Consider the following 53,369-nt stretch of genomic DNA (forward strand, 5'->3'; position numbering starts at 1 on the left):
TGGTTTCATCAGATATAGACAGAACTTAATGATGTTAACTTGTCTGTGCAAACTCTCAGTCATCAGGTCATGTTGACCACAAAACACGCTTAAATCAGAGGCAACTGATATATAAAAGCATGGAACTGTTCTCAGAGGTAGTTTGAGAATAGTTCCACATTTGTCCAGGAGTCTGTATCAATACGATGTAAAGATGACATAATAGACTTGTATGATAGAGGAGGTTGATTATTAACTCCTGAGGAGTCAGTCAGATGTCTGAGCTGTCCCCATGAAGGAAAACAGTCTGTTATGGTTGGATATGGAAGCTGTTAGCATAGCAGAGAGGAGCTACATCACTGCTTTATCCTGCTGATGGCTTCCTCTTGGTAGAGATAAATTATTAACACACATCATGCTCATCTCCTGGTAACATACTGCTGCTGAGATCTGATCAAATCCTTATTAAGGTTTGTCTCTAATCTCTGACAACATGGGGTCAAAGGTCATTAAAGTTAGACCTGTTTATAGAGTAGAGGAAGGCATGATTTGGGCATAACCATTATGGGACTTCTTGTTTATGACATAAACCATCCAGTTAAGCATAAGCGAAGCTATAATGATAGTCAGGGACTCTCCATTTCAGCGCTTACAAAAACAAAATAAAACTATCCATACATATTGGATTCTGATACACATCATACAAACTTCTATCTTTATTTATTTATTTCAGTCTTTAAAAACAAGTAATTTACAAATAAAGTAAAAAAATAAATAAAAAAAGTATTTCTATTCAAGAGTTTTTTTTCAATCAGAAGATAATAAAAGTGATTTAGTTCTAAAACAATTCAATTAAAAAACTCAAATGCAGAGAAATACAGCAGACTTTATGCTGTTCCAAAAAAGCTAAGGACAAAACCACTGGACATTTTTTTTCCAAGTTTGAAGACATTTAGCTTCCCATCCAGAGAGCTCTCTTAATTCAAAATGTCTTGAGTACTACTTTAGACATTTCTGCATGGGAAATGTCTTCAAACTTGTAAAAAAAAAGTCCAGTGGTTTGGTTTTTATCTGATTTTGGTATGCCTATGATCTTGATGACTGAAAATCTACACCAGAACTTTATGCTGTTATTTATGTAATCTAAATAATTCCATGTTTATGTAGCTTGAGCGTTTCTGTATTTTTGAAATTAACTTGTAATCGTTTTTATATGATGTTATAGGCAGTTCCGCAGTGACATTGTTGTGGAGGAGCATAAGTCCAATGTCTTAATAAAAGTACCATTATTTCATTTAGGTTGGCAAAGATTTATGTCTGCTCAGCTCTTAAGTTCCTCACAGCCTTTAAGTCTGGGTAAAGTCTGGACTTTGACTAGGCCATTCCAACACAGGAATAATTTTCAGGGTGAACTATTATGTGGTAGATTTTCTGTTGTGTTGACGATTATTGTTGTGTTGTTAATTATTTTCTTGAGGTCTAGATCCTCCTTCCTGATTGTTTTCTGAAAAAGACACTGTTAACTTCTTAACAACTTCAGGCTTCTTAGCTTTCATGTCATGAACATGAACATATGGACTAAGACTATAAAGACAAGTGGATTTTTGCATTTTTTTCTAAAAATAGCCTCACCTGATCCTTGGATGATTTTACCTGGACACCTAAGAAGATCTACTTGTTTTACACTTGCCTCTCTAATGCTATTGCTGGTATCTTTGCACTAACACACACCTGCATACACCAGAACTGTCTTAACTTCTTTGTTTATAAAACTCCTTATACTGATCAGAACCAGATTATTTAATCATCAGGACCTGGTCACTATTTTCCCCTCATAAATACAGAGGAAGCAGCCAGGGTGGGTGCACTTATTTTACCCACACAGACTTTCCACTTTGACTTCATCTTTGTTGAAGGTAAATAACAACAAAAAAAAAGAAGAAAGAAAGAAAGAAAGAAAGAAAGAAAGAAAGAAAGAAAGAAAGAAAGAAAGAAAGAAAGAAAGAAAGAAAGAAAGAAAGAAAGAAAGAAAGAAAGAAAGAAAGAAAGAAAGAAAGAAAGAAAGAAAGAAAGAAAGAAAGAAAGAAAGAAAGAAAGAAAAAATCAGAGAACTCAAATAGGTTGACTCTATTTTGCATGTTTGCCATTTTGAGGTTGAAATGTGAAACTGTCAGGAGAACATGGCGGCTGATAGGCAGATTACCTTTCTGCCTTTTTTATACCTGCAGATGGCAGCGACTGCTGATGGGAAGCAGCCAAGAAAAACAACGAGTCACTGAGCTTGAAAGAAACCCTGCTTATCCAGGGACTATGATCTAAACTCAGAGCAGCTACTTTTCACTAGATGATGAGCTTTTATAATAGCTTAAAGATTTTAAAACAAAGAAGACATTTTAACCTCACAGGAGAACCTGGTCTTAGTATTGTGACCTTACGGAAGGGATGTTGTTAAAATCACAAAGTTTAGAAATAAAATAAATCATTTAATATGCAACTGTACACAAAATAAACACTCAGATGTGTTTCAGTATTGTCTGAATCCCAAATCATAATAAAATTATTTATTAGAAGCATTTTAAAATAAAATGCCGATGATTTTTAATATATATAAACAGCATGGGAAGAGTAATGGAGCTGACAAATAGAATGTTAATAAAATTAAGTTAAGTTAATAAAACTTACAAACCAGTCAATTGTTATCAGTTATTGTTATCAGACAATAAAGTTTAACCCTGGGGAAACTGGACTTTTTTCTCCATGTTTTGAACTGTTATTATTTTAAACGGCTTGGCATCAAACATTACCAAAGATCGCCTTTATCACAGTCGATACAGGGAGATGGTGTCCATAACACTGCAGCTGTTTATGGCACAAACTTAGCCAACCTTCCAAACAGCCTTAGTGAACAAGGAAACACAGTGTTTACAGTAAATGACTCTGCAGGTCAGATCAGGGCATGAAGCCCAACCCATGAATACAGAAACTGTTTGGTTTCAATGTGCAACGATATGATGCTGCATACCTGAAAAAGCTTCAATAAACAGGCAGGGGTTTTATTATTTTCTGAATTTATTTCAATATATCTTCAAATGGATCAATATGCATAGTAGCTTTCTTAGTTTAGGTTAAGCTTTAGGAGGCAGATCATTGACGATGGGCATCCACTAATCAAAATGAGTCCCAATGCAGAAAGAAACTCTGTACATACAAACCACCAAACTCTAACACAGAGCTTTTCTCATGAATTACACAACTTACAAGCTTTAGGAACACTGTGTAATAAGTCAGAATCACAGAAAAACACAATTTTTCCATTTTAGTTTAAAATTACCCTGTAAATATTTGTAACTTGACTTAACACACAAATATTGTAACCTTGTAATTGAAATCTTAACCATTTCAAGATAAGGAATAAACTTTACAAGAAAAACAATTAATTTTAACAGAACTATCACAGGACTAACAAGACCTTATATAAGGCAATTATTGAAACAAGGAGAAACAGGGGCCAACAACTGAGCAAAGGAGGCAAAAACGTGTGATCAAGTGCAATATTTTGGAAAAAAGCTCAAATCCTCAGTAAAAGTTAAACCACAGCATCTAATTACCAGAAGTAAAAATATATAATCACACAAATAGAAAAATAGTTGTGTGGAGTTTAGGTGTATCCAGGAAGAAACAAACATTTCAAATCTATTCATCTTCCGAACGCTACTTTCAATCAATCAATCAATCAATCAATCAATCAATCAATCAATCAATCAATCAATCAATCAATCAATCAATCAATCAACCAGTCTGTCTGTCTGTCTGTCTGTCTGTCTGTCTGTCTGTCTGTCTGTCTGTCTGTCTGTCTGTCTGTCTGTCTGTTCAATATTACTTAAAGATCAAGTTTTACTTAAATTTGATTGTATAAAGACTCTTTATACAATCAAATTTGAAGAAAATACTTACAGCAGGCAATAAATCAATTATATAAGATCAAAGCATTTCCTATGACAGTTCAGAACATTTTAGCTATATACCTGACCTCCAAATGGCAGAAGCTCAAAGAGCTGTTTATAATAGAACTATTAAGCTTGTGTACATATAGGTACATGACAGACCAATAATTTATGCCAGGTTTTTCGATTTGTTTATGTTTGTTTTTTATATATTCCCATCTTTTATTTGTAATGATTTTGATGATCAAGGTCACAGGTAAATAAAACCCATAATTCAGTCTCCAAAAATGAGAAAATCACATCAGATCGATCAGAGAAGGATGTTTCTCCTGACTCTGGTATCTTTATCTCCAGATGAAATACAAAGTTTTATTTATTCTGAAAACAGTATTTTGGACCATTAAGCAACAGTCCACCTCTTTTCTCCCTATATTAACTAAGGCAGTTCTGATATTCTCTCTGGTTCAGGAGCAGATCGACATGAGAAAGGCCACATTTATTTTTGATTGTGTCATCTGCTGACCCAGACTGAGAGACTGTTTAAAGGGTCAGGAAACATGTTTCGGAGCTGATTAGGATGCAACACCAGGACTGAAAAAACTTTTTATTTATTTATTTATTTATTTTTATTATCAGTCATCCTCCTCAGCTAAAAGCAATTAGGCTATTAGCTAAAAAACAAAGAGTTTCATTATATCATTCTGTATGTGATGATTTTATAAGGTTCAGTTTCCTAAGATAAATATTTTACTTTTAGCCAATATTTTTTTTTTTTTTTTTTTGTACCTAATAAATGTACTTTAACATAAACTGTATTGGTAACTTAGGTTGAATGGAGAGGTCAGTAATTTGTCTCAAATAAGAGCAGTGCTGCTTTAAAATACTACTTAAATAAAGGTGAAAAGCCAGGTGCAGTTAAACTCCTCCTATAATTAGATCTTACTCAAAAACAAACTCAGACTAATATTGTTTTATAAAACTGAGTTGACGTACTGGTAACTTCTAGTTCCTTCCATGGAAACACGTGGCCTCTGGCCTCCATTTTGTTGAAGCTCAGTTGTTTTACTAAGATGGCGTCAATTATTTCCAAAGTTGAGCTGCATCTGTCGATAGAGGGAGATCATGCTTTGATTGAACCGATGAACCAACATTTTCCTCATTCCTGGTTTAGTGCCAAAAGAGAAGCAAGGTTGATAATCAGGGACTTTCCAGGTCAGACCGGACTATAAAATCCACTTATGATCATCATTAAGAACTCTTTAGTTTCTGTGAGCAGCATTTAAAAAGCAGCCAAGAACAGAAAACCCCCAAATTATTAGTTTTTATATTTCAAATATATTTAGAAATTTTTTTTCTGATAGGAATAACCATCAAAGAGTATTGGAAAAATATCAAAGGCACAGAATACATCTCTACTTTAATTCATATTTATATAAATCACATAATACACCTCTCCATGATCAGTGGAAAATATTTCTAGCATTACTGCTGTCCAACCTTTATTAAAAGCAATGACCAACTTTTTGAATGTTTCCATTTTGATAATCCCTCCTTAGCTAAGCTCCTTCCACAATTACAATCAGGATGGGACGCTGGCTAATTTACTCTGAATTGTTTATATGCTTTCACTCAAAAGGAACTTTTTTAAACAAATACTTTTATTTCTCCCAGGGATATAAAGAACCGGTGGCCTAACTGTATTTATGAGTAAATGGAGTAGATTCTGACCGTTACAGAATTCATAAAATCAAAGTATGATTGCCATATTTAATGTATATAAGAGAAAATATATCTGTTTCTTTGTACAGTGTAGATATTTCCATGGTTTCTGAGTTTTCTATTGCTTTCATACCTGGAGCAAGACTATAACCACACAAAGTGGACTCATATTTCCCGGGCAGTTAGGATTCCACCAGGGCTGCTTTCTGTCCCTTATCGGCCCATTACTTCCTATTTCAAACACGCACAGCTGGATGGATGTTTTAGTATATTTCATATTATTTCGATTTTTTAAATTTTTGTGGTTTTCCTTTTTAGTGAATTAAATGAATAAAATGCTGCCCAAAGTTCATCTCTCTAGTCATAATTAAAGAGTATAATACTGTGGATTTTGCAAATCCTTTTTTTGACATAAGAAATCTCAAAGCAACCTTTTTCTTTTTTATTAAAAGTTAATGTCTATAGCAACATTTACCTGTTGGGTCAATCATTTCTCCAGGTCATCAATCAGAAAATTACATAACGAGGGTTAATCTGATTGAACATATTTTCATTTCATAATTACACCAATTAGCCTTGAAATAAATACAAATAAAAGCTTTAAAAATGTGTTTATATCTGTACAAAACTATCAGAATTTATAATTTACAAATATCTGAGACGGCAGGAATAGAAAACATTTTTTCTCTTTACAACAGGAAACAGTTTGGGTACAGATGACTTTAAGTTGTTCACTGTGGGGAGTCAACATCCTCAAACAGCTCATTCCTCAGTTTATGGTAACTCCCCTGCAGATCCATCAGCTCCTGGTGAGTCCCTTTCTCCTCAACCTGACCTCCTCTGACCACAACAATCTGATCCGCCTTCTCAATGGTCTTCAGCCTGTGAGCGATCACCAGCAGGGTCTGGTTGGGGCAGCTTGCCAGGCCCTGAAGAACCTGCAGAGTTCATGACAAATGAACTGTTTTGTTGTGAAATGTCTGCTTGTTTTTCATCAAGAGCATTTTAGAAACATTTAATTTTGTTTTTTCATCCAAAATAATAACAAATTACGTCACAGGTTCATAATACACAAAACCAATGAAGATAAGCCCAGAATAAAGGTTTTCCAACATGGAAAATTCCATTTACAAAACCAGTAGGCAAACAAATAATCCTGTATTATATTTATTCAAAGTTAATGGAAATATGTTATTTCTTTGTATCTAAACAGAGATGCAATGAGTCTATAAATGGTTAGGCGTAACAAAGGTAGTTTGTGCTGGAATAGTTGTTCATTGCCTCTTTAGTGATTCTGAAATCTGAAAATCCAGAACAACTACAGATTTTATGATTAAACATTTTTTCAGATGGTAAAACAATATAAAAAAAAAAAAATATATATATATATATATATATATATATATATATATATATATATATATATATATATATATATATATATATATATATATATATATATATATATATATATAAACCTGCAATCTGGACTCAGTGCAGGAGGTGGGAAACAAAAGGATCCTAACTAAATGAACATCTCTGTTTGATAATGTTTCCCACCCCATGCATTGAGGCGTTGCAGGACTGGAGAGCTCCTTTAGTGACAGACTGCTGCACAATAAATGCACCAGGGAGCGTTATCACAGATCCTTCCTCCCAGCAGCTGGAAGACTTTATAACCACCACTGTTCTCAACAACCTCAATAAGTTGCTACTTTCAGGCTGCTTTTGCACAGTTAGTCAGTTAAATAACATGCTGCTGTCATTTTAAACATCTCTGTTGTTGCTGCTATTTTCAAATATCCATTACTGTAAAAATGTCCATAGCTGTATATTGGTTATTTATTCTCTAGATGAAGAGTTTCATATTTTTAAAAAACTTTACAGAACAGTATTTTATTTTCTATCTTCTAACTCTTCACTATTATGTTACTCATTTTTTTCTAAGGTCAACATTTATGTGACCATTTCTTTCTATAATCTTTTTGCTGCTGTGAACACAAGAATTTCCCCATTGTGGGACAATAAAGGGATTTTCTATGTTATTCTATTTTATTCTACTCTATTCTATTCTATTCAATGTTATAATTTATTCTTACCTTGTCTGTATGCTAACTTCTCATTGTAATTGAGCATTCACAATAGAGATCCAATTGACCAATATTTAGCTAATTTATCAATCTGTTGATTGCTCTAGATTAATTTTTTTATCTTTAAATACCAACTATTTATACTATTGGACATTTTTTTTTTTTGTTTATGTATATTTATGCATGACCTGAGATAGTTTGTTTCTCCATAAGCATGTTGAAAATAGTTGGATATACAAAAAATAAAGTTCCTTGAATTCTTGAAATATCAATACCAACACGTTCATCTGGGAAAATAAAATTTCTGCAAATTACTACAAACCTTGTTTTCACTCTCAGCATCCAGGGAGCTGGTTATTTCGTCCAGAATGACAATCTTCGGCTCTCTGACCAGAGCTCGAGCGATCCCAATCCTCTGCCTCTCACTCTTGGATAACTGGCCTCCACTCTCTCCTACCTCTGTAAAAATTAACAACAAGCTAAAGTTAAAACTCAGAGTCACCTGTTTAATGTTGAACACCTAACGATGCACACAAATAATTAACCCTCCAAAACAATGTATATGTGAGTAGCTTTAGTTTTAATAAAGTTAAAACCCCATTTGTTTAAAACTGCCTATGAATGTTAAACTGTTAACTAATGTATCATTAGTTTGTGGTTTTGGTCAAGCTGTTTTATTTTTTCTTATCATCTTCTGTTATCATGCTTTTTAACTTAACATTATTTTATTTTGCTTTTATTTTCTTTCTTTTTTATTGTTTAATTCATGTGAAGCACTTTGTATTGTCTTTCTACTCAATTATGCTAAATAAATAGACTTGCCCAGCCTTATTTTTTAGAAAATTGTACTTTTATAACCCCTTAAATATAAAAGCATTTGTTTTCTTTTTTCATTCAGTCATGTAAAAGGAACAGAGATGTGTCGAACCGGTTTACCTGTGTCGTAGCCTTTCTCCAGTGTTTTAATGAAGTCATGGGCGTTGGCTTTGCGTGCTGCTTCCTCAATCCTCTCCTGTGAGCAGTCAGTCAGTCCGTAGGTGATGTTGTCTCTGATGGATCCAGAGAAGAGGACGGGCTCCTGGCTCACCACTGCAATCTGTCACGCAAAGTCTCATCAGACTCTATTGGAAAACCTCTTTTTTCCCTCAATATGATCTTTATTTTTAAAACAGAGCAATCTGCATCACACTGTAAACATCATATTTGAAATGCATGTTGAATCTTCAAGATAGAATTCAATTCACCAAATCTATTCATTTATTTTTACACTGCTCTGAACCTTCCACATCAATGCCTTTTGCACCATGTCTCTGTTTACATACTGTTTAAATTTTAATCACTGCACTTTATAAATGGAAATGTTCATTTTCACTGCTAAGCTGTTCATTCACTGTCGAAAAGCTGTATGTATTGAAATTGAGTTTTGTTTACACTCTCTTTATACAATATGACATAAAGGTTTGTCTAAGTCCAAGACTACAGAAATATATCAAAGATCTCAGCGGGGGAGAGCATAAAGAAACGTATTTATAAAATACCTTCCTGTGGAAGAAATGATGGTCGTAGGATTTCAGTGGTTCTCCATCCAATAGGATTTCTCCTTCCTGAGGCTCATATAATCTCTGCAGGAGACTCACACAAGTGCTTTTTCCTTCTCCAGATGGACCAACCAGAGCGGTCACCTGACCTGGCTTCAACTCCAAACTGAAATCCTAGGACAAAAAAAAAAAAGATGTGAGAATTACATATTATGAAGAGAATATCTGTGCCTCAACTGGATCTTCTAAACATCCATGTTTATCGGCTGTGTTATTGTCACTAACGGCTTTTATTAAAATTTGCTTAAAAAGGATTTTTTTCCCTCACCTGCAGCACCGTTTTTTCAGGGTTTGAAGGATAGGCAAAGTTCAGTTCACAGTAACTGATACGCCCTTCCAGCTGCTCTGGTTTGCTTTTTCCATCCATGCTGATCTGAGGCTTTCGGTCTATGTACTCAAAGACTTTCCCAGCAGCCATCACCGAGTTCAGCATGTCACCGAAGATATATGTAAGAGTCTGGAAGAAAGTGAACTTTATGAGATAATCCAGGGTAGTGGAGTGAGATGGGGTTCAAAGCCATGCAATGAACCCACCAAGCTTCTTATAGGAGATAAAATGTCTGTTGGAAATTTTATAAGCTTATTCTTTGGTCTTTCAGAATATATACAAGCTAAAAACAGCCTTGTTTAAAGCATCCTCTGCACTCAGAAAGCTGTTCCAACCATGTATTGAATGCATGTATAGAGTATAGTTCATATGGTTGTTTGTTACACATAAGCAGATGTCGATTTAAATGGAAAAGTTTTTCATGGTTACTTGGTGAACGAAATTAAAATGTAATGTTATATAATATAATATAATGTTATATATAATAACGTGGGATATAATATCAGTATTAGTTTCTTAAAACAAACATTTTGAATTCACAAATTTCCCCAATGGACCACCTACCCTGATGTTGTCTCCAAGGTCTGACTGGTAGATGATGAAGGAAACCAGGTTTCCAGTGGTCATCTGACCCATTTGGATGAAGAGTCTGCCATAGTATAAAATGAACACCTGCATTCCTAAACCTGTCAACTAAAGACACAGAGTCAATAGGATATATCAGGAAGACTGGATGCTGTCTGATATTCCAATATACAGAAAAAAAACTTCTTACCCTCCGTGCGAGCAGATAAATAGCACCAACAATGTCACGACGAGTCTTCAGTGACTGTGTTTCAATTAATCGTTTACCATATCGATCAGCTTCGTGCTTTTCTGTGTTGAAACTTCGGACGACACGAATACCGAACACAACCTCATTGGCAGCATCATTTGTATGAGCCATTGAGTCCTGCATTTCCTGGGACAACCTCTGAGGACAGAATAAAGAAAAAAAATTGTCTATAAAAAAAAATAAATAAATAAATAAATATATATATATATATATATATATATATATATATATATATATATATATATATATATATATATATATATATATATATATATATATAATTGAAGGACAACTTAATAAAAATGCCACACTTACTAATTATTTAGATTTGTGTCAATTCACAACATCTGCATATTGTAACAATGCATAATGCAATGTTACTGAGAAAAATAATATGTATTTTTTTTTTTTATTATTTAAGAAAAACATTAATTTCCCATTTATGTCCCAAAAATCTAAAGACGATGATGAAGCACCATATAAAAGATTGCTTTTTTAAAAGTTTATACTTTAACTAATATAGCATGTTAAATCATCTATATCCTTTTTAATACTCGTACTAATCGTCTTTCACTTTATACAGGACCAGGTCACAGGGGCATCAGTCTGAGCAGAGAATCCCAGAATCCCTCTTCCAAGACTAAGCCAGCAGAGAGACATAGTCCCTCCGTGGTTTCCTAAGTTTTCCCCTGGATCTCCTCCCGGGGGGATGGACTGAAGCAACTGCTGAATGAGGCGGCCTGGGGGCATCTGGAAAAGGTGTACAAACCACTACAGCTGACTCCTTTCGATGTGGATGAGAAGCAGCTCAACTCCAAGCCTCTCCTGGATGACCGAGCTCCTCTAAGGGAGAGCCCAGCCACCCTGCTCTCGTTCTGTCAGTCACAATCCAGATTTCATGACCATAAGTGAGGGTAGGAACATACACCAACCAGTAAATTGAGAGCTTTGCCTTTTCACTCAGCTGTCTCTTTTTAATGACAGACTGGTGCAGCATCTGCATTATAGCAGCAACCGCAGTGATTTGCCTATCGATTTCCTGCTCCATCCTTCCCTCACTCATGAACAGGACCCCGAGATATTTAAACTCCACCACTTGAAGTAGAAACTCTCCTTCAACCTGAAGGGGACAGGTCACCTTTTCCGGTTGAGAACCATGGCCTCAGACTTGGAGAAGTTAATTCTCACCATTTTTAATTATAAATAGAACAACCTTTATTGGCATATTACCAATCAAACTCTTAGAATTGCTGACCAGCTTTTAGCATGTTTTAATGAGGATTTTGATGTTTTCTCATTTGGGATGGACTCAGGCTCTTTAAGGTAGAAGGTGGAATCGCTCAAAAGCAAAACTCTTTGTAAAGTTTAAAGATTATTTTGGTTCTAAATCAGTTGATGATTATGAGCCTAACTGTCTGTGGCCTTATGATTATGCTGTTACCTGGTAGTGTGTGTCATAGATGTTCTGAATGAGGCCAGTGATGGGCGTCTCCATCAGAACAAGGAATGTGAGCTTCCAAGACAAACTCATCATCAGGGAGATCATGCCCATCGTTTTGATAAATGTCCTCAGCAGCACGTTGACATTCAGACAAACGGTTCTTCCCGTCAGAGTAGTGTCTTTAGACAACCTGGATGTGATCTCACCTTCATGAGACACATGAAATTTACCTTTATTTATTCTATTCTATTTATTTTACTCAAGGTTTATACCAAAAGCACCTATTAATACATTACCTGTCTTTATGGTTTCAAAGAATCCAATCTCTTGTTTGGTCAGAGCCTCAAAGAGCATCACTTTGATTCTGCAGGTAAACGAACTGATGGCACAAAGTAAGACGCCCCCTCTGCAGCCAGCACTCACAGAACTACAAAAAGGAAGGAAATGAGCTTTCATTAAAAAAATAAACATCAAGATTGGATTCCTGTGGAAGACAAACTTCATGCTCCCTACCTTCCCACAGAGTACAGACCCATGAAGAGCAGAGCTGTGAGGAAATCAGTTTGCTGATAATGACTGCCAAGGATGTCAATGACTCTGCCGGTGTAGAATGGGATGAACATCTCACCTGAGAAGAGAAGATGACAGAGACATCCCAGTGCTATTATGAAAATAATCCAACAGATTGACAGGAACACTGAGCAACCAAAACGGGGCTGCTCAGTGGTCCTGCGGGTAGCACTGCTGCCTTGCAGCAAGAAGGTTCTGGGTTTGATTCCTGGCCCAGGGTTTTTCTGTATGGTTTGGTTTGTTTGCATCTTCTCCCTGAGCATGCATGGGTTCTCTCCTGGTACTCTGGTTTCCCCACACAGCCAATTAATTAAAGGAATAGTACACCCAAAACATGATTAGCCTTCATTTTCTACTCACCCCCATGCTGAACAACACTCTGGAGTACTTTTTTGATATCTCAAATGCATCTGGAGATCTGGGAGGCTTCTTGCTGTCTGCTGACATTCAAATAATGGAGGTCTATGGCGCCCGAGGCAGAAAGGTCCATAAAAGTCCACAAAAAACGTGTCAATATTCCTCCATACTGCTCGTCCAATGTATTCCAAGTGTCCTGAGTTGGTAGCGTCCATAATTTACTCGAAACGAAGTCATTTAGAATGTTTTTAGAGCATAAACAGTAGTGTATAGGATTTCCTAAAAGCGCGCCTGCGAGTTCACGAGCCTACGGAAACTGCGGCAGACCAAACCAGATGAAAGTGCGCATTCAGCGTCTTCTCTTGATAATGCAAGCGTAGAAGAAGAAAGGTGCTGTTTACCTGTGCAAAGAAAGAAACAACGAAAGAAAAATGTCTGAGGACTTCAGTGTTGAGGAAGAGCATGAGTTCTTTGCCGAGCTGAATGCGCACTTTCATCTGGTTTGGTCTGCCACGGCTTCCGTAGGCTCGTGAGCTCGCAGGGGCGCGCTTTTAGGAAATCCTATACACTATTGTTTATGCTCTAAAAACATTCTAAATGACTTCGTTTCGAGTAAATTCTGGACGCTACCAACTCAGGACACTTGGAATACATTGGACGAGCAGTATGGAGGAATATTGACACGTTTTTTGTGGACTTTTATGGACCTTTCTGCCTCGGGCGCCATAACCTCCATTATTTGAATGTCAGCAGACAGCAAGAAGCCTCCCAGATCTCCAGATGCATTTGAGATATCAAAAAAGTACTCCAGGGTGGTGTTCAGTATGGGGGTGAGTAGAAAATGAAGGCTAATCATGTTTTGGGTGTACTATTCCTTTAACCTGTTAGGTTAATTGGCTCCTCTAAAGTCCCCTTAGGTGTGGGTGTGTGCGTTAATGGTTGTTTGTCCTGAGATGTACTAGCTATCCAGGGTGTACCCTGCCTGGAGACAGGCACCAGCACCCCTCTAATCCCCACTTGGGATTAAGAGTGTCAGAAAATGGATGGAGGGATGGATGGATAGACCCCAAACCACATTAACGGCTTTTATTGGTTATTAAGGCCTATTGATCATCCCCATTAAGACTTTTGAGTTATTATTTATGCATTAAAACTTCTAAATGATAAAATGCTCTCACTTTTTCCTGTAATGGAATAGAGGCTACTGTTTACTTACAGATTACTGCCAGTGACAGGAACACCAATCCTCCTAACAGCAGGGCATAATCAGGCCTGTAGAGGCGGACAACCCTCATGAACAGAACCCTGGATCTCTGTTTCTGCTGTTTGCTCCCAGCCTCCTCCTGGCTGTCCGGGATGGTGATCTCCCAGAACAGAGCAGCTCCCAGCGAGGCTCCAGCGAACATCATCCAGCAGCGAACATCCGCTCCTGGTCCACATTGGCTCTGCTCCCGGTACAGAACCCTGGTTCCGGTCTCAAACACCGCTGGCAGCAGACTGTAGGCTGTTAGAAAGCGGATCAGCAGCGGCTTCAGGTCCCCCAGAAACAGCAAACTGACAACAGTTACTGCAGACCATCGGAGAGCCGCAGAGATCCACAGAAGCGCAAAACCACCCAAAAGGCGGTGAAACACCGCAAATCCTGATGCGTAAAATAAAGAAAGGTCAACAGAAACAGCTACAATCAGAGCGATGACTTTGTTAATTGTTGCTGCTTCTTTCCCTGCCATGTTTGAGCTGCACTTATCCTCATATGACCCGATCTGCTCTAACGAAACCTTTTTCAGAGCTCACTTTCAGTTTCATTTTCTGGCGATTTTAGGGGTTTCCCTGAAGCGCAGATTGGTCAATATTTTTTTTACTTTTAAATCCAAAGATCATCCTAGAAGTCACATCTTTCTATATTTCCTATTCAGTGAATCTATTCCATGATTGGACATTCCTATAATTTAAATAAAAGTACATAACACGCATATTTTGCAAACCCCAAGTTTACATCCATGATCCTCTCATTGATAATTTCAGTACAGAACATGAAATAAAGAAAAATGAATGCTGAGTGATTCAATTAAATGTTAGTTAAACACAAAAATAAAATTTGCACATCCTGGTTTTGCTGAAGGGCAGCAACTTTGACTTTTGTGTTTTAGAACATACTAAATGCAGAAAGAATACTGGTAAAAACTGCTGGTCCGCAAGCCTTAGACATAATTTCCAAGCATCATAGTAACTTTAACTTTCAGTTGTGTTCATATTCATAAGTTTCATTCATGTTATCGATTGAAGTGAAGAGGCCATAAATTTGTCTTCCTGAGTGTACATAACTTAGCCTAAAACCAGACTTAATTTGAGATTAAATGTGTAATTTACTCACAGGAAAAAAATGATTTTGGCCGCTGGTGGGATAAACATAACTGTCATTCCTGTCAAATTCTTAACAAAGTAATTAACCTTTATGACTTCATGTAATAGGGTGATTTTATGAAAAAAAAAGCCAAAACCTGCCTAAATATTTTAAAATAATTCTGAGATTATGAGATTTTGAAAGAAATGTCATTTATTTGAGCATGGTAAAAGTATGTTGGTTCCAGGTTTACAGCCAGTAGTGGAGAGAGCAGAAACCTGCACTTTAATAAAAAACTGATAGATGACAGAAATATCACTGATCAAAGAAGGTGGGAAGGTCATTTCCGAGAATGACATTCTCCTCTGTTCCATGTTCATCAATGGTGACCAAATAGGCTACACCTCCGCTGGAGCCGTCTCGATTCATTGCCAAAGCCAGAGCTGGAAATAAGAACAGGACAGTTAACCTGGTGTTTAAAAACATAAACATGGCATAATGTAGAACAATTTTTATTTCTTGGTTTCAGAAAAAATAGAAAATACACCTACTGTTAACCACAAACTGCTGGGACTCTTTTCTAGTCATTCCTTTGCGATATTCAGCATCAACAAATCCGTAAACATAGGAGCTTCCAGAGCCTCCAACAGCAAAAGGCTGCCTGGTCAGGAGTCCTTTCAGGGTTGCAAAAACCTGCAAACCCAAAGAGAAAAAAATATTGATCTGAAAAATCTGTTGGTATATCTGAAACATTAACAGCCTGATTTCCAAAAGGTTTGTGTGATAAGACACGTGTAAACTTGTTTGCTTCCATATAGGGGGCTCCTGAAAGTAAGCATCTCTGACTTGAAGGATTTTTTGACAGGTTTGTAGAAGGTACACTTGTTTTCTATTAAATTATTATAGGTTTACTGTGCTTCTCAGTATATCCAGTGACTGTTAAGAGCAGTTGAACGAGGTAAATCCAGCCATTTAGAGGGTAGGCTGCAGTAAATCTGTCTTTGGCTGTCAGATGGGGTTTTTCCAGGTTCTATGATTGATATTTAATATTTAATTTTTGCTATTTTCATATTCTTCTTGTATTTTGTATATTTTGCTTGTAGTTTATTGCGATAACTATGCAAAGTGCACCATAAAAGCTATTCACCATTGTTATTTTTAAATGATGAAAGTTCTCTCTTTGCAGAGATATTAATAACTGTGCCGACTGAGTGAAATCCATCGATCTCCGTTTATTTAACTAGGATGAATAGTTGAATACTTTTTTCCCACTACAATAAGCATTTTCATTATTACCCCTAACTACAAGGGACAGTCAAGATGCTCTGGTCTGCAGCAGCAGCTCTGCCACACTGTGTGCTTCATTGTGCCGTTAATTAAGGTTATTTAAACCACCATTTGCTTATCAAATGAGGCTTAAGTGAACTGGCTTACATGTCTTATCTTTTGCACCTGCAATATTTGTCAATCACCCACCACAGACCCACTTGCTGTAGGAAAGTGATTCTGTGTTGGTTGATCACAAGCTTACTTTCACAGTTTTTGTTTTTTTTTGTTTTTTACCATCTAATTTATCGCTCCTTATTTGTATTCTCTAAGGATCAGACCTTAATATGCTGATAACAGGAGTTACCATCGTTTAACTTGAGTTCAACTCAACAGCCAGGGATATTTGTTTGGGGTGACCTTACATAGTTAATTTAACTTTTTAGCTTTATTCTCCTGCTTTCCTTCATCTTAAAAACCACCTTAGTTTCACCAACCTGTCCTCCTCCTCTTCTGTCCCAGCCCGCCACAATAAGATGTGCTGACAGCTCCTCCTTATACTTGTATGAGATGTTTTTCACTAGAGTGGCAGCTGATCGAACCTGTGGGTCTTCACCGATTTCCATACTGATAACAGACATAATCATATTTAGACACATTGTTATATTATTGGTAAAACACATTTGTCCAACAAATCAGATGTTTATAATATTTATTTTCATGTTTTCAAAAATATTATTTATATCTGTCTGTCTATCTATCTATCTATCTATCTATCTATCTATCTATCTATCTATCTATCTCTCTATCTATCTATCTATCTATCTATCTATCTATCTATCTATCTATCTATCTATCTATCTATCTATCTATCTATCTAGATTTAGTGGACTAACAGAAAATGTGCAATATACACTAAAACAACATTTGAAAGGTGCAAAAATATGGGCAGCTGAGCATAAAAGAGAAATTAATATTTAGGAGATCCTCCTTTAGCAAAAACAACAGCATCTAGTCGCCTGCTTCAAATCATCCCACAGATGTTCAATGATATTCAGGTCTGAGGATTGGGATGGACATTCCAGAACATTGGAATTGTTCCTCTGCATGAATGCCTGAGTAGATTTGGAGCAGTGTTTTGGATAATTGTCTTAGTGAAATATCCATCCCGGTGTAACTTCGTAACTGACTCTTGAACATTATTCTCAAGAATCTGCTGATATTTAGTGGAATCCATGTGACCCTCAACTTTAACAAGATTCCCAGTGCCAGGATTGGCAACACAGCCCAAAAGCATGATGCAACCTGTACCTAATTTTACAGTGGGTGGCAGGTGTGTTTTTTTGCCGCCATGCACAATGCCTTTTTTATGACCAAACAACTCGATCTTTGACTCATAAGTCCACAGGACCTTATTCCAAAATGAAGCTGGCTTGTCCAAATGCACTTTTGCAAACCTCAAGCGATTCTGTTTGTGGCGTGCTAGCAGAAAAGGCCTCTTGTCGCATCACTGTCCCATACAGCTTCTCCCTGTGCAAAGCGTGCCGAATTGTTGAACAATGCACAGTGACACAATCTGCAGCAAGATGATGCTGCAGGTCTTTGGAGGTGGTCTGTGGGTTGTCCTTGAACATTCTCACCATTCTTCTTCTTTTCTGCCTCTCTGACATTTTTCTTGGCCTGCCACTTCTGGGCTTAACAAGAACTGTCCCTGTGGTCTTCCATTTACTTACTATGTTCCTCACAGTGGAAACTGACAGTTTAAATCTCTGAGACAACGTTTTGTATCCTTCCCCTGAACGACTAGTTGCTTTTGAGGTGCCCATGATGAATCTTCAGACGAGAACAGAAGATCAACTTACAACGGGCCACCTGAAACACATTTTCTCATGTTTGGATACACCTGGATATGAAGTTCAACTCTTAATGAAGTTACCAAACCAAATTTTTGTTTCAGTAAGTCAGTGAAAAGTAGTTAAGGGCATTCAAATCCATAAAATGATTAAGGTACCCAAGTTTTTGCACCTGTCTAGTTTTGTTTTAATGCGTACTGCACTTTTTCTGTTAATCCAATAAACCTTGATTCAATACTAAAATATTAATGTGTCCATCAGTTATTAAATATATCAAACTGAAATAGCTTTTGCAAACACCCAAATATTTAGAAATAAAGCTAATTAAGATTAATAGGGGTGCCCAAACTTTTTCATATGCCTGTAATAAAACACATGCATCCATCCATGGAGCCCTCACCTGAAAGCTTGTATTGAACATGTATGGTTAGTAATTAACATTGTAAATTTTCTATATTGTTTTGTAGAGCTTGCTAAGTTATTGCATCTTATTTCTGTTAGTCTTCACTCTGATGCAGACCTGCTACAGACCCCTGACCTCACCTGTGGACATCCAGCTGGTAGTTCACGATCTCAGCAATAGTCTGAGCGTCTGCTGCAGATCCAGACAGAGCGCAGTAGATCTTATCATGAAGTGGAGACAGTTTATTCATCACCCTGTTAACCACTGACTGCCTGGAAGCAGAGGGAGTATTCAGATTATTTTCACTTAAGAGCTAAATTCATAATTTGGGTAAAAATGGTATAATAATAGTATCACAGGTAACTTACCCCGCAGATACTCTGGAATCAGACCCCAACACGACCCCTCCATTAAACTCTACAGCAATTATAGTTGTCTGGAAACAGAATTTTAAATAGTTTTAGCAAAACAATCGCAGAGGAATCGCACATTATAATCCCAGAAAGTATATAAAATATTTTACTTACTCCTGTTTTCACCTCCTCGTTGAGCCACTGCGGCTCAGCTTCTCCCAACATGGCAGAAAGATTTTAACGACAGCGAAGATAAAACACGGAACCTGACAGCAGATAAAGAGACCAGCGGGGAACAAACAGCTCCAAGCGGGTCAATAATCCTTCAGTTTTAGCAGAATAATGTTTATCGAAGCCTTTAGTGAATCCAGACACCTCTAGACTCAGGTATCAGACTCCATTTTTTTTTTGACGCAAACCGAAAATGAAACCTAAACTCTTCCTCCTCTGCAGTGAGGTTTGTCCAGTCTGCTTTATGTTTGCATTACATTATTGTATGGTTTATGGAAAAAAAATACACTTTGATAGTGGATTTTTATTATTATATAATATTTATTTTTAATGATTGTTAATAAAATTTGTATCTAAGGAATTTTACCCAAAAGCCACCCTTCCAATAAACCACACATCAGTTATTAAACTTAAATAAAAATATGTGTGTGCTATTTAAGACTTAACAAATTCTGAAATGTTTAAATATGTTTTCATTACCTCTAGGAAAAGTGTGACATTGTTGCATCTTTATGCATTTCAAGTAAGATATAATTTTTTTGGAACTGGGACAGTATTCCACAAATAATTACACTTTACATCCTGTCTATATAAAGCAATTAATTTAATTTACTTACTTATACTTTTCTTGCTTGAGATCATTTGTTTATTAAGGATATTAAATGTATTTAAATCTGAAAAACTCAAACAAAGAGAAAGACAATTAGAAGAAATTTAGTGATACAATTGCTTAGTCTTTGGCGCTCAGACCTCAGCAGGAAACATAGCGCTGAATTTTGATAGATATGCATGAACAGGTCCAATGAACAGGGCTGTTACCCCCCCAGGCCTGAAACTGGTGGTGGAGATAGATGAAGTTGGTCAGTCTGTAGACTGCTGGTTAGTGAGACGGTATGCTGAGTTTTATGTATCCAGTGGACTGCGTGAGCTGATACTAAAGCTTCCTTTAGGGACCTGGAAGATGAAAGTCCAGTTGGATAAACACAGGTTGAAAGAACCTGTCCATGATGAGCAAGCACGAAGTGAAGGTGGAGAGAAAAAACTACCCAGTGGGAATGAACCTCTGGCAGAACCAGGCTCAACATGGCGGTCTTCTGCCGGACCGGTTAAAATGAGACGCAGAATGCAGTAGGAGTCCGGGAGGAATGACATCTGATGACGCTTCAGCTACAATGGTGGAGGAGGGGGTGGAAGTGGGTTGAAACGGTGTCATCTGAATGAAGTCACACAGCTCAACCACCGCCTACGCACCAGACGAGTTGCTACCTAGTGCGAGAACTTTGGATGCCGATTGGCTTTCATGGAGGTGTGGTTCAAATCTGATTGGCTGTGTCGTAGGCGGATGTAGGCGAGCAGTTTCTTCAGTTGAACTTCCGCCTAGGCTCCATTTAAAAATTCTGAACATTTCCCATTATAACAACTTTTCCTCTGTATAGCATCAAAGCTTCTTTATTTTTTTTATCATTATTGCAAACTTTAATACTGACAAAAAAGGAAATACAACATTTTTGGGGGGAAAACTATTTTCATTTTAATAATAAACATTTATTAGAAAAATTACCATTTGCTGCTTATTGTTTCAAGGAATTCAACTACTAAGGAGGTCATAATAGACAGACTCATTTGATTCGTTTTAATTCTCTTGTAAGAGTTTAACTGGGCAAAATACCTATTTTTATACAAAAAACATGATGAGAGTGGAGTTTTTTGTATTGCCTTTTTTTCAGGTCTTAATATCAGTTAAAATAACATTTGGACATGATATTAACCATTTTCTAATAAGGCTAAAGTTTTAAACAGAAAAAATCTGGTCATTCATCATGAAATCTTGGTAGTTTGTCTCCAGGTACGACCACATGCTCCACCCCCTTTTCTGTTATCACCACCAGGTGAACAACACCTCCACTGACGTTGTCCCTGCCCATAGCCAGAGCAATAGCTGTCAAGTAAAAAGAAGAACACAAGCAGGGATGAAAAAATAAAAAAACACATGGTTGAAATGTATCATGTTACAGCATCTAAATCACTAACTGGTAACATTAAAAACAAATTTATTGTAGTAACATATACCAGTTTCTGCCTCACTGCAAAGTGTCTCATTGAATCAAAAGGCACCCTTTGGCAAATTTTCAATTGTCTATTTCAACTGACAAAAGACCAATGTATATTTTTTTTGTACCGTTGGTGGCAAACTGTTGACATTCCTCTCTGGTCATGTCAGGTTTGTATTTAGCATCAACGTAGCCGTAGATATAGGTGCTTCCTGAGCCGCCGATGGTTACAGACTGGCTGATTAACATCCCACCCAGAGATGCAACATATACCTAGAGAAAAATGGAGAATACACTTAAACTATGTTAAGTATACAGTTGTGTTTGAAAGTTTACTCTTCCATTATAGAAAATGATAAATTCACATTATGGCATGATTCCTGGCACTAGTGCTGGTCCGATTCAGTATTCAACACACCTCCAGATAAAGTTCTACAGAGCTTCTGTTCAGAGGTCTGGTCTCCTAACGGGTGAACTGTGTGCAGACCAGCACCAGTTTCAGGAATCATGAAACACTAATAAGTCTAATAACTGAAAAAGTAATAATAAATAAAATGACAATCTAGTAAAATAAAATATAAATTTAGTATTTTTGTTTAAAATAATAATTCTAAAAAAACAAACAATATACCTATGAAAAGGACTTGTTGAACATTACAGAAAACCCTTGAGTGCAGTGTTTGCTTCAAAGCATTGCTCAACAAAGTTGTTGTTTCTGAGCTCCATCAGGCTTGTTTACTTGTTTAATTTATGAAAATATATAATACAGTGCCTTGTGAAAGTATTTGCCCCCTTGAACCTTTCAACCTCTTGCCACATTTTGGGCTTCAAACAAAGATATACAATTTTAATTTTTTTGTGAAGAATTAGAAACTGGTGGGATACGATCATAAAGTGGAACAAGATTAATTGGATATTTTAAACTTTTTAAATAAATATAAAGTGAAGCATTGGGCGTGCAAAATGAATTGCCCTCATTACTTTGGGTGCAGCAAACCCCCTCCAAAATTTCAGTGAGGATCTCGGAATGATCCAATTTTAACATAAATCACTGATGATGATAAAATAATCCATCTGTGTGTAATCAAGTCTCTGTATAAATGCCAAAGCCCTGCGATTGTCTAAGAGATCTGTTTGAAGCACAGAAAGCCTCATGAAGAACAAGGAATAAATCCAGGCAGGTCAGAGACACTTGTGGAGAAGTTTCAAGAAAGATTTGCATTCTGGAAGAAAACCTGTTGGAGTCTGAAAAAGACCTGAGACTTGGACAGTGATTTCTTCCAACAAGACAATGATCAAAATCATAAAGCAAAATCGAGAATGTAATGGTTCACAAATAAATATGCTTTTTCGAAACACTCTCCATTTTCTGCAGGAATAGTGGGCAAAAATTTCAGTTTCTTGATGTGCAAACCCCAAGCGACTTAAAGCTGTAATCAAAAGGTGGTGCTACAAAGTATTAAATCAAGGGGGATGAATCATTTTGCACACCCAATTTTTCATTTTTTTGTAAAGATTTTTTTAAATGTTTACAAATTAAATTTACAATTTTAGATCTTTATGTTAGAAGTCTACAATGTGACATGTTGAAAAGTTCAACTGGACTGAATACTGTATACCATTTCTGTTTAACCACTTTTCCAAAATGTTTTGGCTCAACTTTATATTGCTTTGCAAAAGTAGAAACACCTTCAAATTTAGAATGTATGCATTAATTAATTGCGTTAATTAATTGCTTTAATTTATTTAAGTTAAATGTAGTAATACAACTATTTTCAGTGAAGCTACATGTTTAATCTGACTGTGAACAATCTGACTAGACATGGGTCTAACTACAGAAAAAGGAAATTTTGCATATACCGGTAATTGAATCCAGAGGCTAACTACAACAGCAACCACATGTATGTTTATTTGCAAAGAACCTGAAAGCAATAGATCATTTTTGGTTGTTTTATCACCACTATGCATTACTCAGCATTGTAATGTCCCATTTCTTTCAATGAAGTTTAAAAGTATTGTGTGACAGCATGTGGAAAAGTTCAAGCTATGCAAATACATTATTGAAGCTACTTTACTGCAACCAACCTGTGGTCCTTTCTTTTTGTCCCATCCTGCTGTGATGAATCCTGCCTGCAGCTCATCTTTGTGTTTATAACAAAGTTCTTTCAGAACTGATGCTGCAGCGATCACAAGAGGAGGACTCTCCATCTGTACACTATAAGAAAAACCATATGTATAAGGAAATATTTTATATAACTATAGATGACTAATGTTGTGCACTATAGGACAAAGGTTAATATACATATTGTTAGAGACAGACCAATCCGTTTTTCTTTTATCTGCATTGGCCAATTTTACCTACTTATTGTTTGCCCTCTACATATTATAATTAGTTTGGTGTGTTTGTATGAAATGGTTATGCTTAGATATTTTTGCCAACATGTCGAGTGCACTCACCAGTGAAATGACAGTTGGAACTTTGCAGTTTTGATGACGGCTTGAGCGTCTGCAAGTGACCCAGCCATGCAGCAGAAGATCTTGTCATGAACCTGAACCACTTTGTTGATGGTTTTAGAAGATACATATTCCCTGAATAAACCAATAATGGAGAAAGATTTATATTTTATATACTGAAGTTTAAAATATATTAAAAAAAAACATACAAATTCCCATTGCATGTCACAAGTTTCCCATTGCATGTCATGAATATATTTTTCTGTGATACGTTTGTGATCTAAGTTCACCAACAATGTTTTCTGCTGTTTGCTCTGATAAATTCTACTTGACTGAACTAAATGGAAAGAGTCTCAGAGATCTAATAGATTTATACTGTATAGATGTGTAATCTGGCTAAATATTTTTAGGTTGGCCTTTGTACCCTCTAGTGTACACATTTTAGATCAACTTCATTTTGTGGGAGAATATTGTAAAAAAATTTTATAAGTATCTTATATATACTGCATAGTTTGCTCAGAACGATTTTAAAAACATAACAAATATTCGTACTGTAATAAAGTCATAACAATATGATTGAATTGGGTTGAGCAGAGAAATTGTAAAAAAAAAAATGTACACCAGTTTAAAAAAATACAGTTCGAACAGTAAATGTTAAATCTATTTAATTTATATCAGGTTTTTTATGTGATGCCACCCATACACTGAAACTGGGTCTTATACACGATAGATACAAACATAGTAGGACACAGGGGCGGATTTAGGAAATTTGGGGCCCTAGACAAGGACAGGCAGGTGGCCGTCTGAATTGAGAACATGACAACACATAAAACAGACCCATTATACGGATACAGAAATTTTAATAGAATAGACATACATTATTATTCTACCTTTTGTCCCTCTCTTCTGATCCCTTTTCTTGTTGTTTTCCTCAATGTTCTCTTTTGTCCCTTTTTCTTTTTTCATATTGGCAATGTGCTCAGCTGACTTTTGTCACTTTGTCTCAAAAGGAATGAAAGATTTTTCCAATCACCAAGGTGCTTTTAAATGCTGTCGCCAAGTCTCCAGTAACAGAAAAAGGCCGCAAGATTAGGAGCTAGGTGCTTTTTCGAAATAAAAGTGCTAGTGGGGTCTGAGAGGTCGCTAAATATAGCGACAAAAGCACTTGTTTGGCAACACTGCTCTTCACACCGTTTGTTTTAAAATGTTGTGATTTGACCTCTCTGCACATCCACAGCAAATTGACTGATCCAAAGTGGTTGACACTAAAGGGGGGACACTTAATATTATAAGCGTTCTGATGGCATTTTAGTGAAAGGATTTTTATCATAAACATGATTAATGTGCACAAATGAGTAACAGCTGTATTAACCATACATGTAAAAGGAGTTTTAAGGGGCCCCCAGGAACTTGGAGCCCTAGGCAACTGCCTAGTTTTGCCAAATGGTAAATCCGCCCCTGGTAGGATAAGCGCCTTGCACAGGGGCACATCAACATGTGTTTGGGAAAGAAGCTTTAATCGATAGCCTCCAGACGCATTCTATTCCTGCTGAACCATAGCTGAGGATAATAATATATATACAACCAGAATTAACATGTCAATGACAAATGCACATGTAAACACAAGATAAACTTTGCAACCAATTAGTTTGCTTCATCAGTTGGACCAGGGCCACTTAGAATGGCAAGTTTAAAACTTCAAAAGTACTGTCGTCTGAAAGAGTTTATGTTAAAAGTGTAGTTACTAGATAGGAACTCTAAACATTTTTGAGAGGAGATTTTTGCCTACTACAAACAAGGCAGAAGGATAAAAACTTGGTGAGTTTTCAAAGGGATAAGCCTGTTAAAGGGCTCCCTGGTTAGATATAGATCAAGATCCTAGCCTATGGATTGGAGGCATGTCAGAACACCATGCAAGCATAGCGCTGGCTCATTGATGCTGTGGGGTTGCTTTGCTTCCTCTTTTATAGGTCACCTGCATCTTGTAAAGGGCAAGAACAAACCAATTAAGCCAATTGATGAAATTCTTGGATAAGATGTCTGGCTATCAGTGAGGAAGCAAAACTATATGGATTATAGGGCCTTGAAAATAAAAAATAATCCAAACCTAATGACAAATTCCCATCCATCATAGTTGCCTGACTTAAACTCTACTGAAAAAAATAATAGTGGGATTTGAAAACGGCTGCAGCAGCATGACCAAATGATTTAAGTGCCTGATTGGAAATGTTCTCTGAAATTAAGTTTTTATGAAATGAGAAAGAAAAAGAATGTAATTGGACACTGGTGTCATTTTAGGCCTGGAAATATAATTTAAACATCCTTATTATTCTGTTAGTGCTGCTTTTAATACATAATGTTTTGATGCAGTATCTATTTAAGGGCTGCAGAATTTCTAAATCTAATAATCTGAATACTAATTATCTTTGGTATGAAAATCAACATTTCTCTAGAATTAGAAAAATCTTGCTGTGTTTTATTGCTTTAACGAACAAGTCTGTGAATACCCAAAGTATAAAAATTATTTGTTTTAGTGTTGAACATTTAGTATGTTAGAGGTGAGAAAAACATTTTTTGGTTGTAAATGACATTTTGGAGCTAATGTTGTTAGAAATCAAATTAAATGCTGTTGTATCATAATTGTGTATAATAAAATATATATCTTCCTCACCCTCCAATTGAAGCCCTTGAGTCTGATCCAATCACGACCCCTCCATCAAATATCGCAGCCAAGATGGTGGTCTGAGGAGAAAAGGAGTGGGGGGGGGGGGTCATGGATTTAGTTAGAGTAAGAACAGTAGACACCTCTAATACATACATTTATTCATTGTCTTAGCGAAGCTATGAATCATGGGAAATGGAGTTCAAAGAGTTATAAGGTGGATATTTCAATCAAAAACAAAAACTAGATCCTATTTGCAATGTCCGTTTGTACGTATATAAAAATTAAACATTCATTGGATAAAACCAAAAAACAAAAAGTAGCTAATTAAATCACCATGATAATTCCAGGTAAACGCTCGGTTTGGCATCCTGCTGTATTTTCATGTATGATCGATCTTTCTAATTTTACGCAGTAAAGGTGTCCAGATATAAAACTCTTTAAAGCAGTTATTGGATGTGTCCATATTTACTCACCCCAGTGCTGACTCCTTTTACTTTAGACTCCGTGTAGTGTTTCTCCATTTTCTCTGTAAAATCGAAAGGAGGAAGGAGACGTGACGCTCAGAACAGCGACCTCAGGCGCAGCGCTCCGAGACGCGCAGAGAATCCGCAGGAACATCAACGATGGCGCTATCCTCTGTCCTCCAAACTCCTGCAGCTGGATTCAACTTTGACAATGTGACGAGGTAAGAGTTTTACTTTACTGTGCAGAAGTTAAAACAGCACATTAATAGAGAAAATATCAACTGAAACTGCCAGTTAAAGCAGGTCTTTCAGCTGGATCAAAACCGAAACCAACTTTGTCCTTATTGTTTATCTATAGTGCATAAAATATACACCATTAAACAGTAAATATAGTTGTTACATTCGTATGTTAATAAGTATTAAACGTTTAGTAGAGTAATTTCACACCTGTCCCCTCCCACCACACCTTGTCTCTTTTTTTCTTCAGAAATGCTGCTTTAGAGGGTCTTTCTGAAGGAGGACAGACCCCCAAACCTCTAAAAACTGGAACCACTATAGCAGGAGTTGTGTTTAAGGTAAGTGTTACTCACATTCGCAATACAGTTATAAAAAACAAAATCTGTGCTCTTTTAGAGACAAAATGTAACCTGCATAGATGTTGTTTTACTCAAATATGAGCACATTTTATTAGATCTAGGATTGTCAACCATTATAAATGATGGACACAGAAGAGGAGTTAACTACAAGATATAACCATGTTGATGGTAACATGTTGTTGAAGCATTTATTCTAATCTATTTTAAGTCAGTCACTTATAAACTACACCTAATCCTGCTTTAGTCTTTTTTTTTTTAGGTAACTGCAGCTTTGTCAGGGAAAATTATATTCAGATATATAAAAAAAAAACAGCTGCATAACTATAAGCTATTGGGGCTGATACAAAAAGCATTAAAAAGATTGAATCTAGGTTATTATGAGTTTTGGTTGAACCCTGGCTTATAATTTCTGTATAGGATGGAGTCGTCCTTGGAGCCGACACAAGAGCCACGTCCAGTGAAGTGGTGGCCGACAAGATGTGTGCCAAGATCCACTACATCTCTCCAAATATATAGTGAGTTTTATAAGTTTCGATTGAAAACAATGGCAGTTAAATTATAATACACATTATGAATGATATTTTAATGTTGTAGAGAAATATAGCAGATAACAATTCAAATTATTTTTTCCGGCTGAATATCTTTATGTAATAATAATTACCTCTAAATTAATATTAAAACTTCAATTTTTTTATTTGTAGGCTTTTATGGGCTATCATGTGTATGTAAGTTTATGTTTTCTTCACTATGTATGGAACTTAAATAAAGAAACTGATAGGAGATTAGCAATTTGAATAGATAAGGCACTGCATTGCTCAGTGGTGTTTGTAGCAGTCTATCCTCAGCATACTTGTTGCATGTTTTTCTTTTTTTGTGCATGATTTTCTAAGTGTTCTCTCCTTCATTTGGTTACAGTCAATGACAGAAGCGTAACATCATAAAAATCTGAATTTAGAATCTGTAAGGAATATTATGATCTGTATGTGGAAACAAATATGGATAATGTCTTATGAAGTCCTTTAAAAATACTAACCAAGTAGATCTCTTACATTATTAAAGTAAAGCATGAAAAAATAAGTTGCCACTTATTTTTTCTCACTCTAGGAGGTTGAATTGTCTCTATTATGTTGACTGTTTTCTCATTCTTATTATGTAATCTCCTTATACTTTAGCTGCTGTGGAGCAGGAACAGCAGCAGACACAGAGAAAACCACAGATCTCCTGTCCTCCAACCTCTCTATCTTCTCACTGAACAGTGGGAGAAATCCTCGTGTCGTCATGGCTGTAAACATCCTGCAGGATATGCTGTACAGGTTAACAATTTGTTTCATAATGTCTAGAAATAAGAATAAATATAGCTGAGAAAGTGTTTATATTTTAAAAATAATGTATTAATATTTAGTTTCTTGTGTTCAGGTATCATGGTCAGGTTGGTGCCAACCTGATACTGGGAGGAGTGGACTGTACTGGGAACCACCTGTACACCGTAGGCCCATTTGGAAGCGTTAATAAGGTTCCTTACCTTGCAATGGGTAGGTAGGAAAATTTGAACGGTCATGGTTGTGACATTGTTTCCACTGTGGTTCTCTGTTGTTGAGACATTATTTGATCGATTATTAAGCAAATAAAGTTTCTGTCCATATGAATACCAGCTTAGGTCTATCCACAAAGGTATTTAGTCTTCGTGTTTACATGGATCTGCCATTTTGGGAGAAAAAACATTTTCTTTTTTTAACTGGATCACAGAGTGGAAGGTATTCAAACTGGATTAAATGTACTCAATTTGTGTTTACAGGATCTGGAGATCTGGCTGCTCTTGGGATTTTAGAAGATGGGTTCAAACACGATCTAGAGGTATAATATATGAAAATGACTCTGTGCACATGGTGAAATATCAATAATTAACAAAATCTGTGATTAAAGGATTTCCTTTAGTTTTCCAGGAAAATATTTTAATCATAGAGGTTTACTATCACTGTATTATCATTATGTATTTCAGCCTGGTTGCTTCTTCCTCATATTTCTATCATCTCTCAGCTGGAGAAGGCGAAGGAGTTGGTACGAGCTTCTATCCATGCAGGCATCATGAGTGACCTTGGCTCAGGCAACAACATCGACATCTGTGTGATCACCAGACAAGGAGTGGACTACATCAGACCCTACCAGGAGTCAGAGTACAGAAATGACAGGTGGGCTGCGAGACGTCTGACTCCAAACTCTCAAGATGCTTTTATAAGAGCAGATTTCCAATAACTTATTGGAAATTGAATAAGGTTTTAAATAAAAATATTTTGCACAAATCCAGGATGGTTACTAAATGATTCCCTGTTTAATTTTTAAATAATAATCTAGAAATCCTTTAACAAAATGTCATTATTTTGTACAAAGGTTTGAAAAAATATGTAAACGAAGGTGTATGTGTTAGGTCTTGTGCTTTTAATTTTTCACAAGAGCCTGATTTTTTAGTAAAAAAACGCTAAGTACCTTTTAAGCACATACTACAGTATAAATGGGAATGAGACTTTTTTTCTGCTCTTTTTCTTTTAGGAAAATAAAATACAAGTATCGTCCAGGAACGACGGCAGTTCTAACAGAGAAAATTGTTCCCTTAAAGCTGGAGGTCGTCCAAGAGTCTGTGCAGAAGATGGATACCGCCTGATCTTTAATAAAAAGCCTCACTTTATAAACACCCAAATACTAAAGAGTCACAGTCATATTTAAGTATCTTTTAAAAACAAGACGGGTTCTGAAATAATCTGAAATAATGGTGAAACCATGCAATGATTTTCATATTGCACTGTCTGTCTGTTTTTAATGTGGAATAATTCAGTAAAAAATATTAAATATCCCAAAAAAAATAACATTGTGTTCTGATTATTTTTTTCCATTTTACTTTCAGCACTTATATTTTACACAAATCCTATTCTGTATACTGTTATTTAATTCCAAAAAAGTAAAAAAAAAAAAAAACATTGGACATTGTTTCCAAGTTTGAAGACGTTTCACTTCCCATTCAGGAAGCCTTTTCAATTCAATTGTATTTAATTCATACAAAACACTATGCAACATTTCTACATACATTATTTCAAATTTAAATTATAAAAAAAATGATATGCCTCCATAGTGTATTACACAGATATCCAGGTTCTAAAACCTAATTTCTGCTTTTCTGCCTAGAGACAGATGATGGCGAAATACTCGCTCTCTATTGGTTTATGAGGCATTAACTATTCTTTTTTTAATTCAAACTTAAATTAAAGCTAAATAATAGTTTACCTCACTGCTTTATAGCAGATAAAGCTTGAATTTCAAAGAAATGTTAATACTTTTTTTATAATACATTTACTGATAAAATATATGATAATTATTTCGATGGAGATCAATGTACCTCATAGATTTCTTTCACTTTCGGATTCTTTGTCACGTAAGAGGAAACTATCCACGGAGCTGTAACCTGCCTTCACTGTTTCAGGAAATATCAATAGTCTAAATTCAGATTTTTCTTAGATTTTAATTTTCTGGTAGAAAGCATTATGGCTCTGGTGGAAGTGAGCGGGTTGAAACCTTTTTCTGAACCCATCGGGCAGATTTTCGGCCGCAGACAGACGCACCTGGTTGACCGAACCAATCACTACAGTTTTGGAACCAAGATTCAGGAATTTGCTGTTCCTGTAGGAGAAGAGGTGAGTAGACTACTATCATTTCACCTTAAATTAGAAATAAAAAGCAGAAAATGTTTTAATGTTGGGAACTGAGGCGTGACGTGGATCGAGTTGCTTTACGCGTTGTTTTTACGCGTCTCTACAGCTTTGAATAGTTAGTTTTCTTATTAAATCATAATCATAAACGATCAAAAGTTACAGTTTGAACGATAATATTACTGCAAAGAGGATTAATTTCCATCCATCCAATAAACACATGAATCAGTCCTGTTTCTCTTTGCAGCCCTCAGGCTTCCTGCAGTCCTGTAACAGTGAGGGAGGGGTGAGTATTGACCTGAACCATGGCACCACCACCCTGGCCTTCAAGTTCAGGCATGGAGTCATCGTGGCTGTGGACTCCAGGGCTTCAGCTGGACGCTACCTGGGTAAGAGTGGACTAATGTTGGGGTTTCCAATCCCCAGACCTAAACATGGGTTCATTTCTAACATGGAGTTATTAAAGACAAAAGTTCAAAACTAAGAATTAAAATGTGCAGCTTCTCCTCTTTGCCTGGGAAAAAATGACAGACTGTCTAGTTAATTTCATTTAAGACTGTAGGAATGTTTTATTAAAACTAATAAACTAGTATTTTACCCACAACACAGACTTCCCAGTTTAAACACTCATACTAACTAGGTATAAAATCTGTTGACCTTATATTTACTTTTGTGCCTCCACCTTCCATCAATCCATCTTTTGTTTACTGTTTCTCACATATCAGGTCAGAGGTCAACAGGTAGAGGAAGGACAATAGTTATTCTCAAACAGTGGCCAGTTAACCGTTTATATTATGTCTTAAAAAACCCCCAACACATTTTAGATCAACTACCTTAGGGACTATAGTGCTTACACTGAGTATGATGCATTAAAATACAGAAGGTCTTAGGTTAATTTGAACTATGAAATAAATAAAAAAATCAACAAATTATTATTTCCTTTGTTGGGTCATTTGGCTACCCTGAAATATTTTGATATATTTTAATCTGTTGTCTAGCTTTATTTTACATGAGTATTTGTCTCCTTTGCAGCTTCCAATGATGTTAACAAGGTGATAGAGATCAATCCATACCTGCTGGGCACCATGTCAGGAAGCGCTGCAGACTGTCAGTACTGGGAGAGACTCCTGGCCAAAGAATGCAGGTCTTTGTTTAAAAAATATTTTCTAGTACAGTGGCATAAAGTTATTATTAACCATTTTGCTTTATTTGTTCATTGCTTAATATAAAAAAATAGTTTCATGATCTTATATATTTTAAAACTGCCAAAAGCAAAAATAAGAAATCTTCCTTCTTAACGAGGGCTTTGGGGGTAAAGTGGAAATAATAGCTTTAAATATGTTCAACTAAGCTCATTAGAAAACTTCTTTGATTATTAATCCACAAGCATATTTTCTTATCTTTATTTTGATCCTGCAGGCTGTACAGGCTGAGGAACAACCACCGGATCTCTGTAGCTGCCGCCTCTAAGCTGCTGTGCAACATGATGCTGGGCTATAAAGGAATGGGCCTTTCTGTGGGGAGCATGGTCTGTGGATGGGACAAAGAGGTGAGTTTCTGGTTTTGGTAGCTTTAATACTCAACAGAACTTTGATTAAAAGTCCATAAATACATTGAGTGCAGAGTCTGGTGTGGATGAACTTGACAAATATTTCAGATAAAACATAAAATTAAGAGTAAAATATATATTTAATGTGTTTAATGTTAATATTGTATTTGAAATGGATTTTAGGGTGTGCTCACATTATACAGAAACCAAGGTTATAAAAAACAAAACTGTGTCTATTGCAGGGCCCTGGTCTGTACTATGTGGATGAAAATGGGACTCGTCTGTCTGGTCGGATGTTCTCTACTGGTTGTGGGAACGGTTACGCCTATGGAGTGGTGGACAGCGGCTACAGGGAAGACATGACAGTAGAGGAGGCGTATGAGCTCGGCTGTCGGGGCATCGCTCATGCTACTCACAGAGACGCTTACTCTGGTGGAGTAGTGAACAGTGAGTATACCTGGATAATATTTATTTACTTCACTGATTTTATATACCACTTTATGTTATCTATTTATGTTATGCTATCCTGTTTCTTGCTCAATACTTTAAAAGCTGTGTTCTCAACAGCAAAATGAGCTTCTGTTGTTTTGTGATTTCCTACATGTAGATGTCAGGGAAAAAGCTCTGATCTTTTAAGTTATTAAGGTTTTATATCATGTTTTTGATTTAGAAAATTTTCAGCTGATAAATAATATTACACAATTTCCTCTGTAGGACAAATTTTCCAGAACAGCAAGAACAGTAATCGATGAATAACACGTTAGTTGTTATTAAGCACCAGAAATTCAACATATTCTCATTATCAGTTCGTATGAAATCGTACGAAAAGTTATGCACAGTATTTCGTACCTTTTGGACGTTTTTCATCGAAAATACAGATCAGTGCGCATGCGCAGCCAGACAGACGAAAAAAGCAGATCCGCGGACGGATGTAAAACTGGGAAAAACAGTGCAAGAATTACTTCTTCATGTCTCTAACTAGGTTGCTTGCTGTTTTGTATCTTAGGGTTAGGGTTCATTGTATGTTAAATTCTATGTTATTTAATGGTGGGTAAGATGCGCATGCGCAAGGATATCTTGTCTCGAGGCAAGACGTAAAAATACAACGAAATGCGACGAAAAAAACGTCTAAAACGTACGAAATTACGGTGCATAACTTTTCGTACGATTTCATACGAACTCATAATGAGAATACACTGAGAAATTCTTTACCATTTCTATTAGTTCTGTTCACTTGTGTTTTATTAGTGATTAATTTTATTTTTATCTGTATTTTGCAGTGTACCACATGCAAGAGGATGGCTGGATTAAAGTGTGTAAAGAGGACGTCTCACAGCTGATCCATCGTTATAGAAAGGGAATGTTCTGAGTCAAACATTCAGAACCCTCATCAACTTCAACACTGTTCATTGATGTACAACTAAAACAAATAAAACTGAGACAGAAACATGAATTAATAGAGTATGTTTAACATTTTTTAATCATCCCTTTTTTTTTTCAAAATCCCTAGAAAATGGCAAAAATAAACACGTCTCTGAATAGAAACTGCTTCATTGTGCTTTTATATGAGTAATTAACATTTAAAAATGCCTTAAATGTTATCTTTTTAAGTGAAAAAACACCCAACCATCCGTTGTAGACAAGCTTTACAATTTTTGGAAATAGCATTTTAACCCTTAAATACTGTTTAACTTTTGAGTTGTTGAGAAATTTTCTAAATCATATGATACCATCACATCTAATAAAAATAGCAATGCAGTCATTGAATAAAAAGACTGTTTTACTTGCTTTTATTTACTGTTTATATTGGGGCATGTTGGTGTCTAACAAGTAGTGTTTCTTGTTCACTCCCTGGTTCACTCATACAGACATTGATATGAAAATTTACATTGCAAAGCAAACTTGAGCTTTTATGCTTTATTTTTTTCCTAAGCTAGTTTAGAATAAGGACCGAGCAGCTGCTTATATGTTTCATTTATATCATATTTATCCTGGAGGACAATATTAACACTTCAGTTGGAAGTTGAAAAATCATTGTTTAGTTACATTGCCCGGACATGTCCTCTTTTTAAATTCTGTTTGGGGCGTCAGGGACGAGGGATTGTAAATTAATGAAAATTTCCAGTTTTCACTGTTTTTCATGGGACCATAATCATATGCTTAAATCAACTAAATAAAATCAAGTAAAATCAGTACTTTGTTGCCTGACATAATTGTCGAAGGACTGCCTTGTGGGAGGGTCCAGAGAGCAGAGCATTGGACACAAAATGTTGAAACCAAATTGCAGCTTCACAGATGAACTACAAAAAAATGTTTGCATGTACTGTCCCGGTCACGACAAGTGGATGGATGAGTGCACAGTTTGCAAACTGGGTAAATATTTTTCAGTGTCTGATAAAGGTGCTGGAGATCTAAAAGCTCACACAGACATTGAAAAACAGGTGAGAGTTATTCTGCAAAGTTGACTGAGTACTTTGTTAGACCTGGAAAAACAGGATGCTGTAATGAGGTAATTTGTTGAAGCTGTATTTTCTAATACAGAGGAGGTCATATTTAGAACATTATTTGATATTATGTATTTTGCAAGAGAGCTACAATTTTGTTATTATAGGCGTCGAGTAAAAAAATACAAATACTTCGTTACCTCACTAAGCATAAATTTTGGCTATATATACTTGATAATTACTGGAGTATTTTTTTTTTAAACAACTGTTTACCTACATTACATTTTCGTTTTGCAATTATGTCTACTTTCTACTGCTTACATTTTTTAAATAGACTCATTAGTTTTGTTTCATTTAAACTTATATCTTTGTTATGGCCTCTCGGGTATTTAAGAAAACAATCAAAACCATCTAAATAATTTGTTTCATCCAGACAAATATTTTCTTTGTGGTTGGACTCGGTGCTGCCTCAACTTGTTGTTCACCACATACCAAAATACATCGTTTTTTCAAAATGATGCAAAGTTAAAATTGTCACTGTTACCATTACAAAATTAAGAAAATTTAGTATAAGAAAAATAACATCCAGAATTGTGGCAAAATGTTCCTTTAATATGGTAGTGCAGTTAGCAGTAAAAGCTTTAAAAGCATCAGTCCTTAACATTTTTTCCTGAATTACTTTTATACTTTAAGTAGTTTTAAAAATTGTGTTTTTACACTTTTACTTGAGTAAAAAGCTTAAGTTGATCCTCTAACTTCTACACAAGTGTTTTTAACCAGTAGGATTTATACTTCTAGTTGAGAAATACATCAATACTTTTGACACCTCTGCTGGTTGTTACAGATTTCGTTTTACTACAGAAGTTATTTTTGTACCATTTAGGTACGGTATAATAAAGCATGCTCATTAACCTCTGAGAAGCCTGTCTGAATCGAGGCCAGAGGCTGGGCAAAGTGTCTCCCCTTTTTGGGAATCAAAACATGGTCGCCCTATGCTTTTAAAATAATCAATAAAAAAACAGAAACATATAAACATAAAATCTGAGAACTTTGAAAGTTTACAAAGAATATTAAGAGTTAGGAATAATGTTCAGGTTTTGTTTAGCTTATGAAACATTTAGCCTCAATAAATTATCTCTCTAAAAAGGTTATCTCTAAGTCTATACTCATAAATAAAATTTTCACCAAACATTTTAATGAAAGCTTTTTCATTCCAAATTACATGCTATTAATTAATATTCCATCAAATTAATAATGGTGTAAAACATTTCATTTATTTCTTTAGAGTGCTTTAGGTTCTTATCCATCAGGGTCATAGCAGGGCTGCTGTCTATCCTCAGCAGTGTGTTGGCAAAAGGGGTAAAAAAAAAACAGTCTAGGCAACTCAGATACTCACAATCATACATTCTTTCATATTTTTTATGGAAAAAAGCCAAAAGAGAACCCATGCATGCATAGAAATATTAATATTCCATGCAGGAACTTTTAGCTGCAAGGTAACAGTACCACAAACAACCACTGTGTAACCTCAATGATATACCAATGGCATGACAGGTGATGGGCTTTCTCCGCTCTCTGCTCAGTGAAACTTGTCATTGTATGTAAGGAAGCATGTGAGGCCATAAATATGAAGCCGGAACTTGTTTCTTTGTATATCATTTAATGTGATATAGAAACAACAGTATGTAGAAACACAAGACTACTAAAGACTAGCTTTTACAAATGGAAAAAGGAAAGGTAGCAGAGAGTTAGCTTTGTCAGAAGTAGGGGAGACAGTTGCAACACTTCTGTACCATTTAAAGGTATAGAGTAGGATTTCCGTGAATTTTTGAACTTAAAAAAAGCACATGCACAACCCTGTACCCGCTCCTGAGAAGTAATGCCTATTAAAAGCGTGCAAGAGCGTGCACGAGCCTATTTCTCCTCGTGCACACTCTGTCTAAAAGTTTCTGATTACATTGCTCACACAAGCTTACTTTCCAAAAGAACATTTGCAATTTTTCCACTATGTCAGACTCACCACCAGTAACTGGAAAAGGGGACGAGCACGTAGGATGGCCTTACATAAACATATCTGCAGAATGATTGACAGTTAGGCGAACCACTTATTGAGATGATCCACCTGGAAAAAAGAACATCCTCCACTATACATTTAAATATGACTATAGGGGAAAGATATTTTACAATATCAAATAGACAGTTAACTGTTGCAAAACACCCCATCCCTGGGACAGTTACAATATGTCAGATCTATTCAGTTTTAGAAATCAACTTTTGTTTTTTTGTTACAGTGAGAGTATGATTCTAAGAATTGTATTAATTTTAAAACTACACCAAGCCGGATGGCTCTCTGAAATGTCCATATACTGTAATGAAATGGTTTAATTAGGACCAAGAAATGTCACCAACTAAGAATAAAGTGTTTACGATTAAGACTACAGCTCTGGACACTGGAGTAAAGGACTAGGAAGAAGAGAGGGGCAAGTGAGTAACATTTGTAGATGGCAGCAACATCAGTACCATGTGGGCAACTCTTCCCCAGAGCTGGAGAGAAAGTGAGGCAGAAGAGGAGCAGATCTAAACCAAGCACTGAAATTATTATCAAGTGGGAATGCTTATGCATTCCCACTTATTGTTGTTCACTTTAAATTTTTCTGACTCTAACTAGTCCCGCAGTTTTCAACCGATTTCAACAATTTTGGTATCAAAGCGTTCAGCTTGTTCAGGAGAATTGTGTTATGTCTTTTGGTAAAGATATTTTTTGTAGTTTTCGCAATATTCTGCTTTTTCTGCGTTTTTTTTTTTGTCCCATTGAAATGCATGTAGAATTGTTAGATTTCAGCAAAATTCAGCTAAAACTTTATCATCTTCGACCTTTAACTACTTCAGCATACTTTCAGCTAGAAACACCATTCAACTTTTAAAATGTTTCCGTATCTTTCTGCTATTACTGTTTAACTCGGCTTTTTGCTAACTTTTACAGTTTCGCTTCAGTGAAGCTTCAAACTTTTAAAGAAAATTTTCAGATTTTCAGATTTATAATGGAAGTCTATGGACGGAATTCTTCAACTGCTAGAGGGCGTGCTCTAGCTTTTGAGCTGTTCTGGTTTTTTCGAACAAATTCTTCTCAGTCCCTCATTTTTCACTCAATTGAAATAAAATATACATCAAAATGTAGGGATTTTTGTCAGGATTCAGGAAATGTAACTCTCATTTGTGTGGCATTTACAGTTTTCCAACAGTTTGGCCCAGACCACGAAGAAGTCCACACTTCCCCAATAGAAATCCAATGAGAGACTTTCCAAAGATCACAGACAAAATCCAAAACGATACATATTTTCGTATCGCTCCCATTTCTTAACTATTTGATGTACTAACATGAAACTTGGTATAGAACATCTTCAGAACCTTCTAGCACTCACATTGAAGGAATTTCTTCAATATCATTTATGGTTTAGCTGTTTAGCTAACTTGTTCATGCATAGGAAAACTTTGATTCTGAGAAAAATCCTCAAACTAAGAAAATGCACATTTTTACATCGTCACCGTGGCCAAATAGTTTTTAGTAGAAACATGAAAGTTGGCACAGTCGAAGCTGAAGGATGGCTGATGTCCACGGTGAAAGAATTTTTTAAATACCTTTTATGGTTTTGGCTCACCACTCGTTTGTTCGGAGGGGAAGTTTTGCTTTTGACAGCTCACCTCTACCATGGAACTCCATGTTATTCAATGAGATCAGCAGGAGTGACCAACCTTTTTATTTCTCCTTCCCATTAAGGTTGTGAATGAGCTACAGCCATGAAAGTTACCCCAATCGGAGACAAAGGATAGCTGTCGCTTAGACTGAAATAATTTTTTAGATACCATTTACGGTTTGTCTTCAGCAGTCGTTTGTTCGGAGCTGATATTCCCATTCAAAAAAGCCTGAGAGGAAAGGAACGATACTGTTGTGCCTTTCTCTCTGTCACTGACAAGTTCGTTAAGCATTGTCAAGGTAACCGAGCTTCAAAGGGATTTTACCTCTGCCACTTTAAAAAGCACATTTTAATCTAATGGAGGGAGACAACCTTGATTTAACATTTGGAAATGGATACAATATGACTACTGGCCATGACCCTTCCCTTCACACACAACCCTGATAGACTTTCAAAATAAGACTCCGGGGACCCTACAAAATAAAAACCCCTACATTAAACTCATATTTTTTTCCCAGCATATGGCTCAGCATTATGACCCAAACTCAACCACTTTTTTTAAAATTAGACTCTAGGGGGGTTTTCAAAACACACCCCACAGCAAATTTCAAAATAAAAGCCTCCCATTGCCACTTTATCTACTGCCCTAATAACGGGAAAAGAGTGATTTAACGATTGGAAAGTCATCAAGTATCACTGCTGGGTCTGACCCTTTTCTCAACACACAACCCTGCTAGACTTTCAAAATAAGACTCCAGTAACTCTACAAAATAAAAGCCTCTATATTATACTCACGTATTAATTGATGCAAATGTCCCAGCATTATGACCCAAACTCTACCAGCTTGTTTCTATTAGACTCTAGGGACCTTTTCAAAACATACCCGAGAGCGAATTTCACAATAAAAGTCTCCCGTTTACACTCTAATGCAGCATCTATTCACCCAATAACATGGAAAACCAGTGATTTCATATTTAGAAATGGATTCTACATCACTGCTGGGCATGACCCTTCCCTTGACACACATCCATGATGGACTTTCGAAATAAGACTAAAGGGACGCTGCAAAACAAAAGCCTCTTCCTTACACACACTCATTCATTGTGCCGTATTACTCATAGCTATAATCCAAACTCAACCAATTTCTTCAAAATACACTACCAAGGCCTGTTGACCACACACCTCAGTGCACATTTCTTTATAAGGCTCTAAGAGTTACACTGTAATAAAGCATCTGCCAACCTTGTAACATGCAGCCTAAGCCTGCCAACGGTGCTGTCATCAACACAGCGGTTTGTAACATGCAGGTTAGATTTTCTGATAAATTCAGCTCCTTAAGTGGTATTAGCTCTCTTTCTATAAGCTTCTCTCTGTGTCCTTCCTCTGCTTCTCATGGTCAGTCTTGCACATAGGTTTGTAGATTTTCAATCCTCTAAGGATGACACTGTTTTCTTTATGCTGATCAACCGACACATTTTAAATCATTTCAAATTGTTTTGCCAAGTCTTGACATTTCCACATAGGATTGTAAAATTTTTGATACTTATGCAATACCATCTTCCTCAACATTTTACTTCCCATCCTTAAGCTACTCATTTTTTCTTCAACCAGATAAGATTCAAGTTTTTCTTTGTAATTTCTTTTCACATTCAGCTAATTTAATACTTTTCAGCCTATGTTGTGAACTTTGCCTTCATTCTGCTCTCTTTCTGGACAGGAATTAAGCTTTTCTGTTTTCTGCTAATTCATAACACGCCTGACATGTTTCTGGGCAGTAGGTGCCCCCCCCTCAAAATTTCTTTATACATTTTTCTAGAAACTTGGAAGACATTATATTAAGACCCTTCTAGAGATTTTTTGATATCATGTATGGTTTGGCTGTGAAGCTTTTAAGATGAGTCTGTTTCTGCCATTTTACTGCCAGATGATTCTACCCTACAAAATCTTCAGATGATTCAATTGTTTTCTGCAGTTTGAAGTTTCTGATTACTTCCTTTCACATTTTCATATGTTCCTCAGCTAATTTGTGCTTCTTTTTTATTTTTTTCTTTCGCTAATTTTTATTATTTCGTTCAGCAAGAAAAGCATTCCCACTTTGCTGTTTCTGCGAAACAGCTTTTTCTAGTTGTTTTTCTGTTTCTCTTTATTATTATTATTCCACTTTCCGTACGTTTTTCGGACTCTTTCAACTCCTTCATACTTCATCCGATTTCAACAAATTTGGTATCAAAACGTTCAGCTTCTTCTGGGCTAGCATGCTATGACTTTTGGTAACTTCAGCTATTATACTTTTTTAAATATTTAGCCTTTTATGACTTTTTTTGGCCCATTGAAATACATGTAAAACTTCAAAAATTCCACTAAAACTTCAGATACTTTGCCTTTTAACTACTTCAGCATACTTTCAGCTAGAAACACCATTCAACTTTTAAAATGTTTCCGTATCTTTCTGCTATTACTGTTTAACACAGCTTTTTGCTAACTTTTACAGTTTTGCTTCAGTGAAGCTTCAAACTTTAAAAGAAAATTTAAAGATTTTCAGATTTATAATGGAAGTCTATGGACGGAATTCTTCAACTGCTAGAGTGCGTGCCCTAGCTTTTGAGCTGTTCTGGTTTTTCCAAACAAATTGTTCTCACTCACTCATTTTTCACTCAGTTGAAATAAATTATACATCAAAACGTAGGAATTTTTGTCAGGATTCAGGAAATGTAACCCTCATTTGTGTGACATTTACAGTTTTCCGACAGTTTGGCCCAGACCACGAAGAAGTCCACACTTCCCCAATAGAAAACCAATGAGAGAGTTTCCAAAAATCACAGACAAAATCCAAAACGATACATATTTTCGTATCGCTCCCATTTCTAAACTGTTTGATGTACTAACATGAAACTTGGTATAGAACATCTTCAGACCCTTCTAGCACTCACATTGAAGGAATTTCTTCAATATCATTTATGGTTTAGCTGTTTAGCTGACTTGTTCGGGCATAGGAAAACGCTGATTCTGAGAAAAATCCTCAAACTCAGAAAATGTAAATTTTTACATCGTCACCGTGGCCAAATAGTTTTTAGTAGAATTATGAAAGTTGGCACAGTCAAAGCCAAAGCATGGCTGACGTCCACGGTGAAAGAATTTTTTGAATACCTTTTACGGTTTTGGCTCACCACCCGTTTGTTCGGAGGGGAGGTTTTGCTTTTGAGAGTTCTGCTCTACCATTGAGCTGCATGTTATTTAATGAGACCAGCAGGATTTACAAACCATTATATTTCTCCTTCCCACTAAGGCTGTGAATGAGCTACAGCCATGAAAGTTACCCCAATTGGAGACAAAGGATAGCTGTCGCTTAAACTGAAAGAATTTTTTAGATACCATTTACGGTTTTTCTTCAGCACTCGTTTGTTCGGAGCTGATATTCCCATTCAAAAAAGCCTGAGAGGAAAGGAAGCTCCTTAAGTGGTATTAGCTCTCTTTCTATAAGCTTCTCTCTCTGTCCTTCCTCTGCTTGTCATGGTTGGTCTTGCACATAGGTTTGTAGATTTTCAATCCTCTAAGGATGACGCTGTTTTCTTTATGCTGATCAACCAACACATTTTAAATCATTTCAAATTGTTTTGCCAAGTCTTGACATTTCCACAATTTCTAAATTTTGATACTTATTCAATACCATCTTCCTCAACATTTTACTTCCCATCCTTGAGCTACTCATTTTTTCTTCAACCAGATAAGATTCAAGTTTTTCTTTGTAATTTCTTTTCTGATTCAGCTAATTTAATACTTTTCAGCCTATGCTGAGAACTTTGGCTTCATTCTGCTCTGTTTCTGGACAGGAATTAAGCTTTTCTGTTTGCTGCTAATTCATAACACGCCTGACTTTTTGCTGGGCAGTAGGTGGCCCCCTTCAAAATTTCTTTATACATTTTTCTAGAAACTTGGGAGACATTATATTAAGACCCTTCTAGCGCCCACATTCAAGACATTTTTTGATATCATGTATGGTTTGGCTGTGCAGCTTTTAAGATGAGTTTGTTTCTGCCATTTTACTGCCAAATGATTCTACCCTACAAAATCTTCAGATGATTCAATTGTTTTCTGCAGTTTGAAGTTTCTGATGACTTCCTATCACATTTTCATATGTTATGCAGTTAATTTCAGCTTTTTTAATTCAGCAAAAGCATTCCCACTTGCTGTTTCTCCGAAACAGCTTTTTCTAGTTATTTTAATTTTTTTTTATAAAAATTGTTGAATCCCAAAGCAAAGATGCAAAACCATCTCCTTCCAATTTTACAATTTAAAGTAATGGACCTAGCATGGACCCAAGACTTTTTCAAAAACTGCCTACAGTTTAGTATTACAGTCTGAGGTTTAATTACACATTCAACTCAGAAAGGCTTCAATAGCTAGAAGGGCTTTCTTATTTTACAATTGCACAGGTAAGACATGTTTTTTAAATATTATTTATATTATAATTATCAATATTATTACTATGAAGCAAACAAGTTCAGCCATAAATTTATAAAAATAAAGTATTCCACATGTCACTTAAATTAGACAAACCAAAAACAAATAAATCTCATATTCTGTTAACTGAGTTGTAGAATCCTCTCCCTATAAATATTTAAATATGTGAATTGATGGCATAACTCTTTGATAAGATCTTTGTCAAAAGGAAATGCAATGTTTGTTTTTAAAACCTAGTGTGTCTAAAGGACCTAGTGAATGATTTTTTTATGCACAAATCCACAATAAAAGTCTGACCAAATCAGAAAATAAAACCATGTGATTGGCTGTAAGGAGGACGGGGACAGAGGACACTCCGAGCTCACCGAACAAAACCTGCTTCCGACCCGGTTATCTCTTTGTAGATTGTTACCATGGTGACTGAAACAGAGGTTGACTAAACTTTGTTTGTAAAATGGAAAACTCAGTTTTCCTCATTTTAGGTTTAGAGAACTTAAGAGTTTTCTCTAAACCTGCTTCATGAAATGGACCCCAGATCTCTTCTGCTGGAAGCTTCAGATAATGTGGTCTTTTTGCTGAGGTTTATAACCTCGAGGGTACAGCTTGAGATAATTAGGTAGGCAAATGTCAATTAGGTAAACTGATTGGGGGAGTTTTGTCCGAAGGCTTAGAACACTGGACACAGAATACAAGCAGACAGGGCAGAGTGTTTTAACAAGCAAGCGTTTATTAACTGCTCTGCGTACAGTGGTTCAACAGCTGGGCAGGATCGCTGGAAACTCTGTAGAGGTGGAAAATCAGGTTAGTGACTACAAAAACTCAGACTGACAATGACTATGAGCATGTAAGTCACTAACCTAGTTAAGAGTTAAGTCTGAGCCCAGAGGAAGGAGTGGAATCCTATAGGATTGTTTTTCCACAGCTTGTGGCAGGAGCCATCTCCAGAGTTTCTAGGAGAGATACAGAGCAGACTGCTGAGCGGAAGCCAGCAGATCAGAAGAGCAGAAGTATCAGGAGGGAGAATCAATAGTCAGAATTTTAAGGAGCAGGTTTCCAGGCCAGAAGATCAGAGAGCTGAAGTGGTACAGAAGGAGAATCCAAGCCGAGGTCAGGAAGACAGATAAGGCAAATAGAGCAGAACAAGGGCAAACAAAACTCAGAAGTCCAGAGGAAGAAACGTGTCAGGATCCAGTAATCAGAAACACACAAGAAGGCTGGAAACAGGCAGCAAAAATAGGAGCTGGAACAGGTGGATCAGATTAGGGCAGATGAAAACTGGGAGCTAAGCAGGTGGAAGGAATGAACTAATCATCCAATCATCAGTGACAAAATCATGACAAGTTTAGGATCAGAGGTCAGTTTCACAAAGTAGGTTTAACAAACTCAGACTCAAATTGATCTAGCCTAAGGTTGGAAACTGAGTTTTTGGTTTCACAACAGCTGCTGTGAATTAGTTTGATCAACTCTAAGTAGGTCCACTCAGAGTTTAACACGTGTCTAATAAGTATGAAAAGCCATTATCAGTGGAACCTTGATTCGTTGAGTCACAATGACAATAGGCAACAGGAAGAGCCTTTCTCACCGCACTGGAACTAGAGATTTTAATGCAGAAATGAAAGAAAAACTGAGTCTGTTTAAAAGACAAAGAAAAAGTGCTACAGTTTAGTAACACCTAAATTAACTTAAAAAGTGGAAGCCGTCAGCAAAAATATGTTTTTTTTTTTATTATGGTGCTTCCAATTTGTACCACATACCTGAAAAACGCTAACATCCAGCTGCCATGAACAGTAGCGGAAAACCCCAAGAGGCAACTGCTGCTGGACTCACAGTGAAAGCGCATCGCCGGTATGTCGGGGTCTGCAAGGCTCTTAAAGCGAAATAGTATTTTAAGGCAGTATCATAATCTTGATAAATTAACTGCACAAACTATGTTTTGAGATGGACTTTCTCATTTAAATACATATTAAAACTACTCTTTACCAGCTTATCACAGCATTAATAGCAAAGCCACTCTATGCCACTGAAGGCAGGAGCAGCAGAAGCATCAAATTCATCTGTACAAACTTTACTGGAAACCATTTAGGATCATCATAGATGCTCTTGAGGCATCTATGATGTGTATCAGCATCAAAAATGATGCAACAGATGCTTCTTTGCTGCTCAAATCATGTTCGGTGTGAATGTTGCATAGGAATTACGTTTCAGATACCTAGAAATGTTAACACATTTTAAGTGGCCTTTTTGACATATCAGGTTGACTGAAAATGCATTTATATCTAAAATACTGTATATTTCAACTTGGAGGCTCACACTGAGAAAAGCGGCAAAAGTATCCAATTTATTTAAACAGGTAACAATCATATTCTTCAAAATGTAAGGAAATCTAAGGAAAGCCAGCTTATTGTGTGGACTCATTGACTCTCTTCAATCACTCGCACTGAACATGCATATAGCATCAGTATAGAGGAAAACTCTATTTTAGCAGGAATAAACCTCCAGCAGAACCAGGCTCAAAGTGAGCAGCCATCTGCTGAAGCTCACTGTGGTTCAAGGAGACAGAAGCAGAAAAAGACATAATGAAATTAGTTCTTCGGTGCTCGGGCTCTGGCAGAAGTCTTCGATGCTGTGAATCAACATTTGCTTGGATGAGTGACCTAGAAAAGGATTAGAGTAGTCTTCCTCCGGGGCCCGGGCACTGGTGGTGGAATAAGCCAAAGGATGAGTGGGACTGAGAATATTCTGAGAATGAGGGAGGAGATAGGGTGGAGGTATGTGAAATTTTGCTTGCGTGCAAGAGAAAGAAGCTGGGCCTGGAGATAAATGAAGGGGATCTTGAAATATGATTGACTTTCGAGAAGGTGCAAAAAAGTTGATTGGCTGGAGCTGAACAAGGGACATCACAGGTGATTCAGGTCTTTCAGATTGAATTTTCACTTGAGCTTTCATTTCTTTTTATCAAAATAATAAAAATTATGACCAGTACCAACAAGAATGTGGAGATCTGGAATTCATTTTTTGAAATCCAGAATGATAACTCTTTTTTTATGTGTCCTGTTTTGACAATATAGCTTTGGGATTTGATGTCCCTTAGCTAGCTAATAGCCCAACAGCTTTGCTTTCACAAGCAGACCCTTATGACTGTTGCCATAAGGTTCTGCTTCACACCTGTATATTAAACTTTATTAAAAATTATTTAGGAAATAAAATAGTATACAATTGACACAAAGACAGAAAGGGAGATCAGAAAGAAAGGGGATAATAACTCCCATTTTTTTCTTGTATTTTACTACTTTTATTACATTTGTATCTTTTTAAACTTTTTTAAGCTACTTATTTAACAAAAATCTCAAACTTTAATCATGAGGATAGTAAAGGTTTTTGCCATTCTGTTCATAGTGATTTTGTTACTTCACTTTGTTAACCAAGTAAAACGAGTCCATGCTTGCATTGTTTACTCCGGAGAACAGCTGATCGACCTGCCGGCCCAATAGAGAGACCAGCTGATACCCCAGCAGAGATACTTGGAAAACACATTGGTGGAAAGAAGAAATGGAGGAAAAGGGACGGGTTGAGAAAATGGAGGATCACAGAAAATGTTTTAAGCCATTTCTTCCGTCTCTCATTATGGGGAATGTGTTGTCCTTGAGAATAAGATGGATGAGCTGACAGTGCAGGGTAACCAGGAATGTAGGCCTCTTCTCTGACTGTTTTAAAATCTGTTGTCAAAACCTAACTCTTCGCTTTAGCTTATAACACCTAGGAAGACGGTATTTTTAAAATTTATTTATCTTTTTATCTTTTATTCTTTTTATCTTTTAACCCATTTTATTGGTTTGATTGTGTGAATGTTATTTAACCATGTTTGAACTGTTTTGTTTATATCTATACTGTTTTATGTTTTATTTATTTTATTTTTTGCTGTACAGCACTTTGGTCAGCTGTGGGTGTTTTTAAGTGCTTAATAAACAAAATTGGATTGGATGGGACCCCAAAGGGCCAGGAGGTCCAGGCCCAGTTAGTCATTAACCAGCACGACACATCATGGTGCATAATCTCAGTTTAATACAAATGCATGTGTACTATAAATCTCAAGACCACATCTATAACCCCTTTATCAAACAATCTATCTCTCTCATACATATACATAAAAATGCTAATAGCAAAACTCTGACAAATCAGACAAACCAAAACATTCCACAATAAGAATGGTATGAATATTTTTAAAGAACATTTTTGATGTAGTCTAATAAAATGGGGCTTCTAAGTAACAACACATTTAGTCATTTAGTGAAAAACTAGGTTCGGGTAACAGCTGACTGATTGCACAGGACTCCTACATCAGTGTGGAGAACTTGTAAAACTTGCTTGTACCTGAGAGAAGATTAGAAATAGGACTACTTTCTCCTACTTCATTCGTAGGAACAATTTAAGAATGAGATTTGTATGATTGCTTCTTGCATGAGACCCTTTCTTCCCACTTCTAAGGTAGGTGTTTGTATAGTAAAATAAGGTACAAAACCTTTTTATTTTTTTGGCCATGATATGTGGTTTTTATATTGATGAGCAATACAGAATTAATCACAATAGTAATCCTGGATATTTGTAGGAGAACGTCATGACTCTTTCTTAGGCTGTATTTCCCAAATAACCTTAAAACTTGCTGTCAGTAAATGCTTATCATAACTTGTTACAATAAAATAGACATGGGTGTAAGAACTGTGAGAACAATTTAAATGTGAACGCTTTAATTATTTTATGTATTTATGACTTTATCTATATTTCAGTTATATCAGCTAAGTAAGAAATCTTTGGGACACTTAAACAGTTTTCAGCTTCAAATGATAGATTAGGTAAAAAGCTTTATAAGTTTTTTTTCTCCACTGCAGGAAAAAAAAAACTACTTAGATTTCTAAGCCTGTTTTTTGTCCACCAACACGCACAAAAAAATCTTGGTTTAGAGTTAGACAACACAATGTGAAAAAACAAAAAAACTTTTCTTCAGATTTTTATTTTCTCACGTGCCATTCAGGGCTTTGGTAGAGCACCTACAGCAAGGCCACATCAGTAGCTCCTATTACATAATGACAACCAAGATTGGTTGTAAAATAAGCCTGTCAGAAGCAGGGAGGCCAGGGTCCCTCTGTATTCATAAGGCTATTGCTGCACTGACAGATTTGTTTTTTAAACTCTTCTTGCAAGGATCAGAAGTCACCAACCAGCTCCATTGGACACTGGTTGGTGACTTCTTGGCCTCAACATGTCTCAGAGAGAGGGGGTTGTTTATCCTATTGGGATAATATGAAGGTAGGTCTCATAACATTTAGACTTTCTTTCTCCAAACTCTCTGTCTTTGTTTTGGGTAGAGAAATGTGGAAACCTTCACAGTTTTTTTTCCTGCAGGGTTAATTAGGGAGAAACAAACTGTCTCCAGGCAGAACAGGGCTGAAAACCATGCAATAAGGGCTTTATGATGTTTTGTTCTCTCTTTGGAAAGATGAAACAAAATGTAGAATGAATAATATCCGTCGATCTCCATTTATTTAACTGAGGTGAATAGTTGAATACCTTTTTCCCATGACAAGGGTCTCAAAAGCACAGCAACAAAGTGGCTCAGTTGGCAACAATATGTTAATCTATCTTAGGGAGTCCAGCCAATGAGTTTTGATTGTTCTGGGTTCACATTTTCACAGCGCTTTCTTTGATGTCTGTCAGTAAGAAAGCATATGTGTCTAAACACGACTGTTGCACTCATTCAAAGCCAGGGGCTTATTCTCAATTCACAAGAAAACAATTATGAACTAATTTTCACGCAAAATCCACTCTTGAACGCGCAGAACAAATCTCCACACACACTCTCGTCTGGACCTGCATTTCAGGTCATGTTATTAATAGGCTTTTATTAATAGGCTCTAGATAATAAATACCGTAGATAAAAAAATATATATATATATTATTTTCTATTTAGTAGGTTGATTAATGGTTCAAATGTACAATTAACTATAATAAATTTTATTTTTACAATACGTTATTAAAAATGTTTAAAAGATCTTTATGCTATATTGACCATAATGCCAATGCAGCACTGATGAATGATATAAAATTAGTTAACAACAAAGTCAGTCAGGAAAACACAAATCAAACTAGAAAATTTCTAAAGAAATTTTAAGGGGGGCCACCTACTGCCCGTCTGAGGAACCGGGCAAATACGGCCCTGGCAAGTGACGTCGGGGCTCCCCAGACCAACTGCTTACGCCTTTGAGGGCTGCTGCGGGAAGGAAAGAGGGCAAGGTCATGGGCAAAGAGAGCTGTGTGCCACTTGTGCTGAAATCTGGGAAATAGACGTGCACAGCGTATGATGCACAAGAGTAATATGGGTTGTCCATATTGAACCGCAGTGGGTAAAGCTCAGATGGCGGGCTCCGCCCTCCTGCTACGAGCCATCGCAGTGATGAAAAAAACCACCAATGGCGGGCTCTGCCCGCCAGCTAAGAGCCATTGCAGCGATGTAATCACGTTTGGCGGGCTTTGCCCGCCTGCTAAGAGCCATTGCAGTAATGTAATAACCATTGGCGGGCTCTGCCCGCCTGCTACCATTGGCGGGCTCTGCCCGCCTTCTAAAAGCCATTGCAGTGATGAAATCACCATTGGCGGGCTCTGCCCGCGTTCTAAAAGCCATTGCAGTGATGAAATCACCATTGGCGGGCTCTGCCTGCCTTCTAAGAGCCATTGCAGTGATGAAATGACCAATGGCGGGCTCCGCCCGCATGCTCAGAGCCATTGCAGTGATGAAATTACAAATGGTTATGACCAATATGCCAGAATGAAGAGTTTGGGTCATAATGTTGAGCCATTTGCATCAATTAATGCATTAGTATAATCTAGAGGCTTTTATTTTGTAGGGTCCCTGGAGTCTTATTTTGAAAGTCCAACAGAGTTGTGTTTAGAGAAAATGTTCAGACCCAGCAATGATAGTTGATGACTTTCCAATCGTTAAATCACTCTTTTTCCATGTTATTAGGGCAGTAGATGAAGCGGAAATGGGAGGCTTTTATTTTGAAATTTGCCATAGGGTGTGTTTTAAACAGTCTCCTAGAGTCTATTCTCTAAAATGGGGTTGAGTTTGGGTCATAATGTTGAGCCATATAGGGCAATAAATATATGTAAAAAATATAGAGGCTTTTATTTTGTAGGGTCCCTGGAGTCTTATTTTGAAAGTCTATCAGTGTTGAGTGGCAAGGGAAGTGTCATGGACAGCAGTCATATAGTATCCATTTCCCAATGTTAAATCAGTCCTCTCACCCTCCATTAGATTTATATGTGCTGTTTAAAACAGCAGAGGTAAAATCTGTTTGAAGCTTCGTTACCTTGACAACGCTTAACGAGCCTGTCACTGACACAGACCACAGCTGCACTCACTATTGGTTTCTTCTCCTCAGGCTTTTTTGTATGGGAAGTCTGCTCCGAACAAAGGAGCGCTGAAGATAAACCGTAAATGGAACCGAAAAAATTCTTTCAGTCTAAGCAACAGCAATCCTTTGTCTCAGACTGGGGGAACTTTCATGTCTGTAGGTCTTTCACAACGCAAAACGAAGCACAAAGAAAATGGTTGGTCCCACCTGCTCCTCCCTTTGTTTTAACTGCAGCTCACACTCACTCACCTTTTACTGTAGCTGCTAAAGCACCCCTCCGAACAAACGACTGCTGAGTAAAAACCGTAAAAGTTATCTGAAAAATTCTTTCAGTGAAAGCAACATCTATCCTTTGTCTCAGACTGGGGGAACTTTCATGTCTGTAGGTCTTTCACAACCCAAAACGAAGCACAAACAAAATGGTTGGTCCCACCTGCTCCTCCCCTTGTTTTAACTGCAGCACCACACACTCACTCACCTTTTAGCTGCTAAAGCACCCCTCTGAACAAACGACTGCTGAGTAAAAACCGTAAAAGTTATCTGAAAAATTCTTTCAGTGAAAGCAACATCTATCCTTTGTCTCAGACTGGGATAACTTTCATGTCTGTAGGTCTTTCACAACCCAAAACGAAGCACAAACAAAATGGTTGGTCCCACCTGCTCCTCCCCTTGTTTTAACTGCAGCACCACACACTCACTCACCTTTTAGCTGCTAAAGCACCCCTCCGAACAAACGACTGCTGAGTAAAAACAGTCAAACGTATCTGAAAAATTATTTTTATCTAAGCTACAGCTATATCTTGTCTTCAATTGGAGTAACTTTCATGGCTGTAGGTCATCTACAACCTGAATGGGAAGAGAAAGAAAAAGATAAAACGTTTCGTCACACCTGAGCTTCTAATTGAGCTAGCTTCAGCAGGTCACTCTCACCCAGCTTTCAGGTGCTTAAAATGTCCTCCGAACAAACGACTGCTGAGCAAAAACCGTATGAGTTATTAAAAAAAATGTTTAGCCGTGAGCGTCAGCCATCCGTCGACTCCAACTATGCCAACTTTGGTGTATGTGTGTCATTCAGAAAAATATTTATGACGAGTTGAAAACACATAGTCTTGTTCGTTTTTCTCCCCTCTTCTGCTCCAAAACCAATGAAAAACGGCTCTGATTTTCATCGACTTTAGGTCGGTCTGGAGGGTTTTTAAGGAAAAGTATTAATCCTACCGTAATTCCGAAGACATTGTGTGGGTCCAGAGATTTCAGTCTACAAACTGACCAAAAATGGTGACTCTAGCTATAAATATGTGGCCGTGAGGGCGAGTTTAAAATGTTTTTTGGTCTAAAAAAAACGGCTGCCTCACACTAACATTTCAGCTGCTCCACTCTAGCAGATTTTGCTAAAACTTTGTGGCGCTTGAGGTCTGATTATACAAAAACCGTAGCAGTTATCAACATACCGTCTTCAGTTTTATATAGATGAAGGATTTATCTACAAACTGAGCTTGAAACTGTTTTTCTAGGTGAATGTATACCGACACAGTGAAGCGCTGTTTTTAATGCTTTTTTTTGCTCTCCCCATTCATTTCCTATAGGATTTTTTTTGCGACATTTTCGCTAATAATTCGCAAACCTTCGGACTAATGAGAAAGTTATATACAAGCACACATCACCCCATTGGTCCCGACGCGTGTGCCAACTTTGGGCCTGATCCGACGAAAGGTGCGTGACTAGTTACGCGCCGACGTTTTGGTGGCGAGGAGAACTATAAGCTAGTATAACTAGAAAATTTCTAAAGAAATTTTGAGGGGGGCCACCTACTGCCCGTCTGGGGAACCGGGCCAATACGGCCCTGGCAAGTGATGTCGGGGCTCCCCAGACCAACTGCTTACGCCTTTGAGGGCTGCTGAGGGAAGGAAAGAGGGGTAGGTCATGGGCAAGAGAGCTGTGTGCCATTTTATTTATTTATTTAATTGTGGCACTTTATATTAGTGACGTGGTTTTAATTAATGAATGACACATTTATTTAATTCCACATTTAATTATTTATTCAATGCTGTATTTATTTAATTTTGGCACTTTTTATCCTCCATACACAGCCTTACTGAAGAGCATAAAGAAAGAAAGACTAAACAGCCAGCATTGTGTTCAATGAAATCACAGCACAAGATGAAATGATCTTGAGTAAGGATACAACAAAAAAAAATTAAGCTACCACTTAGCCATATTAAAATAAAAAAAATAAAAAATCAGCCCTTTAGTTTGTTAAATGACAAAATACTCAAGGTCAGAGGCATTAAAATGCACATTATGACAAAATTAAGCAGTTAATTAGCAGTTTGGGTTAACAGAAATTAAATAAGAGCTAAACAGCCATCTTTGAGCTTCATAGACCCCAAGCTGTGATGCAGCAACATTTAGTTAGCACCCGAGTTAGCTAGCAGCCGAGTGCCTGTGTCTTAGCAAATATGAAGCTAAGACACACCAATGTCGACCAAAATCATAGTTCTTAAAAGATAAATGTTGTAAAAATATCATCTGTGTATATTAAAGAACGTAATGAAAGTAATTATGGATAGTA

General features: G+C 36.7%; 5 protein-coding genes across 5 annotated transcripts; 2 read left to right on the forward strand and 3 right to left on the reverse strand.

Moving 5' to 3' along the window:
- Positions 1–6,145: 6,145 nt before the first annotated feature.
- Positions 6,146–14,591, reverse strand: tap2a (transporter associated with antigen processing, subunit type a). The gene is made up of 11 exons (XM_038302907.1): positions 14,078–14,591; positions 12,448–12,562; positions 12,231–12,361; positions 11,935–12,140; positions 10,434–10,631; positions 10,223–10,351; positions 9,599–9,787; positions 9,271–9,444; positions 8,669–8,828; positions 8,055–8,191; positions 6,146–6,580 (listed from the first exon to the last, which is right to left on the reverse strand). The coding sequence occupies exons 1-11, from the start codon at positions 14,589–14,591 to the stop codon at positions 6,374–6,376; spliced, it is 2,160 nt and encodes a 719-aa protein (XP_038158835.1). The 3' UTR covers positions 6,146–6,373.
- Positions 14,592–15,400: 809 nt separating this feature from the next.
- On the reverse strand, positions 15,401–19,497 carry psmb9a (proteasome 20S subunit beta 9a). Its single transcript, XM_038302885.1, has 6 exons — positions 19,255–19,497; positions 19,096–19,163; positions 18,868–18,999; positions 16,969–17,098; positions 15,757–15,898; positions 15,401–15,648 (listed from the first exon to the last, which is right to left on the reverse strand). The coding sequence occupies exons 1-6, from the start codon at positions 19,303–19,305 to the stop codon at positions 15,521–15,523; spliced, it is 651 nt and encodes a 216-aa protein (XP_038158813.1). The 5' UTR covers positions 19,306–19,497; the 3' UTR covers positions 15,401–15,520.
- A 1,327-nt stretch (positions 19,498–20,824) lies between these two features.
- psmb12 (proteasome 20S subunit beta 12) lies at positions 20,825–27,103 on the reverse strand. Its single transcript, XM_038302764.1, has 6 exons — positions 26,955–27,103; positions 26,488–26,558; positions 23,820–23,951; positions 23,448–23,577; positions 21,491–21,635; positions 20,825–21,250 (listed from the first exon to the last, which is right to left on the reverse strand). Exons 1-6 carry the CDS (start codon positions 27,000–27,002, stop codon positions 21,123–21,125), a joined length of 654 nt encoding a protein of 217 aa, XP_038158692.1. The 5' UTR covers positions 27,003–27,103; the 3' UTR covers positions 20,825–21,122.
- psmb13a (proteasome 20S subunit beta 13a) lies at positions 27,006–30,236 on the forward strand. The gene is made up of 8 exons (XM_038302762.1): positions 27,006–27,166; positions 27,433–27,520; positions 27,959–28,056; positions 28,714–28,854; positions 28,958–29,073; positions 29,337–29,395; positions 29,579–29,730; positions 30,089–30,236. Exons 1-8 carry the CDS (start codon positions 27,105–27,107, stop codon positions 30,198–30,200), a joined length of 828 nt encoding a protein of 275 aa, XP_038158690.1. The 5' UTR covers positions 27,006–27,104; the 3' UTR covers positions 30,201–30,236.
- Positions 30,237–30,929: 693 nt separating this feature from the next.
- Positions 30,930–34,977, forward strand: psmb8a (proteasome 20S subunit beta 8A). The gene is made up of 6 exons (XM_038302763.1): positions 30,930–31,224; positions 31,487–31,628; positions 32,272–32,383; positions 32,659–32,788; positions 33,031–33,235; positions 34,069–34,977. Exons 1-6 carry the CDS (start codon positions 31,075–31,077, stop codon positions 34,155–34,157), a joined length of 828 nt encoding a protein of 275 aa, XP_038158691.1. The 5' UTR covers positions 30,930–31,074; the 3' UTR covers positions 34,158–34,977.
- The last annotated feature ends 18,392 nt before the right edge of the window (positions 34,978–53,369 follow it).

The sequence above is a fragment of the Cyprinodon tularosa genome, unplaced genomic scaffold (genome assembly GCF_016077235.1).
Source record: "Cyprinodon tularosa strain WSP-4 unplaced genomic scaffold, ASM1607723v1 ctg5, whole genome shotgun sequence".
NCBI classification, from domain to species: Eukaryota; Metazoa; Chordata; class Actinopteri; order Cyprinodontiformes; family Cyprinodontidae; genus Cyprinodon; species Cyprinodon tularosa.

Coding starts and splice junctions, on each gene's coding strand:
- psmb9a (XM_038302885.1), bottom strand. CDS start 19,305: ATGTTGGGAGAAGCTGAGCCGCAGTGGCTCAACGAGGAGGTGAAAACA. Junction 17,099..18,867: donor TACCAGCTGGATGTCCACAG/GTGAGGTCAGGG, acceptor GTCTGTTATCAG/TATGGAAATCGGTGAAGACC. Junction 15,649..15,756: donor CCAGCAGTTTGTGGTTAACA/GTAGGTGTATTT, acceptor TCTTATTTCCAG/CTCTGGCTTTGGCAATGAAT.
- tap2a (XM_038302907.1), bottom strand. CDS start 14,591: ATGGCAGGGAAAGAAGCAGCAACAATTAACAAAGTCATCGCTCTGATT. Junction 12,563..14,077: donor CCTGTCACTGGCAGTAATCT/GTAAGTAAACAG, acceptor TTCTCTTCTCAG/GTGAGATGTTCATCCCATTC. Junction 8,192..8,668: donor GGAGAAAGGCTACGACACAG/GTAAACCGGTTC, acceptor TAATTTTTACAG/AGGTAGGAGAGAGTGGAGGC.
- psmb12 (XM_038302764.1), bottom strand. CDS start 27,002: ATGGAGAAACACTACACGGAGTCTAAAGTAAAAGGAGTCAGCACTGGG. Junction 23,952..26,487: donor TCAAGGGCTTCAATTGGAGG/GTGAGGAAGATA, acceptor TGGTTTATTCAG/GGAATATGTATCTTCTAAAA. Junction 21,251..21,490: donor TCAACAGTTTGCCACCAACG/GTACAAAAAAAA, acceptor TTTACTTGACAG/CTATTGCTCTGGCTATGGGC.
- psmb8a (XM_038302763.1), top strand. CDS start 31,075: ATGGCTCTGGTGGAAGTGAGCGGGTTGAAACCTTTTTCTGAACCCATC. Junction 31,629..32,271: donor TTCAGCTGGACGCTACCTGG/GTAAGAGTGGAC, acceptor TCTCCTTTGCAG/CTTCCAATGATGTTAACAAG. Junction 33,236..34,068: donor CTCTGGTGGAGTAGTGAACA/GTGAGTATACCT, acceptor TGTATTTTGCAG/TGTACCACATGCAAGAGGAT.
- psmb13a (XM_038302762.1), top strand. CDS start 27,105: ATGGCGCTATCCTCTGTCCTCCAAACTCCTGCAGCTGGATTCAACTTT. Junction 27,167..27,432: donor AACTTTGACAATGTGACGAG/GTAAGAGTTTTA, acceptor TTTTTTCTTCAG/AAATGCTGCTTTAGAGGGTC. Junction 29,731..30,088: donor TCAGAGTACAGAAATGACAG/GTGGGCTGCGAG, acceptor TTTTTCTTTTAG/GAAAATAAAATACAAGTATC.